We start from the raw sequence: 72,089 nt of genomic DNA, 5'->3' as shown, positions 1-72,089 counted from the left end.
TTGTACACCTGAGTATACAATATAACTAGCAATGCATAAACATTGGGGGCACCTCTGTCAAATAGGAAAGCAGGAGTTTTTTAGTGTCAAATAGAAAAATTTCTCTAACAGAGGCACACTACTTTATCACACACTGCAACAGGCTCTGCTTATTCTGTGAACGTGCTATAGATTAAAAAAAAAAGGGCGTACCCAGTGCAGAGAGCTCCCGCTCTGTGCGGGGTCTGGGGAAGGGTGTCAGTGGCAAGCCTTACCCTCGCCTGTGCAATGCGAGGAGACCGCGACTCGAACCCGGGACCTTCCGGTCACAGGCGGTAAGACTCTACCGCTTGAACGTGCTATAGATTGATTAATAATATTATGGTAATGGTATAGAGTCAATTTCGTACCAACCTTAACTTTGTGATGCAAACAATAACCTTTTACAGCAAAGAGAAACCATTATCTTTAACACATTTTCTTTGATTCAACACAGTGAGACTAGTCACGTGACAGTTCTCTATTTAATTTTACTACATCTCTACCGAGCTTCATCTCATACTTGTTCATGCCTATATGGTTCAACAAAGTCAGAACCGTGTAACAGCACCATCAACAGTACTGCTGCAAGTTCAAGAAGCTTTATGCATTTACACTATTGTTCCCACAATATTTTCCGAAGACACACTTAGGCTTTAGCTGGCAGTTGGCACTAGCAACTAACAGAACAGTAAGATGAATGTGGAAGAACACAATAGGCGTTCATGTGGTCAGCTCACTAAGACAAACAGAGCTTGGATATTACCAGGCACAATCACATATGTGCATGGTCCTCAGTGTCATAACTCACAAATATATTAATATGACAAGTGCTTTTCATAACATAGCCTTAACACATGAATGCCACTTTTTCGAGATGCTACCTAGAGAAATTTCCATCTATGGCAGTATCAGGTTCGGTTATAATACTGCAAGTCTGTAAATCACCACTTAACCTCCATGAGAGTGGTTTTAGAGAGTGCTATACTGCTTTAACAATGTACAGACAATAATCTCATTAACACTAACTCTAGCAGTTGTAAGGTTATTTATAAATGCAAGATATAAGAAAAGAGCCCACTATATATTTTGTTCTCTTTAGTTGTGAAAGATTGAAGAGAAGGTGCGCCATTATTTGCTAAAGCCATCTGCCCTAGAGTACAACTCAAACTCTAAAAAGCTTGGTTCGACAGATAGTAGATATACATACAAAACCACCTTCACTTGCAATTGGGCACAATGCTATCAAGCAACACAATCATGGTAGCAGTTCTTCAACAGTATTCAAAGGCTACCGCAGCAGAGCATAGGTTAAGTGCGCGAGGGCTAGGATGAATCTATCATCACCTGAAAAGGCTGAAAGCCTGAAAGGCCCTCTCAGCCGCGGGCCTTAAGCTCGGCGAGGCGGCGAGAGAGGTCATCCTCGTCGACCTTCTCCTTATCCTTGGCGGCAGGGATGGCGTGGGCGGCGGCCTGTGGCAGACCGACGGAGACCTCGAGCCCGTAGTCGTCGGCGACCTGCTGCATGAGGCTGTTGACCTCGGTCTCGGGCGTGGAGAGGGAGGTGGAGCCGGCCATGGCGCCCTCCATGAACTCGGCCTGGACCTCCATATTGACGAACTGGCGCTCGAAGTTGTCCATGGTCTCGGACATCTTCTGGAGGTTCCCGGTGCCGAGCGCGGAGTCGAGCGACTTGACGATGGACTGCATGGACTTGCCGATGACCTGCATCTTGGCCTGCGTGTCGAGGCGGGCGACGACGGCGTCGAGGCGGGAGGCGAGGCGGAGGTAGTTCATGTGCTCGGTGCGCTTGCGGATGGCGTTCTCGGCGTAGATGCGGGCGCCGTCCATGTTCCCCTTCTCGATCGCCTTCTTGACCTTGAGCTTCTGCTCCTTCTCCTCCTTCTCGCACTTGCGCGCCTGCCGCTGCAGCGACTTGGAGGTGAACTTGAGGTCGAAGATCTGGTTCATCAGCTTCTCTGGGTTCCCCATGGTCGCCGGCGAGCGGGGCTCGCTGGGGCTGGGATGGATCTGGGATTCGGCTAGGGTTTGTGTGAGATTAGGAGGAGATCGAGGAGGGGGATTTGTGAAGGCTCGTGGAGGCGAGGAGGGGAACGAATGGGGATTTTTTGACGACGAGCGATCGGGTTGTGGGGTCGATTCGATTTTGATCTGGGCGAAGACGACCACGCGGTTTAGGGGCAACACGGTCATCACATCGATACGTGCGTGGAGCGTTAAATATAGAGGAAAAAAAACTAATTGTATAGTTTGGATGAAAATTGCGAGACGAACGTTTTGAGCCTAATTAGTCTATAACTGAACACTAATTGTCAAATAAAAACGAAAGTACTATAGTAGCCAAATTCTCAAAATTCGCTAACTAAACACGCACTAAGGCTTTGTTTAGATTGCAATTTTTTGCAATCTGGACACTGTAGCACGTTTCGTTTGTATTTGACAAACTTTATCCGATCATGGACTAAATAGGCTCAAAAGATTCGTCTCGTGATTTACAACCAAACTGTACAATTAGTTATTTTTTTATCTACATTTAATGCTCCATGCATGCGTCCAAAAATTGATGTGACGAAGAGAGAGTGAAAAAACTTGAAATTTGGAGATGATCTAAACAAGGCCTAAGCAACGATGTTGTTTGGGGAGGACGCCCGTGCGGTGGGTGCGTGTGGCGGGCTGGCGGCCCTGGCCGTAGTCCGTAGATGGTGTGCTGCGTGGTATAAGCATTTAGATAGAAATCACTTCATATGACTGTTTGGTCAGCTCGTAAGATTTGTAACTGAATTTAAATTAGAAGAAATCAGGCATTAGGTATTTTTTGCAATGATAATGATATGATTAAGATGTCCAGACGGATGGACGCCTCCCACCGCTCACTCCCACAACACTTGTGCCCCTCTCTATTCTTCTCCCTTCGTGTCCTGGCCCACACCCGTCGACACGGCCATAGATGCTTCCCTAACCGACGGAGGCTCCTTCCACCACCCCCGCGGCATCCTCCTCTCCCACCCCTGCGTCCTTATCCATCGGGAGCGTCCAACGCCCGTGGACCCAGTGGCCCTTTCTCCCATCCTGGCGAGATCTAAGCAAGCCGTTGACCCCTCTCCTACCCCGGCTGGCGGTGCTCTCCTTAGATGAAAGGTCCTTGTTTGGTTTTGTTAATTGAGTGACAACCTAGGTGGACTAATTGTGTTTATGTGAGATACACATGTGATTAGTCCATAAGTACATGTGTGTTAGCAACATATGCCGTGAAGGTGAAAATGGTTTGGAGATGTTGCAAAGCTCACACATGTGATGATGAAGGAGCTTATTGCACATGAGACAAGACATTGAGTCATGTGATCAAGGTGGAAAAGATCAAGACAAGACTTGGCTTGATGGACCGGTTGCAAGCGTGAAGGGCAAGTCGGAGGCTTTGGAGCGATGGACCACGTGGCGGTAAGCTTGAGCAAGACTTGGCGCTGATGGACGAAGGCAACGGTAAAAAGCAAGTGAAGTCAAGATCGATGAACCAATATGATCACGTGATGATATGAAGTGGATCATATCATTGTTGATCATGTTGGTACATGTGTTGCATCGATATTGGAGGAGATGGAATAAAATGCGCAAGGCAAAGGTATAACCTAGGGCATTTCATTTCACCGGTCATAGGTGTGTAGAGAAGTTGATGACCGGGTTTAGGATAGATGGCCGTACTATCAAGAGGAGAAAACTTGTTTGCATATCGGTCATCTAGTGCCACTCGAGTGATCTAACTTTGCATCGTCGCTAGGATCGAGTGGCGTGGCAAGTTGAGTGGCTAACATCCTTTGTGAAATGATTGTGAAAAGCTAACACACATACACATGGTGGTGTTGGCACATTTACAAAGGAGATGAAGTTGGAGTTGATATGATCAACTTGGAGAAGAAAAGGAGGGAGTCGCGCTGGTCAGAGAGTTACCGGACGCGTCCAGTATGGTGACCGGACACGTTCGGTATTAACTAGCGACTCAGCGACCGGACGCGTCCGGTCACCACACCGGACATGTCCGGTGTGAATCCGCGTGGTCGACGTTCTGTGAACGGTCGACCGGACACTGGCAGCGTCCGGTCATGGGTGACCGGACGCGTCCGGTCGGACCTAGGTGCTTACTGGACTCGATCGGACACAGCGGCTCAGCATCCGGTCATGTCTGCTTCTACGTCCGGTGTGAGCGTTCGGTCGGACATGTCAGAGAGCCATTGTGGCAACGGCTACTTTGAATGGGACACGTGGCGGTCTGTGAGCGACCGGACACGTCCGGTATAGCGACCGGACGCGTTCGGTATGCACGTCCGGTGCGTCCGGTGCAGCGTCCGGTCAGCCCGAAAAACGTCCAGTGAAGGGGTAACGGCTAGTTTAGCCCTTAGGGCTATAAATAGAAGTGGCCTTCGGCCATGGCTGGGGCTGAGCACCTAAGTGGACTTAGTGTCTATGCTTGTGAGTGCTTGGGAGCCCTCCATCACACATATGCTTGACAGTGATCATTCGATTGTGTGAGTGAGCGATTCTAGTGCGATTGCATCGTGAGGTTGCATCGAGTGGCACTAGGTGATCGAGTTGCAAGCCGGTGGTGCTTGTTACTCTTGGAGGTTGCCACCTCCTAGATGGCTTGGTGGTGGTCTCCGTCGAAGCCCGCAAGAAGCTTGTGCGGCGCTCTGGAGAAGTGCTTGTGAGGGGCATTGTGCTCGCCCCGCGGGAGCCACGAAGAGCAACTCTAGTAAAGCGTGTCATTGAGCTACCCTCACTCAAGGGGTAGGTTCTTGCGGCGTCCGATATGTGGGCTTAGCGGGTGATGCTAATTAGCCGCCGAACCACCAAGTGAGCGGTCGACACAACGGGGACTAGCGTGTTGGCAAACACGTGAATCTTGGGAGAAAAATCATCATGTCAACCTTGTTCTTCCCGTTGGTTTGCATCCCCATTACACAAGCTTGCAATTACTTTTATACATATTAAGCTTGTGTAGTTGCTCTTGTAATTAGATAGCTTGTGTAGCTTGCTAATTACCTTCTTACTTGTGTAGCATAGAAGTAGCTCCCTTGCGTGGCTAATTTTGTTTTAGTAACCTTGTTAGTCACATTGCTTAGTTTGTGTAGCTAAGTATTTGCGCTCTCTAATTAGGTATTGGTTGCCTTGTTATTGAGCATTGCTAGTGAGCTTAGTTAGCTTTGTGCTTTTGCTTACTAGCATGTGTAGGAGCTCTCTTGTTTTTTAAAGTACTAGTGGCATATGTTTGTGTAACCTTGCTCCTAAAATTGTTTAGGAGAGCTCTAGCTAGCCCGGCACCTTAGTTGCATAATTAGTATCTTTGCAAGGTGCTAGTGAACATATATAGAGGGGTGTAGTCTTATCTAGACCGATTATTTTAATTCCGCATTTATATCAGTTAGCCGACGTGATTAAGTTTTAGAAAAGACTATTCACGCCCCTCTAGTCGCCATCTCGACCCTACAAGTGGTATTAGAGCCTGGTCTCTCATTTGTGTTCTTCACCGACCCGAGAGGATGGCGTCTAATGGGCTAGATGTTTATGAGGCACACATTTTTTATGGCACAAACTTTGCACTTTGGAAAAATCACATGCTTGATCATTTTCATGCAAAGGAACCTAAATTTTGGTGGGTTGTCACAAGTGGTCTCACCCATGTATTGGACCATAGAAATCTCACCAAAGCTCAAAGAGTTCTCTATGAATTTGATGCACATGCTTGTTGTTTTCTAATGGATGCTTTAAGCTTTGATTTGATGAAACAAGTAAACATCAAGGGAACCGCTCGTGAGATATGGGAGTCCATTAAGGAAACATTAGGTGATTCCTCCACATGGGATGATGGCAAATTCAAGAAGGAGGATGAGCCCAAGAAGGAGGTGCATGAGTATGTTGAGCATAACCACAATTTGGTGATTGTGGAAGATTGCTCCACCTCATGGTCAAGTGATGATGATGATCGATCTACTATAAGTTCACTTGACAAGGTTGATAATGATGCCACAAGTGTTGCAAGTGATGATGCTACCCCATGCACACTTGATGGTGATGATGGTTCATGCTCAAGCCATGATGAGGCTACTACATGCTCTCCAACCACACCACATTGTCTCATGTCACAAGGTGACACTAAGGTATCAAATGATAATGTGGTTGATCATGTTGATTCATATGATGAGCTTGTTAATAAACTTGCTAGCATGACCGTGTCTTTAGAAAATGAGAAAGCTAAAACATTGAAATTAGAAAATGAAAACTCATTTCTAAAGAACTCTTGTGAAGAACATAAGAAATTACTTGATGCTTATAAATCTTCACTTGATGAGCTTAAATTGAATCATGAGACACTACTTGCATCTCATGATGAATTATTAGAAAAACACGCTTCTCTCATTAAAGTGTCTACAAAGAAACTTAAAATAATGAGAGCTTATCACATGGATCAAATGATAAGTTGCAAAATGTTGCTAACCCTTGTGATGTAGGCAAGAAGCATGTATCCACCTCTTGTGATGATTTATTAGATATGCCATGCTCTTCACAATTAGATGCTTGTTCTACTTTTATGTCTTGTGAGACTAACCTTTTGAAGGAGAACAATGAGCTAAATGAACAAGTGAAGAAATTGAGCAACAAGTTAGAGAGATGCTACAACTCTCAAGTCACCTTTGAGCATATGTTGAAGACTCAAAGAAACTTTGGTGACAAAAGTGGAGTCGGCTTCAAGACTAGCAAAGTCAATCATCAAGAAAGCCGCAATGACATAAGTGGCATTGGCTTCAACAAGAGCAAGATCAAGGAAAAAAGATGGGGCAAGAGAATATATGAAAGAGAGATGAAGAAGCAAGAACAAGAGAAGCTCTCTCATTTCATGTGATTCAAGTGCCATGAAGTGGGACATCTTGCAAATGGTTGCCCCAATGAAGAAAAGCTCAAGTTGAAGAAAGAAGAAGAGAGGCTAAGGCATGTGAAGTGCTTCAAGTGCCGCACTTGGGGTCATCCTACCTCAATGTGCCCAACCAAACAATTGGTGAAGCAACAAGTGAAGCCTCAACCAAAGCCACAAGTTGAGCAAAAGAAGACACCCCAAGTTCAAATCAAGATCAACCATGAAGATGGTGGTGACTTGATGATAAAGAAGAAGAAAACAAGAAGGGGTGGAAAGGCTAGGCATCCAATGCAAACTCAAGATGTCAAGATGATGAGTAAGAATGAAGATGAGAAGAAAGATTATGCTCACATCAAGTGCTTCAAGTGTGGAAATATGGGACACTTTGACTCTAAGTGTCCTACCAAGCTTGAGAAGAAGGCTCAAGCAATTCATGAGAGGCAAGGCAATGATAAGCACCACATGAGCAAGGAAGAGAAGGCTCAATCAAAGAGAAAGTGCTACTCATGCCGGGAAAGGGGACACATGGCACATTCACGTCTCCTAGGTGACATTTCTAAGCCTATTTCAATTATTGATAATAATGTGCTTAGAAAGGATGGTAATGGTACATCTATGGTTGCTATTACAAAGCATCCCGCTACTCATACTAAGGCGTTGCCTAAGTATGTTGCTCCTAACTTAAGATGACCCAAACTTGTTTGGGTACCATCAAAAAGTGGATGATTGATTGTAGGTACTGTGGGGGTATTAACCCCTATACCCTTACGGCTAGGCTTGGGCCAGCCCGGATCAGTGGGTCCGGTCCACCAAAAGATGACGCGTGGCCCGGCCAACCTGTTCGGAGTCTCGCGCAAGGAGTCAAGGCAGATTTGGCGATCAAGCAAGATCCTGGTCGGTTAGAATAGGAATCCTTATTCGGCCACATATGGCAATTGTAACTGGCTAGGATTAGTTCCTAGATCTGTAACCCTGCCCCCCGGACTATATAAGGCGGGCAGGGGACCCCTCTAAAAACATCTCTCATTAACATACAGCAATACAATCAGACGCAGGACGTAGGTATTACGCCTTCTTGGCGGCCGAACCTGGATAAAACCTCATGTCTATCTTGCGTCACCGTCTTGTTTGTGGCTTGCGCATCTGTCTGCCGACAATCTACTACCTTGGGCATACCCCTAGGTAGACTGCCGACCATATTTCATCGATAGTGGCGTGCCAGGTAGGGGGTGTGCGTACTGCTCTCCAAGCAAATAAGATGGTCATCATCCCTGGCTCCATGGCTATGCAAACAGCCTCATGTTCCCCGTCGGCCAGATCACTTGGACCACCGGCTCCAACGACTTCATCGCCATGACCACGGAGGAGGCGTGGACTCAGTCTACGCCGACCACTGCTTCACCTGCATCGGCTACGGCTCCGACCACGGTGGATACGGCTCCGACCACGGTGGATACGGCTCTAACCACGACGGATACGGCTCCAACCATGATGGATCTAGCTCCGACCACGGTACATCTGGCTCCGACCACACCTGCATCATCTTCAGCCACGCCGACAACCCGTCATCCGCTTCCCCGCTACAAAGGGAAGCAAATCGACAACACCGACCTACTCGACTCCATCGATCAGGTCAGCACCAAACTCGCTGAAACCCTAGCTCTGGTAAGTACGATTCAAAGTCAACCTAATGAGCTGGTAACCGCTTCCCACAACAGATCTACCTGACCAGCTCAGACCAGTCATCCTGCATGACTCGGTACAGATCTCATGGTCATATCTACTCCTGAAGGGCGCTCCGCTCATCGCCGGCCAGCCTCCACGACGGGTCTCCGGCTCTCCAAGTACGAAGCCTCGACGGAGAACTACCAGGCCCAGCTCTACGGCCTACGAAACGCTGCCTCCAACTACGCGTACAACCTACAACGCCGCTTGGATCTGTGTTTTATGCACCGACCTCGGCCGAAGCCACGCAACTTCATCAACATGATCCGGATTGAAGATTATCAAGAAGGATCCATCCACACGGTCCAAGAGGGTGACTCCAGCTCCTCGTCTAGCATCACGTCTGATGCCTCCGTCCACACCAAGCTCTAGCATCATGACGATGAAGGCGTCGAATACGATCTGGATATCCTAGACCACGCCTCGGGGTTCTCGCAATTCCCGTCTTTCCCACCAAGGCGAGGGAGTTTGATCAACGTTGTCAGCAATGATGAACCACCGGCAGTTGGCGAAATAGAACAAGAAAGGACTGCACGCGAAGCACGCAATATTGACCGGTTTAATTGCCGGTAAATCGAAGCCGAAGCAGACCAGGAGGCACGACGCATAAGGGTCCAGCCACGCGACCTTAACAATGCTTTCGATAGGGTAGGGGACAAACAGGTCTTCAGAACTCCAAGCGCCAACATAGCCGTCGCCATGGTGAAATGCAACGGCTACCCAACACCCTGGAAACCCAAGCAGTTCGCGATGAAATACAAGCCTATCTGACGGCTGCTATGGCCCAGACCGCAGAGATTGTAAATCAAGCCTGGGCTCCATCCATCTCAGTCGAGTCAAGCCACAGCCGCCAGCACCCAAGTCGCTCACAGCCACTCAACCAACGTGGCTCACGCAACAACGACCCATCAGACAACCGTCAAGGCGGAAATGGTGGCCATGACGGTGGCCAGGATGACAACCACCGTCAGGACGACAACCGCCGTGACATTCAGGATGATAACCGCCGAGACAACCGCGACAATCGCCACGATAACCACGGCCGCAGGGCTAATCCAGATGGCAATCGAGATCGCCGCGATGGCAATAACGATCTCCACCATTACCTTGGTGGACGCGATCTGCGCGCTCGCATCAACCAAAGAACCGACGATCGAGCATCCCATGAAAGTTATCGCCGTATGGAATATGACACTGCCCATGGCCCACCGGGTTTGAAGCAGTTTACTCCACACCTTCGCCAAGTCATATGGCCCAAGAATTTCAAGCTTGAGAAACTTCAGAAGTACGACGGTAACGAAAACCCCGAATTATGGGTCATGCTCTATGAAACTGCATGCAGATCAGCCATGGCTGACAAGCACGTCATGTCTAACTATTTCCCAGTCGCTGTTGGCCATGCAGGTCACCAATGGCTAGTCAGCTTGCCGGCAAACTACTTTGACTCTTGGCAGGAGCTCAAGCAAGCCTTCATCGACAACTTCATTGCTACTTGTGAACAACCAGGCAACAAATACGATCTACAACAGATTCGAGATCGAAAAGATGAGCCACTGCGCGAGTACGTCCGGCGTTTCTCGGAGATGCGCATCAAGGTCCCATCAATCTCCGACAACAAGGCAATCGAGGCTTTCATCACTGGCCTCCGCTTCCACGACGCCCTAAGGGACAAGCTCCTCCGCAAGAGACCTGAATCGGTCACAGCACTCCTGGCCACCGCTAAGAAATATGCGGATGCCGACGACGCTAAAAAGATAATTATTGAAGAAGCAGGAAGGGTTCCATGCTCCGACCACCCCCCACACCACGACGACTACCACGGCAACCGTGGTCGAAACGACAATTTTGACCGCCGCAACCAGCGCAACGACTCCCGCGACCACCGCGACCAACGTAATCAGCGGCGTAACCGCCGTGACGATTACAGGAGCAAGCGTGCTCGGGAAGACGACGGTGAGGTCAACACCGTTAAAAAGGGTGGCGGACGTCGTAACTATGAAGATGACTATGCCAAAGCATTGAAAGGGCCCTGCCAGCTTCATCCCAAGTCAAACCATACCATGGAGAATTGCCGCGTTCTCAAGTCTATCTACACGCGTCAACAGGCTCTGGATACATCCGACAAGCCTAACGACGCAGGGGAACAGCGCAATGAGGATAACGATGACGATGATGCAGACCCTCGTCACAAGTACGTCAAGCCAACCGATCGCGTGCACACCATCATCGGAGGCAAATTGTCCATCGAGACCAAACGAGAACGCAAGCTGCTCGCCCATGCTTGCTTGAATGTGGCCAACACCGACAACCTCCTCACCGATCCATGGCTCCCTCCGTGGTCTCACCGCGAAATCTCCTTCAGCAGAAAGGACCAATGGGCCGTAATACCTGAGCCAGGGCATTTTCCTCTGGTCCTCGATCCTTGTATCAACAAGCTTCAGTTCGATAGAGTACTGATCGACGGCGGCAGCTTCGTCGATATACTGTTCAGGAACAGTCTGCCCGCCCTGAAGATAGCTCAGGCGGATCTCAAGCCGTACAAGGCACAGTTTTGGGGTGTTCTCCCCGGACAGAGCTCTACACCTCTTGGGCAGATCACGCTACCTGTGCAGTTTGGGACCCCGAACCACTTCCGCATCGACTACGTCAACTTCATGGTCGCTGACTTCGACGGCACCTACCATGCTATTCTTGGTCGACCGTCACTCACCAAGTTCATGGCCATACCTCATTACAGGTATCTAGTGCTCAAGATGCCTACCGAGAAAGGAGTTCTAACCCTTCGAGGCAACGTGTACGCAGCTTATACCTATGAAGACGACAGTTTCAAAATAGCAGAGGCTCACGACCTCTCTATTCGCATGGCCAAGACCATGCTCGACGCCAAGAAGACCTCGACCGACCACCTGGAGATCCCGGAGCTCGAGGCTCCATGCAAGAACATCAAGTCCAAGGAGCACAAGGTGATCCAGCTGGTCGACGACAATCCCAGCAAAACGGCCCTTATCGAGGCCAACCTGGATCCCAAATAGGAAGACACGCTCGTCAGGTTCTTGAGGAGCAACGTGGATGTGTTCGCATGGAAACCTGCTGACATGCTCGGTGTACCTCGAAACTTGATCGAGCATTCCTTGAATGTCAACAGCTAGACCAAACCTATCAAGCAGAAGCTACGACGGTTCGCTCACGACAAAAAGGAGGCGATTAGGATAGAAGTTACATGGCTTTTGGCAGCCGGATTTATCAAAGAAGTGTATCATCCGGAGTGGTTAGCCAACCCGATTCTTGTACGCAAAAAGAATAATGAATGGAGAATGTGCGTTGATTACACTGATCTCAACAAACACTGCCCTAAGGACCCCTTCGGCTTACCTCGCATAGACGAGGTCGTAGATTCAACCGCCGGTTGCGAGCTGCTTTCCTTTCTCGATTGCTACTCTGGTTATCACCAGATCGCTCTCAAAAAGGATGACCAGATCAAGACGTCTTTCATCACGCCTTTTGGCGCCTACTGCTACACGACCATGTCGTTCGGGCTCAAGAATGTCGGGGCTACCTACCAATGCGCTATACAGGCTTGCCTCAAAGATGAGATAAAAGACGACCTCATCGAGGCTTATGTTGATGATATAGTTGTCAAAATCAAGGAAGCACATACCCTTGTTGACAACCTGGAACGCACCTTTACAGCCCTTAACACATTCCAGTGGAAATTAAACCCAAAGAAGTGCATCTTTGGTGTTCCTTCTGGCATACTACTTGGCAACGTCGTCAGTCACGACGGCATACGCCCTAACCCAGAGAAAGTCAAAGCTGTCTTGGACATGAAGCCGCCCAAAAAGGTGAAGGATGTTCAGAAGCTTACCGGATGCATGACCACCCTTAGCCGTTTCATATCAAGATTAGGCAAAAAAGGATTACCGTTCTTTAAACTGCTCAAAGCATCTAAAAATTTGAGTGGTCGGAGGAAGCAGACGCTGCCTTCACATAGCTGAAACAATACCTTACATCACCTCCGGTCCTCACTGCTCCAAGAGAAGACGAAACACTCCTGCTTTACATTGCGGCTACTAATCGAGTGGTCTCCACGGCCATGGTGGTCGAGCGCGACGAGCCTGACCACGTCTACAAGGTACAGCGGCCAATCTATTTCATCAGTGAGGTACTCAATGAGTCCAAGACCAGGTACCCACAGATTCAGAAGTTGATCTACGCCATACTGATAACATCCCGAAAGTTGAAACACTACTTCGACGGATATCGTGTGGTGGTCATGACTGAGTACCCGCTGTGAGACATCATTAGCAACAAGGATGCGAACGGGCGCATCGTTAAATGGGCAATGGAGCTATGCCCCTTCTCCTTGGAATTTGCAAACCGTACTCCAATCAAGTCTCAGGCACTCGTTGACTTCATCGTCGAGTGGACAGACTTAAGCACGCCTACCTCTCTAGGATCCGACGAGTATTGGACGATGTACTTCGATGGCTCTCTCAACATTGACGGTGCGGGAGCAGGAGTCCTTTTCGTGTCACCATCCAAGGAGCAGCTCCGGTACATTCTCAGGATTTATTTCCGAGCATCTAATAATGCCGCCGAGTACGAAGCATGCCTACATGGTCTGCGCATTATGGTTGAGCTTGGCGTAAAATGTCTCTATGTCTATGGAGACTCGGCTCTGGTCATCAACCAACTTAACAAGGACTGGGACACGACAAGCGAAAAAATGGATGCATACTGCAAGTCTATCAGAAAGCTAGAAGGCAGGTTCTATGGCATCGAGTACATACACGTGGTCCGGGACAAGAATCAAGCAGCGGATGCGCTGTCCAAGTTAGGATCATCCCGAGCCAAAATCCCACATGGCGTATTCGTCCAAGACCTACTCACGCCTTCCATCGAAGAGGAAGATTCCATGGCAGACAAGCCTCCAGACCAGCAATTGGTGGCTACGGTTCCGGCGTCGAGCACCACCGAGCTGCCTCCAACCACTCATGAGCCCGACTGGAGAATACCTTTCATCAAATACCTAACAGATGGTAGCGGTTACACTGATCAGACAGAAAACGAGCGCCTGATGCGTCGTAGTAAGCAGTACCTGCTCGTCGATGGCAAGTTATGGCGCAAGAACGCAAAGGAGGAAATCTTGATGAAATGTATAACCCAGGAGGATGGCGAACATCTCCTGGACCAAATCCACTCTAGCTCCTGTGGCAACCACATGGCCTCAAGAACGCTGGTCGGTAAGGCTTTCCGAGCAGGGTTCTATTGGCCGTCAGCAGTAGCCGACGCAGAGAAGCTAGTCCGCCACTGTGAGGGTTGTCAGTTCTTCGCCAAGAGAATCCACGTACCAGCACATGAGATCTAGATAATACCAGCCTCTTGGCCCTTCGCATGCTGGGGACTGGATATGATCGGGCCCTTCAAACCAGCTCCAGGGAAATTTACATGCGTCTTTGTGCTGATCGACAAATTTTCTAAGTGGATAGAATACATGCCTTTGGTACAGGCATCCTCAGAAAAGGCTGTCATGTTCCTCGACCAGGTCATCCACCGTTTCGGCATACCCAACAGCATCATCACTGATCTGGGTACTCAGTTCACTGGGAACGCTTTTTGGGACTTCTGCGATGAAAGGAGCATAGTAGTAAAATACGTCTCGGTGGCGCACCCTAGAGCTAATGGACAAGTCGAGCGGGCAAATGGCATGATCTTGGACGCATTGAAGAAGAGGATGTATCGAGAAAATGACAAAGCTCCCGGAAGATGGCTCAAAGAGCTACCAGCCGTGGTCTGGGGCCTCAGAACTCAGCCCAGCCGTAATACCGGCGTCTCACCATACTTTATGGTTTACGGCACTGAGGCAGTCCTCCCAGCAGATATAGCTTTCAGATCAGCACGAGTAGAGAATTTCGACGAAGGCAAGGTCAATGAAGTACAGGAGCTAGAAGTGAATAGCGCAGAAGAGAAGCGGCTCTATTCTTATGTACGTACGGCCAAATACCTTGCTGTTTTGCGCAGGTACTACAACAAGAACATTAAAGAGCGGTTCTTTGTGGTCGGGGACCTGGTCCTGAAGTGGAAGACGAACTAGGCTGGTGTCCATAAACTCACAACCCCATGGGAGGGGCCCTTCATGATCAAGGAAGTCACACGACCAACGTCTTACAGGTTAGCTCACCTAGACGGTACGGACGTACCAAACTCGTGGCACATCGACAAGCTTAGACGTTTGTATGCTTAACTACTGAGATATGTACTCCTCTTGTACTTTTGATCTACTTCAATAAAGCTATTATGATTTCTCCGACCACTCTAATGTGTAACTTTGAATTTTATGGTTATTCTAACTTAGCCAGTAAGAGTGGACCACCATTCCCTCTACGGTTTTCAGAGCAGGCCCTGTCTCCGGTTCCTCCCAACACGTGCATGGGATCCGCTCTCTACGTTACGGGTGATCGGCAGGTCCCCCTTGGTTTGACTTGTCCGCGTCTACGTGTGCACAGGTCACGCACCTCACACTCCGACCACATGGCAAACTAGGGCCGCACAAACTTTTCAGAATGTAGTGTCGAGCAAAATGGTACAACTAAACAGAACGTTAACATGTTCTGACTTAGTTACACCAATATGAGTTTCAAGCTTAAACATGTTTATACAAAGCAAATAAGCTTATGATGATATACAATTACGTTATTACAAGCTTGCCTGAAGAGGTCCAAGTTTACAGTAACACAACTATGTCCTCCTTCTACAGCTCTAAGCCTATTACATTGGCTGGTTGGGGCGTGCGGCACCTACTGCTCGCTGCTTCCGATATCCTACTCGAGTCTCGGGGACTCTTGTGCTGGTCGAGCTGAAGGGGATGGCCCCGCCGGCTGACCCTTGATTAAGTCCAATTTTAATCGAGAAGTAATCTGTGTTACCATCGTTTGTTCGAACACTAGTCACAATATTATTGTACATGTCCTTGATGAGGGTCACGTACTTTGATGGGACTTTATGTTCGTCCAAAGACCACAACATAATATTTTTTGGTATCTTGTCATAAGCCTTCTCCAAATCAATGAAAATCAAGTGGAGATTCTTCTTCTGCTCTCTAAACCGCTCCATAACATGTCTTATTAAGAAGATTGCTTCTATGGTTGACCTTCTGGGCATGAAACTAAATTGGTTTGTTGATATCTGTGTCGTTCCTCGTAGGCGCTGCTCGATGAATCTCTCCCATAACTTTATAGTGTTGCTCATCAACTTAATTCCCCGATAATTAGTACAACTTTGGATATCTCCCTTGTTCTTGTAGATTGGTACCAATATGCTTCTTTTCCACTCCTCAGGCATCTTATTCGATCGAAAGATATTGTTGAACATCATGGTTAGCCATACTATAGCTATATCCCCAAACAACTTCACAACTTGATTAGGATACCATCAGGGTCCATCGCTCTGACCTTCGATTCTTTAATCCTCTGTACAAAGCGTCTGTTAGTGTCATCAAACGAGTCGTCCAGCTGAATGATGGTGTTCTCGTTCTCACCATTGAACAATTTATCAAAATACTCTTACCATCTATGTCTGATCTTATCCTCCTTCACCAAGAGCTGCTCCCTCTCATCATTTATGCACTTGACTTGGTTGAAGTCCCTTGTCTTCCTATCGCGAGCCCTAGCCATCTTATAAATGTCCTTCTCTCCTTCTTTCGTACTCAAACATCGGTAAAGGTCCTCATAGGCCCGCCCCTTTGCCTCACTCACCACTCGTTTTGCAGTCTTCATTGCCACCTTGTACCTCTCTATGTTGTTTGTACACCTGTCATGATACAAACGCTTATAGCACTCCTTTTCCTTAATAGCCTTTTGCACATCTTCATTCCATCACCAAGTGTCTTTTGAGTCGCATCTGCTCCTTTTGGTCACTCCAAGCACCTCTAAAGCAACCTTCCGAACGCATGTTGCCATCTTCTCTCACATGTTGTTTGCATCGCCTTCATCATTTCAAGGGCCCTCTTCAATGACCTTTTCCTTAAAGACCTTTGATGCCCCCCTTCTAATTTCCACCACTTCGTTCTAGCAACCCTAGCTTGTTTGTTCCCACGAGCATGCATCAGAAAGCGGAAGTCAGCCACCACCAGCTTTTATTGAGCGACCACACATTCTTTAGGTATCACCTTACAGTCCACGCGTATTTGTTTATTCCTCCTTGTAAGGGCAAAATCGATTTGACTAGAGTACTAGCCGCTACTAAAGGTCACTAAATGGGATTGTCTTACGGAAAAAAGTGTTAGCTATCATCAGATCAAAAGCTATGACAAAGTCTATGACTTCATCTCCCTCCTGGTTCCTACTACCATATCTGAAACCCCCATGAACTGCCTCGAAACCTGCACTTGATGTACCTACATGGTCATTAAGATCACCTCCTATAAAGAGCTTCTCGCTACTAGGGACAGCTCTAACCAAGCGATCTAAGTCTTCCCAGAAAAGCCGCTTAGCACTCTCATCATGGCCTAATTGGGGGCATACGCACTAATTACATTTAAGACCATATCACTAATGACAAGTTTAATTAAGATAATCCTATTCCCTTGCCGTCTCACCTCCACTACACCATCCTTAAGGCTCTTATCAATCAAAACTCGTACTCTATTTTTAACTCCGCCTATGGTGAAACGCCTTTGATGTCCCAACATAATAGATCCCAAGGAGGAGGGTTATGTTAGGCTCGACGAGCCAATGTAAAAATTTAACCACTTTAATGAGATGAATGTATATTCTTTATGTTAAAGATTTTTTTCCAATCCTAATTTCCTAAACTCAGTGCAAAGCAAACAGACTGAATTTGTTGATGACAATTAGATCTTATGGCAACAGAGTCAACGGTAGGGCAAACTGATGCCAAGCATACGAGATGTGGGCTGCCCAGGGCTTGTTCGGCTGGCTTATTCGCTGGCTGGGCCACTCAGGGGGCACTGTTGATATGAACAGTATTTTTCTATAAAGAGCTTCTCGCTACTAGGGACAGCTCTAACCAAGTGATCTAAGTCTTCCCAGAAAAGCCGCTTAGCACTCTCATCATGGCCTAATTGGGGGCATACGCACTAATTACATTTAAGACCATATCACTAATGACAAGTTTAACTAAGATAATCCTATTCCCTTGCCGTCTCACCTCCACTACACCATCCTTAAGGCTCTTATCAATCAAAACTCGTACTCTATTTTTAACTCCGCCTATGGTGAAACGCCTTTGATGTCCCAACATAATAGATCCCAAGGAGGAGGGTTATGTTAGGCTCGACGAGCCAATGTAAAAATTTAACCACTTTAATGAGATGAATGTATATTCTTTATGTTAAAGATTTTTTTCCAATCCTAATTTCCTAAACTCAGTGCAAAGCAAACAGACTGAATTTGTTGATGACAATTAGATCTTATGGCAACAGAGTCAACGGTAGGGCAAACTGATGCCAAGCATACGAGATGTGGGCTGCCCAGGGCTTGTTCGGCTGGCTTATTCGCTGGCTGGGCCACTCAGGGGGCACTGTTGATATGAACAGTATTTTTCTATAAAGAGAACAGTATTTTTCAGCTAGAAAAGTATTTTTCTCTCACAGCAATCCTCACCCCAATCCAACCAATATTTTGGCTTATTCAAGCCGCCTGCCGAACAAGCCCCCAGACAGCAACAGAGAATCACATATGTTCGCAATCGCGCAAATTATGGATTTTATAGTACAATATGACAGCAAAGTTTCCATCAAGTCCACAGACCCCACATGGCAATGCCAACACACGCCTTCAAGCATAACAGTATTTACGAATCTACCAAACATGAGTAGCAGTCCACAGGACACTGGGTAATTGCGGCTCAACAGCATAAAGCATGAATCGCATCTGCAAAAGAGCAGACACCCACATTAGCATACAGAAGTTTGGTTCCATAAGTCAAAAGCATTTCTAAACATATAGAAGCTGAGTCAAGAAATCAGAGGAAGAGGTCATCCAGCCTCCAATAGTTTACCAAACAGAAGTTGCAGGACATTTGCTGAGGATTTATGACTTGCTATAAACAGAAAAGGTTAACAGAATTAGCTCAAAAGTATGAATTTGAGCCAATACTGCTTATATGCAAGACAAAACCACTAGCAGTGTACAAAATGCAATGTGTGCTTGAGAAATATTCTTGTACACCTGAGTATACAATATAACTAGCAATGCATAAACATTGGGGGCACCTCTGTCAAATAGGAAAGCAGGAGTTTTTTAGTGTCAAATAGAAAAATTTCTCTAACAGAGGCACACTACTTTATCACACACTGCAACAGGCTCTGCTTATTCTGTGAACGTGCTATAGATTAAAAAAAAAAGGGCGTACCCAGTGCAGAGAGCTCCCGCTCTGTGCGGGGTCTGGGGAAGGGTGTCAGTGGCAAGCCTTACCCTCGCCTGTGCAATGCGAGGAGACCGCGACTCGAACCCGGGACCTTCCGGTCACAGGCGGTAAGACTCTACCGCTTGAACGTGCTATAGATTGATTAATAATATTATGGTAATGGTATAGAGTCAATTTCGTACCAACCTTAACTTTGTGATGCAAACAATAACCTTTTACAGCAAAGAGAAACCATTATCTTTAACACATTTTCTTTGATTCAACACAGTGAGACTAGTCACGTGACAGTTCTCTATTTAATTTTACTACATCTCTACCGAGCTTCATCTCATACTTGTTCATGCCTATATGGTTCAACAAAGTCAGAACCGTGTAACAGCACCATCAACAGTACTGCTGCAAGTTCAAGAAGCTTTATGCATTTACACTATTGTTCCCACAATATTTTCCGAAGACACACTTAGGCTTTAGCTGGCAGTTGGCACTAGCAACTAACAGAACAGTAAGATGAATGTGGAAGAACACAATAGGCGTTCATGTGGTCAGCTCACTAAGACAAACAGAGCTTGGATATTACCAGGCACAATCACATATGTGCATGGTCCTCAGTGTCATAACTCACAAATATATTAATATGACAAGTGCTTTTCATAACATAGCCTTAACACATGAATGCCACTTTTTCGAGATGCTACCTAGAGAAATTTCCATCTATGGCAGTATCAGGTTCGGTTATAATACTGCAAGTCTGTAAATCACCACTTAACCTCCATGAGAGTGGTTTTAGAGAGTGCTATACTGCTTTAACAATGTACAGACAATAATCTCATTAACACTAACTCTAGCAGTTGTAAGGTTATTTATAAATGCAAGATATAAGAAAAGAGCCCACTATATATTTTGTTCTCTTTAGTTGTGAAAGATTGAAGAGAAGGTGCGCCATTATTTGCTAAAGCCATCTGCCCTAGAGTACAACTCAAACTCTAAAAAGCTTGGTTCGACAGATAGTAGATATACATACAAAACCACCTTCACTTGCAATTGGGCACAATGCTATCAAGCAACACAATCATGGTAGCAGTTCTTCAACAGTATTCAAAGGCTACCGCAGCAGAGCATAGGTTAAGTGCGCGAGGGCTAGGATGAATCTATCATCACCTGAAAAGGCTGAAAGCCTGAAAGGCCCTCTCAGCCGCGGGCCTTAAGCTCGGCGAGGCGGCGAGAGAGGTCATCCTCGTCGACCTTCTCCTTATCCTTGGCGGCAGGGATGGCGTGGGCGGCGGCCTGTGGCAGACCGACGGAGACCTCGAGCCCGTAGTCGTCGGCGACCTGCTGCATGAGGCTGTTGACCTCGGTCTCGGGCGTGGAGAGGGAGGTGGAGCCGGCCATGGCGCCCTCCATGAACTCGGCCTGGACCTCCATATTGACGAACTGGCGCTCGAAGTTGTCCATGGTCTCGGACATCTTCTGGAGGTTCCCGGTGCCGAGCGCGGAGTCGAGCGACTTGACGATGGACTGCATGGACTTGCCGATGACCTGCATCTTGGCCTGCGTGTCGAGGCGGGCGACGACGGCGTCGAGGCGGGAGGCGAGGCGGAGGTAGTTCATGTGCTCGGTGCGCTTGCGGATGGCGTTCTCGGCGTAGATGCGGGCGCCGTCCATGTTCCCCTTCTCGATCGCCTTCTTGACCTTGAGCTTCTGCTCCTTCTCCTCCTTCTCGCACTTGCGCGCCTGCCGCTGCAGCGACTTGGAGGTGAACTTGAGGTCGAAGATCTGGTTCATCAGCTTCTCTGGGTTCCCCATGGTCGCCGGCGAGCGGGGCTCGCTGGGGCTGGGATGGATCTGGGATTCGGCTAGGGTTTGTGTGAGATTAGGAGGAGATCGAGGAGGGGGATTTGTGAAGGCTCGTGGAGGCGAGGAGGGGAACGAATGGGGATTTTTTGACGACGAGCGATCGGGTTGTGGGGTCGATTCGATTTTGATCTGGGCGAAGACGACCACGCGGTTTAGGGGCAACACGGTCATCACATCGATACGTGCGTGGAGCGTTAAATATAGAGGAAAAAAAACTAATTGTATAGTTTGGATGAAAATTGCGAGACGAACGTTTTGAGCCTAATTAGTCTATAACTGAACACTAATTGTCAAATAAAAACGAAAGTACTATAGTAGCCAAATTCTCAAAATTCGCTAACTAAACACGCACTAAGGCTTTGTTTAGATTGCAATTTTTTGCAATCTGGACACTGTAGCACGTTTCGTTTGTATTTGACAAACTTTATCCGATCATGGACTAAATAGGCTCAAAAGATTCGTCTCGTGATTTACAACCAAACTGTACAATTAGTTATTTTTTTATCTACATTTAATGCTCCATGCATGCGTCCAAAAATTGATGTGACGAAGAGAGAGTGAAAAAACTTGAAATTTGGAGATGATCTAAACAAGGCCTAAGCAACGATGTTGTTTGGGGAGGACGCCCGTGCGGTGGGTGCGTGTGGCGGGCTGGCGGCCCTGGCCGTAGTCCGTAGATGGTGTGCTGCGTGGTATAAGCATTTAGATAGAAATCACTTCATATGACTGTTTGGTCAGCTCGTAAGATTTGTAACTGAATTTAAATTAGAAGAAATCAGGCATTAGGTATTTTTTGCAATGATAATGATATGATTAAGATGTCCAGACGGATGGACGCCTCCCACCGCTCACTCCCACAACACTTGTGCCCCTCTCTATTCTTCTCCCTTCGTGTCCTGGCCCACACCCGTCGACACGGCCATAGATGCTTCCCTAACCGACGGAGGCTCCTTCCACCACCCCCGCGGCATCCTCCTCTCCCACCCCTGCGTCCTTATCCATCGGGAGCGTCCAACGCCCGTGGACCCAGTGGCCCTTTCTCCCATCCTGGCGAGATCTAAGCAAGCCGTTGACCCCTCTCCTACCCCGGCTGGCGGTGCTCTCCTTAGATGAAAGGTCCTTGTTTGGTTTTGTTAATTGAGTGACAACCTAGGTGGACTAATTGTGTTTATGTGAGATACACATGTGATTAGTCCATAAGTACATGTGTGTTAGCAACATATGCCGTGAAGGTGAAAATGGTTTGGAGATGTTGCAAAGCTCACACATGTGATGATGAAGGAGCTTATTGCACATGAGACAAGACATTGAGTCATGTGATCAAGGTGGAAAAGATCAAGACAAGACTTGGCTTGATGGACCGGTTGCAAGCGTGAAGGGCAAGTCGGAGGCTTTGGAGCGATGGACCACGTGGCGGTAAGCTTGAGCAAGACTTGGCGCTGATGGACGAAGGCAACGGTAAAAAGCAAGTGAAGTCAAGATCGATGAACCAATATGATCACGTGATGATATGAAGTGGATCATATCATTGTTGATCATGTTGGTACATGTGTTGCATCGATATTGGAGGAGATGGAATAAAATGCGCAAGGCAAAGGTATAACCTAGGGCATTTCATTTCACCGGTCATAGGTGTGTAGAGAAGTTGATGACCGGGTTTAGGATAGATGGCCGTACTATCAAGAGGAGAAAACTTGTTTGCATATCGGTCATCTAGTGCCACTCGAGTGATCTAACTTTGCATCGTCGCTAGGATCGAGTGGCGTGGCAAGTTGAGTGGCTAACATCCTTTGTGAAATGATTGTGAAAAGCTAACACACATACACATGGTGGTGTTGGCACATTTACAAAGGAGATGAAGTTGGAGTTGATATGATCAACTTGGAGAAGAAAAGGAGGGAGTCGCGCTGGTCAGAGAGTTACCGGACGCGTCCAGTATGGTGACCGGACACGTTCGGTATTAACTAGCGACTCAGCGACCGGACGCGTCCGGTCACCACACCGGACATGTCCGGTGTGAATCCGCGTGGTCGACGTTCTGTGAACGGTCGACCGGACACTGGCAGCGTCCGGTCATGGGTGACCGGACGCGTCCGGTCGGACCTAGGTGCTTACTGGACTCGATCGGACACAGCGGCTCAGCATCCGGTCATGTCTGCTTCTACGTCCGGTGTGAGCGTTCGGTCGGACATGTCAGAGAGCCATTGTGGCAACGGCTACTTTGAATGGGACACGTGGCGGTCTGTGAGCGACCGGACACGTCCGGTATAGCGACCGGACGCGTTCGGTATGCACGTCCGGTGCGTCCGGTGCAGCGTCCGGTCAGCCCGAAAAACGTCCAGTGAAGGGGTAACGGCTAGTTTAGCCCTTAGGGCTATAAATAGAAGTGGCCTTCGGCCATGGCTGGGGCTGAGCACCTAAGTGGACTTAGTGTCTATGCTTGTGAGTGCTTGGGAGCCCTCCATCACACATATGCTTGACAGTGATCATTCGATTGTGTGAGTGAGCGATTCTAGTGCGATTGCATCGTGAGGTTGCATCGAGTGGCACTAGGTGATCGAGTTGCAAGCCGGTGGTGCTTGTTACTCTTGGAGGTTGCCACCTCCTAGATGGCTTGGTGGTGGTCTCCGTCGAAGCCCGCAAGAAGCTTGTGCGGCGCTCTGGAGAAGTGCTTGTGAGGGGCATTGTGCTCGCCCCGCGGGAGCCACGAAGAGCAACTCTAGTAAAGCGTGTCATTGAGCTACCCTCACTCAAGGGGTAGGTTCTTGCGGCGTCCGATATGTGGGCTTAGCGGGTGATGCTAATTAGCCGCCGAACCACCAAGTGAGCGGTCGACACAACGGGGACTAGCGTGTTGGCAAACACGTGAATCTTGGGAGAAAAATCATCATGTCAACCTTGTTCTTCCCGTTGGTTTGCATCCCCATTACACAAGCTTGCAATTACTTTTATACATATTAAGCTTGTGTAGTTGCTCTTGTAATTAGATAGCTTGTGTAGCTTGCTAATTACCTTCTTACTTGTGTAGCATAGAAGTAGCTCCCTTGCGTGGCTAATTTTGTTTTAGTAACCTTGTTAGTCACATTGCTTAGTTTGTGTAGCTAAGTATTTGCGCTCTCTAATTAGGTATTGGTTGCCTTGTTATTGAGCATTGCTAGTGAGCTTAGTTAGCTTTGTGCTTTTGCTTACTAGCATGTGTAGGAGCTCTCTTGTTTTTTAAAGTACTAGTGGCATATGTTTGTGTAACCTTGCTCCTAAAATTGTTTAGGAGAGCTCTAGCTAGCCCGGCACCTTAGTTGCATAATTAGTATCTTTGCAAGGTGCTAGTGAACATATATAGAGGGGTGTAGTCTTATCTAGACCGATTATTTTAATTCCGCATTTATATCAGTTAGCCGACGTGATTAAGTTTTAGAAAAGACTATTCACGCCCCTCTAGTCGCCATCTCGACCCTACAAGTGGTATTAGAGCCTGGTCTCTCATTTGTGTTCTTCACCGACCCGAGAGGATGGCGTCTAATGGGCTAGATGTTTATGAGGCACACATTTTTTATGGCACAAACTTTGCACTTTGGAAAAATCACATGCTTGATCATTTTCATGCAAAGGAACCTAAATTTTGGTGGGTTGTCACAAGTGGTCTCACCCATGTATTGGACCATAGAAATCTCACCAAAGCTCAAAGAGTTCTCTATGAATTTGATGCACATGCTTGTTGTTTTCTAATGGATGCTTTAAGCTTTGATTTGATGAAACAAGTAAACATCAAGGGAACCGCTCGTGAGATATGGGAGTCCATTAAGGAAACATTAGGTGATTCCTCCACATGGGATGATGGCAAATTCAAGAAGGAGGATGAGCCCAAGAAGGAGGTGCATGAGTATGTTGAGCATAACCACAATTTGGTGATTGTGGAAGATTGCTCCACCTCATGGTCAAGTGATGATGATGATCGATCTACTATAAGTTCACTTGACAAGGTTGATAATGATGCCACAAGTGTTGCAAGTGATGATGCTACCCCATGCACACTTGATGGTGATGATGGTTCATGCTCAAGCCATGATGAGGCTACTACATGCTCTCCAACCACACCACATTGTCTCATGTCACAAGGTGACACTAAGGTATCAAATGATAATGTGGTTGATCATGTTGATTCATATGATGAGCTTGTTAATAAACTTGCTAGCATGACCGTGTCTTTAGAAAATGAGAAAGCTAAAACATTGAAATTAGAAAATGAAAACTCATTTCTAAAGAACTCTTGTGAAGAACATAAGAAATTACTTGATGCTTATAAATCTTCACTTGATGAGCTTAAATTGAATCATGAGACACTACTTGCATCTCATGATGAATTATTAGAAAAACACGCTTCTCTCATTAAAGTGTCTACAAAGAAACTTAAAATAATGAGAGCTTATCACATGGATCAAATGATAAGTTGCAAAATGTTGCTAACCCTTGTGATGTAGGCAAGAAGCATGTATCCACCTCTTGTGATGATTTATTAGATATGCCATGCTCTTCACAATTAGATGCTTGTTCTACTTTTATGTCTTGTGAGACTAACCTTTTGAAGGAGAACAATGAGCTAAATGAACAAGTGAAGAAATTGAGCAACAAGTTAGAGAGATGCTACAACTCTCAAGTCACCTTTGAGCATATGTTGAAGACTCAAAGAAACTTTGGTGACAAAAGTGGAGTCGGCTTCAAGACTAGCAAAGTCAATCATCAAGAAAGCCGCAATGACATAAGTGGCATTGGCTTCAACAAGAGCAAGATCAAGGAAAAAAGATGGGGCAAGAGAATATATGAAAGAGAGATGAAGAAGCAAGAACAAGAGAAGCTCTCTCATTTCATGTGATTCAAGTGCCATGAAGTGGGACATCTTGCAAATGGTTGCCCCAATGAAGAAAAGCTCAAGTTGAAGAAAGAAGAAGAGAGGCTAAGGCATGTGAAGTGCTTCAAGTGCCGCACTTGGGGTCATCCTACCTCAATGTGCCCAACCAAACAATTGGTGAAGCAACAAGTGAAGCCTCAACCAAAGCCACAAGTTGAGCAAAAGAAGACACCCCAAGTTCAAATCAAGATCAACCATGAAGATGGTGGTGACTTGATGATAAAGAAGAAGAAAACAAGAAGGGGTGGAAAGGCTAGGCATCCAATGCAAACTCAAGATGTCAAGATGATGAGTAAGAATGAAGATGAGAAGAAAGATTATGCTCACATCAAGTGCTTCAAGTGTGGAAATATGGGACACTTTGACTCTAAGTGTCCTACCAAGCTTGAGAAGAAGGCTCAAGCAATTCATGAGAGGCAAGGCAATGATAAGCACCACATGAGCAAGGAAGAGAAGGCTCAATCAAAGAGAAAGTGCTACTCATGCCGGGAAAGGGGACACATGGCACATTCACGTCTCCTAGGTGACATTTCTAAGCCTATTTCAATTATTGATAATAATGTGCTTAGAAAGGATGGTAATGGTACATCTATGGTTGCTATTACAAAGCATCCCGCTACTCATACTAAGGCGTTGCCTAAGTATGTTGCTCCTAACTTAAGATGACCCAAACTTGTTTGGGTACCATCAAAAAGTGGATGATTGATTGTAGGTACTGTGGGGGTATTAACCCCTATACCCTTACGGCTAGGCTTGGGCCAGCCCGGATCAGTGGGTCCGGTCCACCAAAAGATGACGCGTGGCCCGGCCAACCTGTTCGGAGTCTCGCGCAAGGAGTCAAGGCAGATTTGGCGATCAAGCAAGATCCTGGTCGGTTAGAATAGGAATCCTTATTCGGCCACATATGGCAATTGTAACTGGCTAGGATTAGTTCCTAGATCTGTAACCCTGCCCCCCGGACTATATAAGGCGGGCAGGGGACCCCTCTAAAAACATCTCTCATTAACATACAGCAATACAATCAGACGCAGGACGTAGGTATTACGCCTTCTTGGCGGCCGAACCTGGATAAAACCTCATGTCTATCTTGCGTCACCGTCTTGTTTGTGGCTTGCGCATCTGTCTGCCGACAATCTACTACCTTGGGCATACCCCTAGGTAGACTGCCGACCATATTTCATCGATAGTGGCGTGCCAGGTAGGGGGTGTGCGTACTGCTCTCCAAGCAAATAAGATGGTCATCATCCCTGGCTCCATGGCTATGCAAACAGCCTCATGTTCCCCGTCGGCCAGATCACTTGGACCACCGGCTCCAACGACTTCATCGCCATGACCACGGAGGAGGCGTGGACTCAGTCTACGCCGACCACTGCTTCACCTGCATCGGCTACGGCTCCGACCACGGTGGATACGGCTCCGACCACGGTGGATACGGCTCTAACCACGACGGATACGGCTCCAACCATGATGGATCTAGCTCCGACCACGGTACATCTGGCTCCGACCACACCTGCATCATCTTCAGCCACGCCGACAACCCGTCATCCGCTTCCCCGCTACAAAGGGAAGCAAATCGACAACACCGACCTACTCGACTCCATCGATCAGGTCAGCACCAAACTCGCTGAAACCCTAGCTCTGGTAAGTACGATTCAAAGTCAACCTAATGAGCTGGTAACCGCTTCCCACAACAGATCTACCTGACCAGCTCAGACCAGTCATCCTGCATGACTCGGTACAGATCTCATGGTCATATCTACTCCTGAAGGGCGCTCCGCTCATCGCCGGCCAGCCTCCACGACGGGTCTCCGGCTCTCCAAGTACGAAGCCTCGACGGAGAACTACCAGGCCCAGCTCTACGGCCTACGAAACGCTGCCTCCAACTACGCGTACAACCTACAACGCCGCTTGGATCTGTGTTTTATGCACCGACCTCGGCCGAAGCCACGCAACTTCATCAACATGATCCGGATTGAAGATTATCAAGAAGGATCCATCCACACGGTCCAAGAGGGTGACTCCAGCTCCTCGTCTAGCATCACGTCTGATGCCTCCGTCCACACCAAGCTCTAGCATCATGACGATGAAGGCGTCGAATACGATCTGGATATCCTAGACCACGCCTCGGGGTTCTCGCAATTCCCGTCTTTCCCACCAAGGCGAGGGAGTTTGATCAACGTTGTCAGCAATGATGAACCACCGGCAGTTGGCGAAATAGAACAAGAAAGGACTGCACGCGAAGCACGCAATATTGACCGGTTTAATTGCCGGTAAATCGAAGCCGAAGCAGACCAGGAGGCACGACGCATAAGGGTCCAGCCACGCGACCTTAACAATGCTTTCGATAGGGTAGGGGACAAACAGGTCTTCAGAACTCCAAGCGCCAACATAGCCGTCGCCATGGTGAAATGCAACGGCTACCCAACACCCTGGAAACCCAAGCAGTTCGCGATGAAATACAAGCCTATCTGACGGCTGCTATGGCCCAGACCGCAGAGATTGTAAATCAAGCCTGGGCTCCATCCATCTCAGTCGAGTCAAGCCACAGCCGCCAGCACCCAAGTCGCTCACAGCCACTCAACCAACGTGGCTCACGCAACAACGACCCATCAGACAACCGTCAAGGCGGAAATGGTGGCCATGACGGTGGCCAGGATGACAACCACCGTCAGGACGACAACCGCCGTGACATTCAGGATGATAACCGCCGAGACAACCGCGACAATCGCCACGATAACCACGGCCGCAGGGCTAATCCAGATGGCAATCGAGATCGCCGCGATGGCAATAACGATCTCCACCATTACCTTGGTGGACGCGATCTGCGCGCTCGCATCAACCAAAGAACCGACGATCGAGCATCCCATGAAAGTTATCGCCGTATGGAATATGACACTGCCCATGGCCCACCGGGTTTGAAGCAGTTTACTCCACACCTTCGCCAAGTCATATGGCCCAAGAATTTCAAGCTTGAGAAACTTCAGAAGTACGACGGTAACGAAAACCCCGAATTATGGGTCATGCTCTATGAAACTGCATGCAGATCAGCCATGGCTGACAAGCACGTCATGTCTAACTATTTCCCAGTCGCTGTTGGCCATGCAGGTCACCAATGGCTAGTCAGCTTGCCGGCAAACTACTTTGACTCTTGGCAGGAGCTCAAGCAAGCCTTCATCGACAACTTCATTGCTACTTGTGAACAACCAGGCAACAAATACGATCTACAACAGATTCGAGATCGAAAAGATGAGCCACTGCGCGAGTACGTCCGGCGTTTCTCGGAGATGCGCATCAAGGTCCCATCAATCTCCGACAACAAGGCAATCGAGGCTTTCATCACTGGCCTCCGCTTCCACGACGCCCTAAGGGACAAGCTCCTCCGCAAGAGACCTGAATCGGTCACAGCACTCCTGGCCACCGCTAAGAAATATGCGGATGCCGACGACGCTAAAAAGATAATTATTGAAGAAGCAGGAAGGGTTCCATGCTCCGACCACCCCCCACACCACGACGACTACCACGGCAACCGTGGTCGAAACGACAATTTTGACCGCCGCAACCAGCGCAACGACTCCCGCGACCACCGCGACCAACGTAATCAGCGGCGTAACCGCCGTGACGATTACAGGAGCAAGCGTGCTCGGGAAGACGACGGTGAGGTCAACACCGTTAAAAAGGGTGGCGGACGTCGTAACTATGAAGATGACTATGCCAAAGCATTGAAAGGGCCCTGCCAGCTTCATCCCAAGTCAAACCATACCATGGAGAATTGCCGCGTTCTCAAGTCTATCTACACGCGTCAACAGGCTCTGGATACATCCGACAAGCCTAACGACGCAGGGGAACAGCGCAATGAGGATAACGATGACGATGATGCAGACCCTCGTCACAAGTACGTCAAGCCAACCGATCGCGTGCACACCATCATCGGAGGCAAATTGTCCATCGAGACCAAACGAGAACGCAAGCTGCTCGCCCATGCTTGCTTGAATGTGGCCAACACCGACAACCTCCTCACCGATCCATGGCTCCCTCCGTGGTCTCACCGCGAAATCTCCTTCAGCAGAAAGGACCAATGGGCCGTAATACCTGAGCCAGGGCATTTTCCTCTGGTCCTCGATCCTTGTATCAACAAGCTTCAGTTCGATAGAGTACTGATCGACGGCGGCAGCTTCGTCGATATACTGTTCAGGAACAGTCTGCCCGCCCTGAAGATAGCTCAGGCGGATCTCAAGCCGTACAAGGCACAGTTTTGGGGTGTTCTCCCCGGACAGAGCTCTACACCTCTTGGGCAGATCACGCTACCTGTGCAGTTTGGGACCCCGAACCACTTCCGCATCGACTACGTCAACTTCATGGTCGCTGACTTCGACGGCACCTACCATGCTATTCTTGGTCGACCGTCACTCACCAAGTTCATGGCCATACCTCATTACAGGTATCTAGTGCTCAAGATGCCTACCGAGAAAGGAGTTCTAACCCTTCGAGGCAACGTGTACGCAGCTTATACCTATGAAGACGACAGTTTCAAAATAGCAGAGGCTCACGACCTCTCTATTCGCATGGCCAAGACCATGCTCGACGCCAAGAAGACCTCGACCGACCACCTGGAGATCCCGGAGCTCGAGGCTCCATGCAAGAACATCAAGTCCAAGGAGCACAAGGTGATCCAGCTGGTCGACGACAATCCCAGCAAAACGGCCCTTATCGAGGCCAACCTGGATCCCAAATAGGAAGACACGCTCGTCAGGTTCTTGAGGAGCAACGTGGATGTGTTCGCATGGAAACCTGCTGACATGCTCGGTGTACCTCGAAACTTGATCGAGCATTCCTTGAATGTCAACAGCTAGACCAAACCTATCAAGCAGAAGCTACGACGGTTCGCTCACGACAAAAAGGAGGCGATTAGGATAGAAGTTACATGGCTTTTGGCAGCCGGATTTATCAAAGAAGTGTATCATCCGGAGTGGTTAGCCAACCCGATTCTTGTACGCAAAAAGAATAATGAATGGAGAATGTGCGTTGATTACACTGATCTCAACAAACACTGCCCTAAGGACCCCTTCGGCTTACCTCGCATAGACGAGGTCGTAGATTCAACCGCCGGTTGCGAGCTGCTTTCCTTTCTCGATTGCTACTCTGGTTATCACCAGATCGCTCTCAAAAAGGATGACCAGATCAAGACGTCTTTCATCACGCCTTTTGGCGCCTACTGCTACACGACCATGTCGTTCGGGCTCAAGAATGTCGGGGCTACCTACCAATGCGCTATACAGGCTTGCCTCAAAGATGAGATAAAAGACGACCTCATCGAGGCTTATGTTGATGATATAGTTGTCAAAATCAAGGAAGCACATACCCTTGTTGACAACCTGGAACGCACCTTTACAGCCCTTAACACATTCCAGTGGAAATTAAACCCAAAGAAGTGCATCTTTGGTGTTCCTTCTGGCATACTACTTGGCAACGTCGTCAGTCACGACGGCATACGCCCTAACCCAGAGAAAGTCAAAGCTGTCTTGGACATGAAGCCGCCCAAAAAGGTGAAGGATGTTCAGAAGCTTACCGGATGCATGACCACCCTTAGCCGTTTCATATCAAGATTAGGCAAAAAAGGATTACCGTTCTTTAAACTGCTCAAAGCATCTAAAAATTTGAGTGGTCGGAGGAAGCAGACGCTGCCTTCACATAGCTGAAACAATACCTTACATCACCTCCGGTCCTCACTGCTCCAAGAGAAGACGAAACACTCCTGCTTTACATTGCGGCTACTAATCGAGTGGTCTCCACGGCCATGGTGGTCGAGCGCGACGAGCCTGACCACGTCTACAAGGTACAGCGGCCAATCTATTTCATCAGTGAGGTACTCAATGAGTCCAAGACCAGGTACCCACAGATTCAGAAGTTGATCTACGCCATACTGATAACATCCCGAAAGTTGAAACACTACTTCGACGGATATCGTGTGGTGGTCATGACTGAGTACCCGCTGTGAGACATCATTAGCAACAAGGATGCGAACGGGCGCATCGTTAAATGGGCAATGGAGCTATGCCCCTTCTCCTTGGAATTTGCAAACCGTACTCCAATCAAGTCTCAGGCACTCGTTGACTTCATCGTCGAGTGGACAGACTTAAGCACGCCTACCTCTCTAGGATCCGACGAGTATTGGACGATGTACTTCGATGGCTCTCTCAACATTGACGGTGCGGGAGCAGGAGTCCTTTTCGTGTCACCATCCAAGGAGCAGCTCCGGTACATTCTCAGGATTTATTTCCGAGCATCTAATAATGCCGCCGAGTACGAAGCATGCCTACATGGTCTGCGCATTATGGTTGAGCTTGGCGTAAAATGTCTCTATGTCTATGGAGACTCGGCTCTGGTCATCAACCAACTTAACAAGGACTGGGACACGACAAGCGAAAAAATGGATGCATACTGCAAGTCTATCAGAAAGCTAGAAGGCAGGTTCTATGGCATCGAGTACATACACGTGGTCCGGGACAAGAATCAAGCAGCGGATGCGCTGTCCAAGTTAGGATCATCCCGAGCCAAAATCCCACATGGCGTATTCGTCCAAGACCTACTCACGCCTTCCATCGAAGAGGAAGATTCCATGGCAGACAAGCCTCCAGACCAGCAATTGGTGGCTACGGTTCCGGCGTCGAGCACCACCGAGCTGCCTCCAACCACTCATGAGCCCGACTGGAGAATACCTTTCATCAAATACCTAACAGATGGTAGCGGTTACACTGATCAGACAGAAAACGAGCGCCTGATGCGTCGTAGTAAGCAGTACCTGCTCGTCGATGGCAAGTTATGGCGCAAGAACGCAAAGGAGGAAATCTTGATGAAATGTATAACCCAGGAGGATGGCGAACATCTCCTGGACCAAATCCACTCTAGCTCCTGTGGCAACCACATGGCCTCAAGAACGCTGGTCGGTAAGGCTTTCCGAGCAGGGTTCTATTGGCCGTCAGCAGTAGCCGACGCAGAGAAGCTAGTCCGCCACTGTGAGGGTTGTCAGTTCTTCGCCAAGAGAATCCACGTACCAGCACATGAGATCTAGATAATACCAGCCTCTTGGCCCTTCGCATGCTGGGGACTGGATATGATCGGGCCCTTCAAACCAGCTCCAGGGAAATTTACATGCGTCTTTGTGCTGATCGACAAATTTTCTAAGTGGATAGAATACATGCCTTTGGTACAGGCATCCTCAGAAAAGGCTGTCATGTTCCTCGACCAGGTCATCCACCGTTTCGGCATACCCAACAGCATCATCACTGATCTGGGTACTCAGTTCACTGGGAACGCTTTTTGGGACTTCTGCGATGAAAGGAGCATAGTAGTAAAATACGTCTCGGTGGCGCACCCTAGAGCTAATGGACAAGTCGAGCGGGCAAATGGCATGATCTTGGACGCATTGAAGAAGAGGATGTATCGAGAAAATGACAAAGCTCCCGGAAGATGGCTCAAAGAGCTACCAGCCGTGGTCTGGGGCCTCAGAACTCAGCCCAGCCGTAATACCGGCGTCTCACCATACTTTATGGTTTACGGCACTGAGGCAGTCCTCCCAGCAGATATAGCTTTCAGATCAGCACGAGTAGAGAATTTCGACGAAGGCAAGGTCAATGAAGTACAGGAGCTAGAAGTGAATAGCGCAGAAGAGAAGCGGCTCTATTCTTATGTACGTACGGCCAAATACCTTGCTGTTTTGCGCAGGTACTACAACAAGAACATTAAAGAGCGGTTCTTTGTGGTCGGGGACCTGGTCCTGAAGTGGAAGACGAACTAGGCTGGTGTCCATAAACTCACAACCCCATGGGAGGGGCCCTTCATGATCAAGGAAGTCACACGACCAACGTCTTACAGGTTAGCTCACCTAGACGGTACGGACGTACCAAACTCGTGGCACATCGACAAGCTTAGACGTTTGTATGCTTAACTACTGAGATATGTACTCCTCTTGTACTTTTGATCTACTTCAATAAAGCTATTATGATTTCTCCGACCACTCTAATGTGTAACTTTGAATTTTATGGTTATTCTAACTTAGCCAGTAAGAGTGGACCACCATTCCCTCTACGGTTTTCAGAGCAGGCCCTGTCTCCGGTTCCTCCCAACACGTGCATGGGATCCGCTCTCTACGTTACGGGTGATCGGCAGGTCCCCCTTGGTTTGACTTGTCCGCGTCTACGTGTGCACAGGTCACGCACCTCACACTCCGACCACATGGCAAACTAGGGCCGCACAAACTTTTCAGAATGTAGTGTCGAGCAAAATGGTACAACTAAACAGAACGTTAACATGTTCTGACTTAGTTACACCAATATGAGTTTCAAGCTTAAACATGTTTATACAAAGCAAATAAGCTTATGATGATATACAATTACGTTATTACAAGCTTGCCTGAAGAGGTCCAAGTTTACAGTAACACAACTATGTCCTCCTTCTACAGCTCTAAGCCTATTACATTGGCTGGTTGGGGCGTGCGGCACCTACTGCTCGCTGCTTCCGATATCCTACTCGAGTCTCGGGGACTCTTGTGCTGGTCGAGCTGAAGGGGATGGCCCCGCCGATGCCTGGTTGGTCAAGACCACAGGCTTCATCGGTTGGCTTGCAACTGATGGCGTTCCCAGCTGACTTGTCGATGGTGTACCCTATACAGGTGCTGTCCCGCCTCCACACAGGTTAATATCGCCAATTATCTTTGACGACAGGTCCAGCTGGGCCATCCGAAGTTCCTCAGCCTTGTCTGGGTCTACCTCCTTCGGGTATCCAGCCTCCAGGTGCTTGAGATCGATCAGGGGGTAGTGGGCACGCACCATGCTTAGCACATGCGCACCCGTGTACTCACCCACCTCCTTCACGAACTCTTGGAACCATCCCCATGCCTTTCTGCATCTCTCGACCAGTCCGAGCTGGGGCATCCTTGGCTCTTCCTCTGTGAGCGCTGGGTCGATAAGGTCGAGGATGGGCAAAATGCCAGTTGCCACTTCCTAGCACCATTTCTTCCATGTGTCCCGATCCTCGGTGGTCTCTAGGCATCGTGCCTTCCAGCCATCACGATCTTTCATCACGGCTTCTAGATGTTTCTCGGCATTAACTTTTAAAACTGCAAACCGTACAAGACATCAAAATTTAACGGCACGACAAGATAAGGCAGGCAACAGAATGAGAAAGGTGGTCTAGAATACTTACTTTTCAGTTCCTCCTTCATCTTGGTTGTGCGGTCCTGGAGTTGAGACTGGTTGCGCGCCAGTTTTTCGTTGTCCTCCTTTAGGCGACCACACTCGGCGGTCACACGGCTATTCTCCTCTTAGAGGCGGGTTACTTCGGCTTCTAAGCCTGCACTACAGCTGTCACTACTAACAATGCAACAACACGTGTCATGCACTTGCTATGATAAAATGAAAACTTACTTGTTTTTTCCTGCTCTTTGTTACTGAGCTGGCCGACCAGGTTCTGGTTCTGTGCCTCTTGCTCCGTCCTCTCCTGGTCGGCGGCTTCAAGTTGGCGGCACAAGCGTTTCACCTCGGCCGCCAGTTCTCTATTGTTGGCTATGATTCCCTCAATCTGGTCGAAGCACCTCTTTTGGTACTTTGCGGTCTTCATCAAGTCCTATATATAAACAAGCTAAGTCAGACAGTACGACTAAAAAGCAAGATCAAGTGGTCAAGCCAAACATACCTGGACTTCTATCACCAGACGTTTTGCCGCTCGTTCAACTTTTAGGGTCTCTTCGACCTCTGGAATTTCCTCATGCATAACCCACTCGTCGTTCCGCCAGCGTGACACATATACATATTGTCGTGTGTCTTGGGGACGGCCTAGGATCTCTTCTACTTCATCCTCTTCAGCCTCTTGTTTAGGAGGTGGCGCTGGTCTGGAGGATGTAGTCCCTGTGACCACTATGGCTTTCCCATGAGCCATAGCATCAGCAAGCATGCTCTGTGCCACCTCCGGCTGCTGCTCTTCAGCTTGGTCTGGTCCCCTTGGCGCTGAAGTATCCCCCTCAGCAGGGTTAGTGCTCGGAGCACTTGTACTTGGCTCGGCTTTCTTCTCGACCAGCTGCTCGGGGACTGTCGTCTGGCCGCTCGTCTGCTGAGATTCCAGTTGATTTTCTTCCACAGGTTCCTCCATAGCTAGCTGCTGAGCAGTTCTTTCCGCCAGTACTGGCGAAGCCATGCCACACCCGGCTAGCTGGTCGGGATTTTCGGTGGACACAGACCTAATATACCAGAGAAAAGTTCAGAAGACAATAGTATTCCATACAAATTATAAGCTTACATCAAGGTTCAGATACTTACAGCTTGGAAGCATGGAATGACATGGCGAAGGAGCGTCTCTTCGACCGCGCCTACTCCACGTGCTCGGCGGGTTCCACCGGGTTTTTTTCCACGACCAGTACTGGCTCCGGGGTTTGGTGCTCGACCCTTTCTCCGCTTGTCCTCTGTGTTGCAGTGGCCGGTGATGCGATCCCTGTTGGCATAGAGGAGCCACCCTACTTTGTCGACTCCATTTGTCTTCTCCTCTTTTGGGGGACGAGTCAGAAGATGTCCGCATCCTCTATTTCATCATCTGAAAGAGGGAAGATGGCCTGATGACGTTTGTTGGCCACCGGCCGCTTGCCAGCAACCCTAGCCGTTGCCTCCTCTCCAACCCTGAGTATGGCCCAGTCGACGTCTTCGGTCCTGGCACTGGTCTGGGCAGTTGGGCCAGCAACTTGTGGCCAATCCACACCAGGGGGTGGAGACACGAACACTGCTGCCCTGTCATGACCATTACTCTAGGAAATATGAAGACTACAACACAGTCAATTTTTTGTTACAACATAACTCTACAGGTACAAGGAAGCATCATTTACCTTTAGGGGAGGTCGGGCCAGCTTGAAGGCATGCTCAATGTCGCTTAACCTGACATAATTGGGATCGGCTAGGTTGAATAGCTCCCTAATCCTGGCCTTGACTTCGATCTTGTCGAGCGCCTCTTTTCTGGTCCTCGTTGGATCTGCGCTCCCCTAGTATTCGTAGCCAGGATGTACCCTCTTCTGGCAGGGCTGGATCCTTCGGCTAATGAAGTTCCCGACCACACTTGGACCATCTAGCTTCCCCCATGGGATCATCCCAAGCAGTTCTGCGATCTGTTCCAAGTGCTCGGGTTTCTCTGACCAGCTGTTCTTCTTCTCCGGAATCAACCCCACGTCGCACAAGGTGATCGTGTTTGGCTCTTCACGGATGTAGAACCACTTCTTGTACCATTCGTCCAGTGATGTGTTCCAAGGGCAGTGCAAGTACTGGGCCTTCATCCCGTCATGTAGATTGAGGTATACGCCTCCGGCTATCTTTGAGCCACCGCTCCCTTTCTTCCACAGACAGAACAGATGGCGAAAGAGGTCGAAATGGGGCTAGAAGCCACCATAGGCTTCGCAAAGATGGATGAAGGTGGAGACAAGAAGAATCGAGTTGGGATGCAGATTACAAATCCCAATCTCATAATACAAACAGAGCCCCTGAAGGAAAGGGTGCACTGGTACCCCAAAACCCCGCTTGAAGAAATCCTCGAAGACTACAATTTCACCTGGTTGTGGATCGGGGAAGCTTTCTCCTTCCAGCGCACGCCATCCTGCGAGTGCCTTGTTGTGGAGCACTCCCATGGCGACAAGGTCTTTGATGGTCTTCTTGTTGCTCCTTGACTTCCACCACTCCTTCGCCATGACTCCGGCTTTCTTCTAGGCGTCTCTCTTCGCCATTAATCTGTCCTTGCTAAAGGGGAGGATGCGGTGGAGGGGGATTGGTGATGATTTTCGGATGTATAGGGTTCGGCAAGAGGAAGAAGAAGGTTGCGGCGGCGAATGACAATGGGGATTGGTAAAAAGTAACTTACCAGTTCTATATTATAAATAACCAAGAGCCTCGTTGTTTCGTCCACCCGAGATTCTTGGGAGACGTGCGCACGCGCCGCAGACGGTTGTTTTCACAACCTCGAGATCTACGCCAATAAACACGCTCCTTCATTACCAGTGTACGCGCCTCTTCATTGATAGTGTGAGAGGGCCCACACTGACGCACCTCCATACAGGTGCCAAGCGACTGTTTGCTAGAAAGAGCAAGAAGACAGAGCGACATGCTATACCTGTCTGCTTTTTTGACCAAACATGTCAGATTGGACTTGACAGAGTAAGGAGACAAATAAATACACCAAATAATAGTACAAGCGGTGTTCGTTTTTTCGCTGCATGTCTTGTGCTCAAGGATGGACCAGACCACTACGGTGCTCGGGGGCTGCCCAGACCACTGCCGTGCTCGAGGACTGCCCAGACCACTACCGTGCTCGGGGACTGCCCAGACCACTGCCATACTCGGGGACTGCCCAGACCACTGTCGTGCTCGGGGACTGCTCCGACCACTGCCGTGCTCGGGGACTGCTCCGACCACTAATGTGCTCGGGGACTGTCTCGACCACCGCTCAGAGATCGCTCTCCTCGGCTACATGTGATTGGTACTAACATACAGTTGAGAGACATTTATTTAGACCTTGCTACAAGGCTCATACTTTGCCTTCTAGCAAGCTCGGGGACTACATCGGTACGATGCACCTACCGGTGCATCTCGTATCGCCTGCATGTCGATTGGATTCTTAACTTCAGTGAAAATTCTTTTTTAGACCCTGCCACCACGTGTCTACGTCACCTACTACCAGGCTCGGGGACTAAGTGGGCACACTTCACCTTGCGGTGAATGTGTTTGTTTTTTGACCACTACACCTCTGATGCTCAAGGATGCTACGTTCACTTACATTTCTCTTCAGAAATACAAGTGGGCACACTTCACAGGATGGAAATCTTTTTCTTTTTTCTTAAGAGCACCATACATTCTTTGGACAACCTACTTCTCCGGCGATAATGGTGGTCAGAGATGTCAAGGACTCTAGCCTTACTTGTCGGAAAGGTTAAAACAGCGTGTCGCAGCATAATACATGGTGCTCGGGGACTAGCTGTGGGGGTATTAACCCCTATACCCTTACGGCTAGGCTTGGGCCGGCCCAGATCAGTGGGTCTGGTCCACCAAAAGACGACGCGCGGCCCGGCCAACCTGTTCGGAGTCCCGCGCAAGGAGTCAAGGAAGATTTGGCGATCAAGCAAGATCCTGGTCGGTTAGAATAGGAATCCTTATTCGGCCATATATGGCAATTGTAACTGGCTAGGATTAGTTCCCAGATCTATAACCCTGCCCCCGGACTATATAAGGCGGGCATGGGACCCCTCTAAAAAACATCTCTCATTGACATACAACAATATAATCAGACGCAGGACATAGGTATTACGCCTTCTTGGCGGCTGAACCTGGATAAAACCTCGTGTTTGTCTTGTGTCACCGTTTTGTTTGTGGCTTGCGCATCTGTCTGCCGACAATCTACTACCTTGGGCATACCCCTAGGTAGACTGCCGACCATATTTTGTCGACAGGTACCATCAGCATTGGAGGCTTGGTTCAAATGATGTTCATCTTGTTGATCATATAGTTGAGCCAAGTATTGCTAAGTGATGATCATTATCCTAATGCCATGACAAATTGAGTGAAGTCCAAGTGCTATCAACATACAAGTGCTATAATTCAAGTTGTTGGTAATTCATTAGATATATTTGATGACTTGCAAATAATTGAGTTGAAGCTTGCTAGATGGATGATCATGAGCTAACCAAGGTATATCTCTTATTGATCATTTCATTTGGGTGCATATGAGTTGATTGAATTGGATAAATATGTAAAGTTGCTTGCTATAAGATGATTGAATGGATAATTGATTAGTAGTCAAGTTTGGATTGATTTGTGTTGGATAAATTCATGAGATGACTTTTAGTAAGTGGTTTGAATGGATATATGTCTTATGGAAGTATTCAAACAAGTTAGTATCAAGTTTGATTCATATTTGATGAAGTATAGCTCAATTGTTGAAATCTGTCCTATATTGCAAAATCTGAGCTAGCTGTGATCTTAGCCATGTTTGAGGAATCAAAACTTATTGGATTGGCATGAAAATTGGTGTACATGCTCTAGACTTATGGTATAAGATGCTGTAAAAGTTTCATAAGAATTGGATAAGAAATGATTCAGTTTTGGAGTGGATCTTGTCAGCTATAGTGCAGCAGTTTTCAGCATGTAGCAGTGGTGGAAGAATTGAAATATGGCAGCAATCTAGAAGTCAAATGAAGCTCAAATTTTTACAGCTGCTAAGTAACTTAGTATTGTACACCTCCACCAAATTTCGTGTTATTTGGATTTGTACTTTAGGAGATATGCTTATTTCTTTGAAGGGTACAAAATCTGTCAGAAAAGTGACAAATGTTGGATTGATCAAGAGTCACTTTGATTGAAAGGTCCTCAAGTTGGAAACATGTTTACAAGTGTTTGAGGTACCTAAGTTTGGTTTTGAGATGATCTAAAAGCATAACAAGCAAAGAGTACAAGGCCATTTGATTGTAGAGTGTACTTTGCATACGTTTGGTACTCAAATTGGAAGATCAAGATCAAACTCAAGATGAAGTTGAAGGTTAAGTTCTAGATATGATTGAAAATCATTTGGTAGAAAGAAAAGGACTTAAAGAAGGAATCAAGGTTACTCATCAAGTCATTTCAAGTGAGTATCAAGAATGATTCTTAGAGAGAGGTCACTTCTCCCTAGTGTAGGGGCTTGCCGCCTATGTGTAGGTAAACCAAGTGTGGTACTTGGAAGGCTAACATGGAAGTGGTGATCCGAGGAACATTTGAGATGCTTAGTTGAAGCAAATCAATATGGTTGATCAAGAAAAGCAAGCAACACCCAAAAGAGAGCTAATCATGATATTTCAAGTGGTATTATCAAATTGATACTCTCATGCAAGCAAAGATCAAAAGATAAAGCAGGTCAACCACAACAAGAAAGTGCACTTGATCATAAGTGGTATTCATTTCATATGGGTGAAGAATGGAATTCAACATGGTATCTATTGGTCTTCACCAAGCTTATAATTGGACTTCACATTGCTATTGGAGTAATGAATTGGAATCTATGTGACTATCCTATACTCCAACATAGCAAAGGTATCATTATAATGTGCATGATCATTTCATCCCTTACTAGTATACGGTTAGTGCATATATAATACATGCTTCATAGGATCATACATAACAAATGAAATGTTTAAATTCATAGCCTACCACTATTGTTTGAATGATTACTTGGTCTAGTGGTTAGTATATGAATTTGTTCATGAGCTAGTGAACCTAAGTACTTAACTTAATTTGGATTGCTAACAAGTGACAAGTACAACATTGACAAGATAACCCTTACAAGAGGTGTGAAGAAGCTTGTCATTGGTTCAAACCAGACTTGAAAGCTTAGGCAAATCAATTTAGTTCAAGTCAACCATAGAAGCTCATGATAGTAATAAGAGTACAAGCACAAGACAACAATGCAAATGGATATCTAGTTTGTATGTTTTAAGTGGTATCTAGACTCAAGTATTTTATCAAGATTTCATAAGTGATGTCTAGATCAACTCACAAGTGATATCCTATAAGTGGTACTCATGAAGATAGCAAATGTTCAAGAAATGGTCTTTATTGATAAATCAAACAAGTGGTTCCATACTAGAAGATTCTTTCAAATGGTATTCACTTCCTACAAGTGGTATCTACACATAATGATGGTTCCACAAGTGATCCTCAACTTTAAGTGATCATCAAATGAAGAATGCATCCCTCAACTACAAGAGCTCAAGTGTATCTAATGGATGACCCATGCTATCACATAGGGGGAGGTGTCACACAAATTGATATCAAGATCAAAGATCCTATGTGTGGTATCTCAAGAAGCCCTACACAAGATACAAGTGGTATAAGTTACAAGAGGTATCCTCAAGTGGTGTCATTCCAACAATCAAGTGATGTCCATAAAAAATGCAAGATTCAAGCCTCAACCATCTACCCCAAATGCATACCTTTGCATCAATAAGAAGCACACCTTTTATGGAAATTGATGACAAAGGGGGAGAGATTGTACAAAGATATGAAAGCTTGATTGAATGGGGGAGAAATTGTACAATGGGAGAGATGAGATATAAAAGAAATAGAGGTTGGACATGAACATGGGCAAAGAGGGAGCAACATTGGAGAAAAAGATGGATCAAAATTCTTGGACAAGAGAAGCACACAAGTAGGGGGAGCAAGCTCATGAACTTTGATTGATTGCATTTGATATGTGTATATTCATGTGCTTGCTTGCATTGCATAAGTTTTCAAATTCAATATGCATGCTTGTGTGGTGTATGCTAGTTGTAGAACTTGAATGATGATTTGATAACTAGCATGCATAGGATGATAGCTAGACACTTGGTATGCTTTTCAAGTGATGCTAGTACCTTGCTTTTAATGTTGATCTCACAAGGTATCTAGTGTTTTTATTGTCAAGTGATATCTAGCTAACCATGGTGCTAAGGATAAACTTCAAGGTGCAACTCCGATTGGTACACGCTTCAAAGGTTTATTCTATACACCTTAGCATCACTTTGTAGTAATTACTCTCCCACATTTTCAATCTATGCATATGTGCAAACTTCAATACAAACACTCTAGCACATATGTAGGGGGAGCTAATACTACCATTTCGGGTTTGTGGTACTTGTCCAAAATCATTTTCACATGGTAAAATTGCTTGGGCAAGCAACATGAATCCAAAAGAGCTTAATTTCCATATCTTTGTAGAGTTGTCATCAATTACCAAAAAGGGGGAGATTGAAAGGTCCTTGTTAGGTTTTGGTAATTGAGTGACAACCTAGGTGGACTAATTGTGTTTATGTGAGATACATAGGTAATTAGTCCACAAGTACATGTGTGTGAGCAACATATGCCGTGAAGGTGAAAATGGTTTGGAGATGTTGCAAAGCTCACACATGTGATGATGAAGGAGCTTATTGCACATGAGACATGACATTGAGTCATGTGATCAAGGTGGAGAAGATCAAGACAAGACTTGGCTTGATGGACCGGTTGCAAGCGTGAAGGGCAAGTCGGAGGCTTTGGAGCGATGGACCACATGGCGGTGAAGCTTGAGCAAGACTTGGCGCTGATGGATGAAGGCAACGGTAAAAAGCAAGTGAAGTCAAGATCGATGAACCAATATAATCACGTGATGATATGAAGTGGATCATATCATTGTTGATCATGTTGGTGCATGTGTTGCATCGATATTGGAGGAGATGGAATGAAATGCGCAAGGCAAAGGTATAACCTAGGGCATTTCATTTCACCGGTCATAGGTGTGTAGAGAAGTTGATGACCAGGTTTAGGATAGATGGCCATACTATCAAGAGGAGCAAACTTGTTTGCATATCGGTCATCTAGTGCCACTCGAGTGATCTAACTTTGCATCGTCGCTAGGATCGAGTGGCGTGGCAAGTTGAGTGGCTAACATCCTTTGGGAAATGATTGTGAAAAGCTAACACACATACACATGGTGGTGTTGGCACATTTACAAAGGAGATGAAGTTGGAGTTGATATGATCAACTTGGTGAAGAAAAGGAGTGAGTCGCGCTGGTCAGAGAGTTACCGGACGCGTCCGGTATGGTGACCGGACACGTCCGGTATGGTGACCGGACACGTCCGGTATTAACTGGCGACTCAGCGACCGGACACGTCCGGTCGCCACACCGGACATGTCCGATGTGAATCCGCTGGCAGCGTCCGGTCATGGGTGACCGGACGCGTCCGGTCGGACCTAGGTGCTTACTGGACTTGACCGGACGCAGCGGCTCAGTGTCCGGTCATGTCTGCTTCTACGTCCGGTGTGAGCGTCCGGTCGGACATGTCAGAGAGCCGTTGTGGCAACGGCTAGTTTAAATGGGACACGTGGTGGTCTGTGAGCGACCGGACACGTCCGGTATAGCGACCGGACGCGTCCGGTCAGCCCGAAAAACGGCCAGTGAAGGGGTAACGGCTAGTTTAGCCCTTGGGGCTATAAATAGAAGTGGCCTTCGGCCATGGCTGGGGCTGAGCACCTAAGGGGACTTAGTGTTCATGCTTGTGAGTGCTTGGGAGCCCTCCATCACACATATGCTTGATAGTGATTATTCGATTGTGTGAGTGAGCGATTCTAGTGCGATTGCATCATGAGGTTGCATCAAGTGGCACCAGGTGATCGAGTTGCAAGCCGGTGGTGCTTGTTACTCTTGGAGGTTGCCACCTCCTAGACGGCTTGGTGGTGGTCTCCATCGAAGCCCACAAGAAGCTTGTGCGGCGCTCTAGAGAAGTGCTTGTGAGGGGCATTGCACTCGCCCCGCAGGAGCCGCGAAGAGCAACTCTAGTAAAGCGTGTCATTGAGCTACCCTCACTCAAGGGGTAGGTTCTTGCGGCGCCCAACGTGCGGGCTTAGCGGGTGATGCTAATTAGCCGCCGAACCACCAAGTGAGCGGTCGACACAACAGGGACTAGCGTGTTGGCAAACACGTGAACCTCGGGAGAAAAATCATCGTGTCAACCTTGTTCTTTCCGTTGGTTTGCATCCCCATTACACAAGCTTGCAATTACTTTTATACATATTAAGCTTGTGTAGTTGCTCTTGTAATTAGATAGCTTGTGTAGCTTGCTAATTACCTTCTTACTTGTGTAGCATAGAAGTAGCTCCCTTGTGTGGCTAATTTGGTTTTAGTAACCTTGTTAGTCACATTGCTTAGTTTGTGTAGCTAAGTATTTGTTCTCTCTAATTAGGCATTAGTTGCCTTGTTATTGAGCATTGCTAGTGGGCTTAGTTAGCTTTGTGCTTTTGCTTACTAGCATGTGTAGGAGCTCCCTTGTTTCTTAAAGTACTAGTGGCATAGGTTTGTGTAACCTTGCTCCTAGAATTGTTTAGGAGAGCTCTAGCTAGCCCGACACCTTAGTTGCATAATTAGTATCTTTGCAAGGTGCTAGTGAACATATATAGAGGGGTGTAGTCTTGTCTAGACCGATTGTTTTAATTCCGCATTTATATCGGTTAGCCGACGTGATTAAGTTTTAGAAAAGACTATTCACCCCCCTCTAGTCGCCATCTCGACCCTACACTAGATCCGGCAGCTTCTCCTCTCCCTCGGCCGACGGCGGGCATGGGGGGCGTGCGGACGTACACCATCCTGGGAGTCTGCGCCACCGCAGTTGCCTACCAGGTACGTCATGGCCATGCGGCGATGTTGTGTTTCAAGTGTTTCTGGATGCTTTTCAGATATCTTGCAAGCCCATGTTTCAAGGGTTTCAGTTGTTTCAGATATATGTTTCAATTGTTTCGTGCGGATGCTGTAAAAGTAGATCGGGATATTGCATATGTTGCGATGGTTCATGGTTGTACATGTATGTTGCAAGCGTCTATCCCCAATGTTTCATCTGTTTTTGTATACGTATGTTGCAAGTGTTTCAGATGCATGTCTTAAGTGTTTTATCTTTCTTTTTTTTATGTTGCAAGTGTTGCATCTGGATGTTTTAAAAGTAGATCGAGGATATTGCACATGTTGCAATGGTGTTTCAACTGTATGTTCCAAATGTTTTATCTATTTTAGACGTATATTGCAAAGGTTTCATCTTAATATTGCAAAAAATAGATCGGGTTGTTGTATGGCGTAGCCAGTGGCCGTCGCTGTGCAGGGCGCGGGGTGAGCGCGGGGGTGCGGGTGCTGGGGGCGGGACGTGGAACGCAGGGCGTGAGGCGAGATACGGACGCGGGAGCGGGACATGTGTCGGAGCCTCGTCCGGACACGACGTCCCGTCTGGACGTCCGGACGGTAGGCGTACCGTTTCTGTAAACCAGTAAGAAATCAGTTTTAAATATTTTTAAATAAATGTTTTCTCTTTGTGATGTTTGACAACGATTCTAGTAATTCTATTAAAAATCCGAAACATTTCTTGCTACTAAACACACCTAAGGCATGGTTCATGGCATGTTGTTTGCCAACGTATCCACCATTCTTTCTTCTTTGACTTTCTCTTTTCTTCACATATCAGTTGCATATATAAAGAGATGAATGAAGAATTTAATTTGTTTAGATTAGTCTCGAACCCATGCAAGTCATGATTCGCAAAAGTTTCATCTCGTCTATGGGTGTCCCCAATAATAGGATAAAATTGACTGCACATTTTAAATATGTGAGTAAATAAAGAGATAAAAGGAGCACTTGCATATTAAAGGAGAAATGAGCCCGACAGTTAGAGTGTGAGCTTACTACTTACACACTCGACGATTTTATTTTCCACCTTCTCTCTCGTCCACGTGAAATAAAATATAATACCTACAAGCGATTTGGATGGCCGTTGGGGATGGCCTAAAAGTTTGTCCATCATAGCTCTAGCCTCTAGCCATTGTGTTTGTGGACAGACTTAGTGAGTTGTTAGAGTATGACATGGCATATCCTGAGAAAGTCTAGTGGTTCATCTACCACTTAGTAAAAAAAACATCTATTGCACTCTTAGTCCCTCGTCTGCTTATAGAGCACTGTGTCAATCCACTATCCACAACACTGCAACCGAAAGCGGAGCAGGTGACCTAGGGCTTTCACCCATCGCCAAACCAATGTCCATTGCTTAATCCCACAACTAAGGGTTCTCTATCGGTCCTTTTCTAATCCCCCACGTGCCTCTTCTCCAACTCTAATCCCTATTTGTTCTTCCTACTAAATTTTTTTTTATGTTCTAAATTAATCCTGAAATTACATACTTATTCAACAAGGCAAATAGATCCTAAACCAAACTTGTATGTTAATGTTAGAATGTGAATAAAAATAACTACAACTAGAATGGAAAAACAGTAGTAATGAAAAGATTGATGTTAGCATACAATCATCAATTCTACAATTCATTTTTAGAGATTTATTCGATTTTTTTAGAAATCTTCTTATAGATAACTTTATTAAATGAAATTTGTCATTGTACATGCGTTTGTTTCTTTTATTTATTTTCTAGGCGACGAACAACAACCATTAATCCTAATCCAACCGTTTCTCCGCCTACCGTCTGTCGTTTCTCATCCACGGCGACGATCCTTGCCATGGTGTCTGCCTCCACTACTCCTGCTGCGTTGACCCGGTGTTGCTGGGCCATTTTCCATGGCTCTCTGGCCCCACCGCTCGTGGTTGACAGCAGCCCCGCCACGTCGCAACTTCACGCCCCGCGCTTGCCTCGTCTGTCTGACTAGCCTACTTTCCCTAGCTCCTTCCTAGGCTCGCTGAGCACTAGCCCTCTTGAACATGAAAGCTTTGTTAGCGAGGAGAATGGCGTCTAAAATTGTTTTTTTCATGCCCCTTTAGTATAGGAGATGTGTTATTAAATTCTTACTTCTCTTATTTGTATAGACTGCCTACATAAAGTATCTCAAATTTAATTTTAAAATCAGTTCTGTATTTGATAACTCTTTCTTATCTTTAGACTGTTTAGCGGTTAAATACATGGGGAAAGCATTAATGACTAATATTCGCAAAAAACACAAATGGTTCTTCTATTATAAGAAAACCTCAATCACATTTTAAGTTTTTATTTTGAGAGACAATAGGTTAGCACTACAGTCGTGTCACCCGAGCACAAACCGCAGAGTCGCATCCGAACTGAGGTCGGACACGCGGCTCCGGAGCGGCATCGCTGGACCTTCTTGCTCACCAAGAAGCCCAACCCGGCCTCCATCAAAAGCCCACCAGGCCACCGCCGTCGCTAGTCGCTACTTCCCCTCCGATCCTCGACGCCGACGCATCCACCCGAACCCTCCTCCTCCGCAGCTCTGGTCATGTCGGTGAGTCCCCCGCGCCCCCCTTCGCCCCCGTGCCTTCCTCGCCTCGCCCCGCCCCGGATCTCGAATTCCTTACGGGTTCGCCCCCTGCCCATCGCAGATCTTCGAGTACAACGGGTCCGCCGTGGTGGCGATGGTGGGGAAGAACTGCTTCGCGATCGCCAGCGACCGGAGGCTGGGCGTGCAGCTTCAGACCATTGCGACCGACTTCCAGCGGGTGTTCAAGATCCACGACAAGCTCTACATCGGCCTCTCGGGGCTCGCCACCGACGCCCAGACGCTGTGAGTCACAGTCGCTCAATTCTCCCCGCCCGCCCCCACGGGTTGTTGTCTTCGGGTCGGTTCGGCGGCTTAGGGTTTTTGGGTCCCTCTGCAGGTACCAGCGGTTGGTGTTCAGGCACAAGCTGTATCAGCTGCGGGAGGAGAGGGACATGAAGCCTGAGACCTTCGCCAGCCTTGTCTCTGCGCTCCTCTACGAGAAGAGGTGGGGATTTTGCTAGCGCACTTTTGGTGGAGTTGTGTAGGATACTGGATAGAGGTACTGGGGTAGTTGTTATTTTAAAATTTTAATGTCCTGCCAGACCGTGAACTCTGCAAAGAGATGCAAAACTTATTGGTTATGTTGGTTGTTAGTATAGGCTCATGCTGCTGAAGGATCTGGTCATAGGAAGCTAGTGCTATCAATACCTTGTACTGTGATAATATTTGGTGATGCAGAACTTTGGAGCTAAATCTTTATATAATTCTTTGCCTTTTGGACGGACCATTCCTCTAACGGAGTGCTTCAGATGCACCTTATATACTACATTTACTACGTATGCAATAAACTGTTTAGCTATGAGATATCATCTATTTTCTATTAGCCATGATGTATCCAGAATTAGCTGAACATAAACCAACCTCATAGGCTATTTAAAAAAAGGGAGTCTTGTTACAATTAGAGTATCATGTTGCAAAATTTTCTTTTCTTCAAGGAGCAAGAGGAAACTAAATCATTATCTGGGGAACTGTGGTAATTATGCTCATGTGCACAAATATTCTGTTTGACAAGGACTGGTTTTCAAGTGTTTCAATTCGTAGTTGCTCCAAATTATCTTTTATGTTCCAATACTGTAATGGCAATGCTTGTCTAACTTTTATCATGCCACATGAAACTTTCAGATTCGGGCCATATTTCTGCCAGCCAGTCATTGCTGGACTTGGAGATGACGACGTACCATTTATTTGTACCATGGACTGCCTTGGTGCAAAGTAGGTATCTGTTTATGCTGTTTTCTTCTTGAATAAGTGCTTTGGTTTGTTTTCTGCTTGGGATTATTGTGTTTTAGGGTCCTAGTGAAATCGATCTTTTTGGCTAACAAATCTCATGCCGCTAGTTCATCAATGTTGTCCTGGAAATGGCACTGGTCTCTGGTTTGTAAATTTTGTCCTTAATATGCTGCTTATTTGCAATATTGTCCTGAAAGTGGGCAGTGATACTGTGCTAGAAATTTTAACCAGTGGCGTAAGACCATTTTTTCGAAATAGTAGTTGAACAAGAAAAGTGCAATTTTCTCAATGGCTTGGAATGAAAATTCCCCTCTGCTTATCATCTGCTTCCATTTTACTGTATTGAGCAATATGCCTATTTTTAGGTTTTGTTCACCTAGGGACATATTTCAAAAAAAAAAAGCTACAAGGAAAGTAAATGCAACATGTTATTTAACAAAAAACATGAAATAAAAATAAAGCCGCACTAAGATCAATTTTCTGAATGCTCATTATTGTTCATTTAGTTGTCCCTCCTGATGCAAATAAACACAACACACACTAACACATAACCTGTTCTTCATCAACAATGCATGATGTTGGTCACAAAATTTTTGGACAAAAGAAATTATTGATAATCTGAGTATTGGCAACTTGCTACTTATACCATATACAACTATATACAATATAGTTCCTCTGGTTCCGAATGGAACTTTAGGACATCAACGAACTATAGCAGTATTGCCTCAGTCCGATTTTGGCCGTGAAACTCCAAAACCGGATATCTTTGGCCATTGGAGTATCAAAGCCAGCGACTTTGGCCCTGATTGGTTTCAAAATTCAAAGGAAGTTTTAGCCTATATATATGTTTTTTTTTTCTAAAAATAATATAATACTGTTAAATCTCTAAAAATCATAATTAATTCATTTTAAATAAATCCACAAAAAATAGAAACCAGTACCATTTTTTTTCTAAAATATAATTTGTCTACTGGTGTTTGTTCTATTTATAGTTCCTTGGATCTTACTTGTTCCTGTTCCTAGTGCTTAATTGCTCATAGTCGTGACCTTTATTTATTTAAATTATCATTTGTGGTTTACTATGCAGGGAACTGGCCAAGGATTTTGTTGTTTCTGGGACAGCATCAGAATCTTTGTATGGTGCTTGTGAATCCATGTACAAGCCAAATATGGTATGCGCTTCGATGCACGTTGTCAACCTATTTCCTTGACATCCACTTTTGTTTTGGGTCCACATCTACCATGTTTTATAAAGTTCTACTTTTGGATGTACATTACTGTAGTTTGTTCTGTTCTTAGTCAAATGACATCATTTTGTTATTTTTCATGACATAGGAACCTGATGAACTCTTCGAGACTATATCCCAAGCTCTAAGTTCATCAGTAGACCGTGACTGCCTTAGCGGGTGGGGTGGCTATGTTCTGATTGTGTAAGTTCACTCACAGTCATCCGTTGTCACATTCAAGCTATTATGACACTTCATTTACTTGAGCATCAATCTTCCCATGACATGCTTTTGTTGGATTCAGGACACCGACTGAAGTCAGGGAGCATGTGATTAAGACCAGGATGGACTAAATCATGGCCACTGGAGTTCTTAGCTTGTTTCCAATGCTTAGACCAATGTTGTGTTTGGAAGGAACGTTTGTTTTCTTTACCCCCTGTTTCGCATGACTTGTGTCTGGGTTTCAGCTGAATGGTGGAATACTTGAGTTGATAATATCCTAGATTGAGGAATATTCTCGTGCAGAAGCGTGAATGGGGTTAACATGTGCTGTATCGCATTCTATGGTTGCGTATCGAAGACACAGATCCTCATATGCTAATACTCTGAATACACGCTACTGGTTACTTTAACTAAAACGAAGAGGTTCACACGCGCCCTGAAATGTGTATGGGTTGTCTGTTAACATTAGGGTTTGTTTAGTTGGGTGAAGTTTGGGATTTTGACTACGGTAGCACTTTTGTTTTTATTTGACAATTATTATTCAATCATAGACTAATAAGGCTCAAAACGTTCGTTTCGTGATTTTTAATCAAACTGTGCAATTAGTTTTTTTTCGTTTACATTTAATGCTTCGTACACGTATTGCAAGATTCGATGTGATGGCTACTGTAGCACTTTTTGGGAAAAGTTTTTGGAACTAAATAAGGCCTCAGTAATGTGATGATCATTATTTGGTAGATGTAGAATAAATAAATAAAAAGTTTTTGAGTTGTGCGGCAACATCAACTCGCATGATGATGCATAAGTTGCCTTAGTTTTGAATCTTACCACCTCTCTCTCTTAACCATGTAAAGATCCTACGTGGCAACCTATCGTACCATTGACGTGTGCGGCAACATGCTTTCCCTTACTAGGTGATATAAGTTAATAAGTGACAACTATGTATGTATCATTGAATTAATGAGAAACTTCATTACTAAAGTATTTCGCATGTTAGATCGTCTCTTCTGGAAGTAAGACAATGCACCCGATAGTTTGTACTTCTCCGTTTTGTGTTCTAAAATATGTGGGTTGTTTTAGTTTCTCTCAAGTCAATTGCTCTAATTGTTTATTAAATTCAAAAACGTCCATGAACATTAACATCGTAAAATTAGTCTAATTAAATCTACGATAAGTTGTCCTGATAACGCATTTATTTAGTATGTGAGGTTGTTTGTAGAGTTTTTCTAGAAACTTGTTTAAATTCAAAAAGTTTGACGGAGAATAAAAAACGTATTACATTTTGATACTGTTGGAGTGTTTTCAAATGAATTTCTACTACCTCTGTCCCGAAAAGCATGTAATTGTAGGATCGGAGGGGTGTCCGAAAAAGGATGCAATTTTAAGCCATAGGAGCTAGTAGTAGTGGGACCCACCGACAAAAAAAAGTCTGCTCCTGGTGAATCCACCTAGCGGTAAGATGTTATGCCTTTTCTCTTTGTACTACTAAGGCTTATATGGTGTTTATAGGTAGGGAGAAAGCTAAGCATATTTGCAATGCATATATTTTAAAGTCAAACATCGGATAGTTGTGCATGTGTGTGGATATATGGTGGATATAAATAGTGGCTAACCTAATTCTACTTTGCTCCTTGAAAATATATCTCTCTTTTGAAACTTAAAAACATTTGCTAGAGAGCAGGGGCTATCTTATTCATCTTTTTTTTAGATGGACATCTAAGGGGCCGTTCGGCTGGTGTGAAATTTAGTCGGAATTCACTGTTCATAGATGAAAAACACTGTTCACTCTCTCACAAATTTCTCCAGATTCATTCAGATTCCTTCAAGCGAACAGGGCCTAAGTACCCATTATTTTAGATATATAGGACACTTGTTCATTTTTTTAACTTCTTTCTCTCTTTTTTTTTCATGAATAACTTTTGCATAGCCTCATGTCACTTTTCTACAACAAAATTTTGAGAGATAGCAGCAAGAACTTTGGAGCATTTATTTGGTGGATAAACCTATCAAGCATGCTTTTGTGTTAGGAGTAGAACATTTTTTTGTGGATATTGATGGAAGACATGTTTTGCGTACTCCCAGTGTAGGAGCAATAGGTATATGTGGTGTGTAGTTGATCTTGATTTTAAGAGCATGACAAACCTCTCATAAGGGTCAACAAAGCTTGACAAGACTCAATGCAAAAGCAAATAGCATATATGTAGAAGTTTTTCTAGCCTAAATAACATGTATGGCTCTGGTGAGAATTCAAGCTTTGTCATACAGGAACTCATCATATATCATTTTTGTGTTTTTCAAAAGATAAATCTCCAGAATTTTAGTGTCACTTGGAACAAGATAAATAACAGCTCAGACCATCTTATATCATATCCGTCAATTACCTAAACTTAGATCAAGCATATGCTACTCATGAGTTTCAAGTTCAGAGTAAATCCTTATATCAAAACAATCTTATCCAAAACTCGAGAGAATTCAAGGCTGAAAGCTAGGTACTTGAAAGAAATTACAACAGGGCAACTATTCATCATTTCTATTTTAAGAGATTATTCTGAGTTCTCTTTATTTTATTCAACTCTTAAAAATAAATTAAAGCAAACTAGACACACCTTTTTATTTTGTTTTTAATTTTACTAGATCACACATTATTACTATAGATGACTAATGTAAAGATAAATTTTTATTTTGTTTTTCATTCACCATTTTTTAACTATTAAAAAAACTAAAATTAAAACAAAAAAGAGAAATAATACTTATCTAGATACACGAGAGTGCTTCTCCCCCAAGCTAACTCTTTCGGTGAGGGTTCGGCATTGTAAGTCCTTTGAACCGGACTTCTTCCTGTGAAGTTCATTGACCAAATACCATGGTTTGTTCTAAAGATGAGAATTCTTGAGGTGGCGCCTCTAATGATGATGTCACCTTCTTCCGCCAAACCTGTCTTATTTTTGTCTTTTGATTTGGTTTGACAGGCTCAGAGCTTTCACTTGTGAAAATTGGGGAATTAACTAACTCCCCCACACTTTGCTTGAAGTGTGTCCTGCTCATAAGACAAGGTAGAGATCAAGTGCATGGGCTCTGTTGGTGGGAAAACACCAACAAAACAAAAAACTTTATTTATTCTTCTCTATCCTTAGCCATATGGGACAAGATGAAGTTGATGTTATGCGCTTTGTTTAATTGTTACATGGGTGGTAAGATCAGAAGATTGAGCAGGAATATAGCATTTAAGTACATTTGGCCAAAAGGGTTAAATTGCTTAACCTACTGAAGGATTGTCTTTTTCTACATAATGTATTAATTTTTACATGATTATGACTATCATCTTCCAGAGATAAGATGTGCACTTTTTAGCTCATTTGGTTAAGACTATGAGATCAAGAAAGTGGTGCTAGGAACAAGCTTAACATGTTGACTTAATCAGGTTGAATCAAGTAATGGAGTTGTAACCCAAACATGTTTGGTTCTTATTTTTGTGCCTACCAGAATCAAGGAAAAGCTTTTTAAATAATGACCATTTACCTTAGGATGTTAGCTTTGTCATTAGAGCGTGAAGACACCATATGACGAAGGGTAGATGACTCGTGATGGTTCTTCCTTTTTGCTTGAAGTTTTTCTTGCTCGGCAAGTCTCACATCTTGAGCTATTCATGAGCTTCTTGTTTTCTATATCGCACCTTTTCTTTCTCATCCTTTTGTTATGTCATCTTTTTGCTTCTTTGATCTTGCCACTTCGTTGGTCCTTCCGCCTCACCCTTTGTTTTATGCACTCATCTTCTTCCTCTTTGTTCCATAGCTGTAGTGGTGGCTGAGTTTGTAGATTCATGCCAAACCATGAACAGGTGTAGCTCATATTCATTCATCCAATTCTTTCATCCATCATGAATGAGTTGTGTCTTCTTTGCACAATGTTATTAGAGTTCATCATGTGCCTGGCTTCATCTCCGATTTAAACTCATCTCGTGACTTACCAATATTGATGTGAGAGTTTCCTATAAGGGTTAGTCCATAAAGTATCCAGTGCCTACTAAAGCATACTATCGGATCAAAATTCAACCTAGACATGAAGTCTAATTTGACTTAGTAAGGCATTTTAACATAAGCACCACGCTTAATTTAAAAGCCTTTAGAAGTAAAATCAGCACACCTTTTGGTTCAAGAATTAAACTATACACCATGTCTAATTTAATTCAGAAAAATAGTTTAAACTAAGCACCATGCCTAATTTAGAAGATATAAGATCATACTCCAAACCTTAAGCATACTATAGTAAACAAAGGTAGCATGAAAGAATTATAGAGATTTATTCAAATAGAAATAAAAGAGAATGATTGTTATTTAGCAAATTGAGCATGTCTTAAAGGTAGAGACAACCAAGATGAATTAGCAATATGGCATAAGATTTTTCAGAGAAGTTCATCCCCCACACTTGAATTTTGCAAGGCAAAATCAAGTTTGGATGGATGTGATTCAATGTTGCATGGTGATTGGTTGGACATACCTTGAGTCATCATCATTCGTACTTTTTGCTTCTAAACCTGGAATGGTTAGTGACAATAATACCCGAAGGAATATTTTCACAATTATGTTTCTATGCTTATTTCACAAGGGTATCACAACAGAAGGTGAACACTCATATTATCTTTCGAAAGTGCTTGTTTTAGGATAGAAGCTCGTCCTTGGGAAACCCTTCGAATTGTGTTTCTAATTGGTGAAGTGGTTTCCCCTCCAACACCAACCTTTAGGTGCCTATCTCAAGATTCATGCTAACGAGATTTGCAATATTTATGATAAGCATATGCACCTACAACCACCCTTTCAAAGTCTTTATGAACAGAAAGTATGAGGGGGTTGAAGATCTCATGTGTGGTCTCATACGAGCATGGATTTAATGATGTGCTCATGAAATAACTTCCATGCTCGTGTATGTCATCATCCTTTTCAAGCTCCAAGGGTGTTTCTTCATGAATGTCTGTAGGCGAAAATATTATCTCCATCATTCCATGCCTATGACATTCATTGGTCATTTTATTGTCCAAAACTTCCCATGGATTGGTAACTCTCGGGTTGATCTTGGCTAAGGCCTCCTCCAAACTTGGATGAGTCATGTTTATTAAGGAGATTGATTTAAGCTCACTGTTTGGATCTAAACTAAGTTTGGATTCTACCCATAAGGCTTCGTCATTGTCCATCCATTCTTTAGCAATGGCATATGCATTCTTAATATCCGCCAGCCATTGTCGTTGCTCTTCTTGGTCATCCTTGTGGTCTTCATGACTCCTATACTTTGGTTGTCTTAGTGGATTTCTAGGGTAATCATGAGACTTAGGAGAAAGAGTATCGAGGGATTCATTAGGGTCAAGGATGGGTTGAGAGATGGGTTCAGATAAGACATCTAATGTGGTCATAGAAGGGGAGAGGATATGAATGGTTTCTAGATGGCTCAGCTCTTCCTCTATGGGTTCACTAGACATGCCACCCTTGAATTATTCCCAATGTCCCACATAGGGATTTTGGGGTATTGATGGTTCGAGATTGATAGCTAAATCTTGGGATTGGAGTGGTTGTGATTTGGCTATCAAAACTTCTTGTTTGGGAGATGATTCCTTCTGTTCCTCGAGGAGTTCATTATGAATGCTAGTGCAGGGAGTCTTTCCACTAATTCTATCAAGCATCGATCTTGCTTCACTAACAGACAAATGAAGGAAAGCTCCTCTAGAGGCTTGATCAAGGGTTTGTGCAGAATCCTTGTTAAGACCCATATAAAAATATTGAAGGAGCATCGGGTTTGAAATAGCAAGGTCCGGGCCAGTGGTAATAAGATCATTAATACGTTCTCATGATGTGGCAAGAGATTCTTCTTCTAGTTGTCTAAAATTTAGAACCTCTTTTCGAAGGCTAACCACTTTAGAGATGGGAAAGAAACATAAACAAAATTTAGAGCATAGCATTTCCCAATCTCCTTGCATACTTCCTACGGTTTGATTGTACCTATGTTTAGCTCTTCCCGCCAAAGAGAACGGAAACAACTTCCGTCTTAAGGTCTCGTTAGACATGCCAGTGATACGCAAGCATGCACAGGTCTGCTCAAACTCTCGTAGGTGTGAGTATGGGTTTTTATCGCCTTCTCCTGAGAAGGATTGTTCCCAAATCAATTTTATAAAACACGGGCACAACTCATCGCCAGGTGTTAGGATAGGCTTTGACGATTTTGGTGGCTCTAGGCATGTGCTCGTAGGTGCAGCGTATAGGTAGATAGGAGTGGAATCCATGATAAAAAAGAAAATAATAAAAGAAAGAAGATAAAAGATAAGAGATTAAGCTAGGCTTGTAGTTAATTCCGTAACCGTTTCTCCGGCAACGGCGCTAGAAAGCTTGTTGGTATATTTAACGCACATAGATAAATCCGCAAGTGCACGGATACCATTGTAGATTTCACCCAGAAGTATTTCAAGTATCGTATCCATAGGGAAACGTGTGAGACTAACTACGATCTAACTTAACTAGGGGTAGCAACAAGGTTAAGATAAATAGGAGCATAGAGAGGAAAACTAAGATTCTCTAGTTCTAACTTGGGTAAGCTATGTCTTCTACTATTTAACTGGGGACATTACTTAAGGAAAGACACCAGCAGATGATGCTTCCCGTAGTAACCGTGTCCTACTTGCCCTACAAATGGGAGGTGGATTACAGATGATTCAACGAGGCTATAAGAGTCACCCTTGTGAGCTACCACCGGTCTAGAATGTAGGATGCATCCACAAGTAACCAGAGTCTAAGCACCACGCTTACACTACAATTACTATTTTACTCTTTCTAGATAAAGAATAAAGCACTCAAACAACTTGTGAACCTGATGAATAATATAAACAAGAAGCTTACTTGAATCAGATAGAACTTGGATTCACCAAGGTACAAGCCTTAGAGAGGGCACCGACAGGCCGACACCTCCTCCAAACTCTTCTCTCACTCTTCATCTCACTATTTCTATTTATAAGACTCGATCCTATGGAGGACTAATCTTCTCTTAATAGCTGGCTCTGATCCTGACGAGGAGAATATGAATTAGGATTTTAGGATGGCTCCAGGGAGGGTGACAGGGGCTGGTATATATAGGCCGAAGCATCCAATGTGAGCCCTTGGATCAAACCGACTTAATGGATGGCATAGATGCAACCTAGGAATCGGTGGAGAACCGACATTGTGACACGGAAGCTGATAGGTGGGCCCAAGGGCCAAGCGGCCTATGGGTGGGGCTGGCTAGCCCCACATGGCTGCCCCTCAGGGTCTGCTTTGGTGGAGAGCCTCCTAGAGTCTTCTAGAATCTTCCCACGCCGTTTATGCGGCGGAATTCCGTAATTTCCTTTGATGAATAGGTCCCCCTTGATGGTTTTCTAGATAAACCCTGCTAAAAACACAGATTCACTAAAACTCATGGAATTTATTAATTTAAACCCCTATACCTATGTTTGGTGATGGAATTAAGTATAAATGCAGGTTATGTTGACGGTTTATAATTGGTGTTAGTGACCGTCAACAATGTGTCTTTTCTCTCCTCCACTAAGTTTGCCTTGGGAACCTAGATTTGCATGTTTTAGCGGATGGAGGGAGTAGATAATACTATTTTGTCCATTTTTGTAAAGGGATATAATAAATGCATAAGACGTATTTTTGGTAAAAAAGGAAAACATAATGGTCCCTTCAGAATTGTGTGGTTAGAGTGGGCCGTCATAGGTTCTATATGGAAGATCAATTTGTTTACGTGACATTGTAGATGATCTTAAATAGATTCATGTGCTTTTATAGTACATACACAATTGGTTTATTTGGTTGTGTTTTTTCGCCAAACCTGGCTAGCAAAATAAGTCCAACCCATCCAAACCAACATAAGACAATGCAAGATTTATTGTTTGGTTTACCTATACTACCAAAGCCTAATGATAAAAATCTTGTTTGGTTTCCTATATAATTTTGCAATAATCACCTCATCACTATAAGGGTGATTTTTAGCTCCATCCACATCCACTACCAGCTCCTTCACGCTCACTGACACCAACACCATCTCAGGAGGTAGAGCTTGTGTCTGGGGGGAGACGAGCAAGGTTGTCGTGGGGGATGTCAAAATAACAACTTCGAGGCCCCTAGGACGCACTGAGCAACTCCTCTTTAGGATCAGGTTGAGTGGCACATGGTATTCCAATTATTATTCCAACATCGAACTAGTAGATGAAACTCAATTAATACAATTATATACAAATTAACCAGACTTCTCATTACAAGTTTTACATCCCGCTCTATTCAGTGGATGCGGTCTCTACTCCACTAAGGTTCACTCTCATAGTTGCTCCATCTAGGATTCTGGAGTTAACTTGTAGCATGCTTGGAGTCACGCCCATTCCAAGTGCTACTATGCAGTGGCGGTCGAGCTATTGCTCAACACAGTCTATGATGTACCTACAAAACAACTTAACGACTGCACCATGAGTACATTGTGTACTCACAAGACTTAATTCCAACATATAGTATTTGGTGGCTGCATAAGGTGATTATCAAGCGTTTGTATGAGTGCAGAAGGCAATGATGTTCATGAAGAATATGTCATGTCATGCTAACAACTCGCCCATGATCCTCACGAAATGAGACATCCGAGCCTGAAAGGAGAGATTCCAAGGATTGGGGACGATCGCATGATAGATAAGGAAACTAGGAATTCTACTCAGGATTTAGAGAGAGGCATCTACTGTGATGTGACCCTATTGCTGCTTTACTAGCTACGGGTGTGAACTAATGGTGGTGACCCTTTGAGTGAACTTACTATCTAACCTCACCCTATCTATGATAGTCAGACACTCCGTCCTATTGACGGACACTCCGCTATACTGGGTGCTAAGGTGGGTTATCTCTAGTTTGGCTCTATACTGATTGGCAGATGCTCTGTGGGAATCATGGAGACTTCGATGGGAACTGTGTGCTCTTGGGTTTTTAGGTTATTGGTTCAGTATAATTCATCAGACACTCCACTGAGGTGATGGACGCTCCGATATTCTCACTCAACAAGAGACTTAGACTATTGGTGACTATACTTCAGGTTTGGCGAACACTCTGACCTACTAACGGACACTCCGTCAATCGAGCGACAGAACCTATGCTCTTGGGTTCTTGGGTGAGAGCTTGGGGATTCATATCTAGATCTCGGGTAAAGGCATCCATGCATGTGCTAGGAATTTCTATGGTAACTTGGGTGACTTGGCTAGGCTCAAGGTAGCTAGGTTCGGCTTAGGTTAGCTAGTGTGACTAGTGATTCCTTGACCAAGGTAAATCCTAGAGATAAAGAGAGATTGAGGGATAGCATACTTGATCCTTACTCTTGGGGTACTTTTCCATCAAGCCATCCTTTTGATCCATCCATGCAAGAAAGAACACTTAGATTAGGGTTGGAGGATTGATCTCAAGATAAATAGAGGAGAGAGTCTTGAGCTAACCATGAGATGAGAGGTTGTTGAATCTCAAGTGCTTGGCCTAGGGCTGATCTTGTTGCCTTCTAGCATCCTGATTCTCTTCTCCATCTTCTTCTTCTTCTCCTCTTCTTCTCTTTCTCTCTCTAGTTCATCCTTTCCCTCTCCTTGTTCTTCCTTCTAGAGAGAGAGTGTGTGTGAGGGAAATGAGGAGAGGATGAGTGAAGCTGAGGATCTAGGGTTGGGAAATATCTCCCACTCATGCTGGCTTGTGGGCCATGCCCCATAATGAATAACAACTCACTTCCCATTCCATCTGCTGTCTCTACATCTTTATCGAATGATCTGATACAAGTGATAGATTGTCTAGTAGTCTCTGGATTTGCTTAACCAAACTTAGAAACCGTATCTCATAGCTCTTGAATCCAATTTATAGCTTAGGGTGACCTACTTGAGATCATTAGGGAATTCCATTTAATAGGAACTTGGGTGACCAAAATGGGAGTTTTATGGTGTATGGTAACTTGGGTCGTTACAACTCCCCCCACTTGAATTCAAGCTCGTCCCTAAGCTTGTCAAGGGGTTGCTCAAAAGCTTCCACGAAATATTTTCTCCAAAATTCCTTTCTTTCATTTTTGGTAGGTTTCGACCTTTGGGGCTTCCACTGTTTTACTTGATCTGACGAATGATTTGGTCGTTGTTACGGATTATCCTGTGCACCGCTGAATCTAACTCCAACTGTTGGGCCTAGTGACTTGGTGGATGCTCCGCCGTTCTCATGGGCGATCCGATAGGTTTTGGTTATATATATGGGCCGACAATCCCTAGACAAGTCCTTTTCTTTTCTCCACCCACCGGTCCCCCATGCACATGTGCCTGTGCCGCCGCCTACTCCGCAATGACAACTCTTGGACGCTTCCTTGTCGATTCCTTTGGTCACATGTGCACCCAAGTGCCTTTCCAAGATGTGGGGTACCGAGTGAGTTCCTTCCCTTTTTGCCTTTCCCCATTTCGTCATGATAAAAAACTAGGGTTTGTCCGATCTAGGCAATGGCTTGGGCTTTTCCAAATACTTCTTGGGGATCTTGTCGAGCATGCTTAGGAGTACTTCTATGCAAATTTGTAACCGTTGACATTGGTTAAATCTTCAGATTTGTCGATTGAGCATTGATAGGCCACTATGTCATCTAGATCTCATCGGATGATTCGTGACTATGTCGGGTGCTTCCGCCATTCTCGAGGAACTTTAGTAGATTTTCTCTGTTTGATTCATTCTGCTAGTTGGAATGACGGATGGTCCGTGAACTTTGTCGTTACTCCGTCGATCAGTCTATAGCTGGTGAATGGTTCCGATGCCCTGATGGAAGGCTCCAATAGTGTCTGAGTTCTCTCTGTTGCATTCGTTTTTGTTCTTGGTTATGCTGAAGGATGGTCTGTGTCCTCGATGGACACTCTGTCAGTATCTGTCTAGTACTAAATTAATTTACTTTAAATTATCCCGTTGTTTCAACACTGTAGGTGCCTTTCATATGTAGTAGTGAGTTTGCATACTTGCTATAGGTGAACATTGTCACTGGTTCTTTTGTCCATGTTCGCACTACTCCAATTTCTCTAATTCTATTCTTCTTTATGCAATATCCTTGTTCGTTTGTTCTTACTCAAGTCTTTACCAACTCTAGCTATTTCCTTTCGTTGCAGGCATCCGGTTCTTCGTCTTCGTGGTGGTGGCTGAGAGAAAAAGAGGTCAAGGAGAGAGATTAGTAGTGGCCGATGTCCTGTCCCTAACGGTGATGATCCTATGGACAGTGACTATGATATTGAGGAGGAGATTGTTGTAGAACTGACCAATTTATAAGAGCACAAGTACAATGGTAGCCCGCAAGCGGTCGCACTATCATACTTGAGCCCATATAAACCTGATAGTCCGTCGAGTACATGATTCAACATACATGTTACATAAAGTTCATAGATACAGTTCATTCATCAGAGTATGAAATAAGGTTATTACAAACCAAGTTTGGTAAATAGTAGCAGAAGCAAATTAAAGTTCAAAACTAGCCTTTGCTAACATAGTTCAAATACAGTGCCAACTCATGATCACAATCCGACAAAAGCATACAAGAATGATTATTAAAGATGCCTGCCCATGGCTCACTCCTCATCCACAGCAGGACAAAAGCAGTTCTTGCAATAGCCATGATAAACTGTACCATCTGCAACAATGGGAATAAACTCTGAGTACAAGAAGGTACTCAGCTAGACTTACCCATCATAAACCAAAAATAAGGTGACTCCAAGGATTATACAAGGCTTTATAAGTGGAGGTAGCTTGACAACATTTTGCATAAAAGCAATTAACTCAGTTGTACAATTATAATTCGGTCATCAAGTTAATTATAGCTAATCATCTCTAGATTGGCAACTAACCTGTGCCAAACATGTGGTATATCATTTGATAGCATACAATAGTAACCATAGCCGGTGTAGTAATTCTATGTTTATCCGAACCATCACATTCCATAATACAATTACTACGCTGTTGGAACTAGCCAAGTTTCTCACTGTCTGGGAGAGATGGCGATTCGAATCAATTTCAACCAGCTGAGAATTTATTCCTAACACAAACCTAGACAGACCAGATCAATAGTCACCTTAGGTCAGCTTTGGTACAACTCAGGTATACATTTCGCGGGTTCAACCAGCGCCGCACAATCAGGGACAACCAGCTGCTAGGACGAACAAGACTACCCTTCCCTTGGGCTCATGCTGGCTCCCCGCACATCCTTACTACCATCTAGAGTGTGCACTTTTACAAAACGGGGCCTGGCCTGAGTTGAGCTACTTGACTTCACGGTCGGAATGAGTTATCCGGTCAGCTAAGTGATAGGCATGCGTTCAATCTTGTCAGAAACACCAACAACGGTACAGTCCTTAATCGGCACAGACAGAATTGCATGAGTCAACCAACACATAGACTCCACCCGGCCTCCATTTACATTACCTCTTGGTTCTTTTCCACGGTAGCAATTATAGCCAACCGTGCTTCGGTATCCACCTATAACTCGCAGGTGACATGAAACCACCCGACTTCTACCGGTCTAAGCATGGCTATTCGATCCTAGACCTACACAGGGTTAAAGGTGTATATATCTGGATAAGTTAGTTCTATGCATCAAGTGTTTCCAGTCAACTCTTATAACCTAATGCATCAAACATAAAGGACTCAAGTAGTATTTTTGTAAAACATGGGAGACTTAGAATGCTTCGGGGCTTGCCTTTGAGGAAAGAGGTTGGCCAGTGATCCAGGCACTCAGGGAGATCTTCAGGAGTCTGCTCCTCTTCTCCTAGAGCTGTGGCTTGGGGCATCTCCTACTGATCCCCTTCCTCTTCTTTGTTGAACTCAAACAACGTTATCTCTTCGGACGATCCTATATGCATGAGCATGAAATAAGATATCACGAATGCATATACGATGACACGTGTAATATGATATAACATGATGAATGCATCCCCATAAGTGTTTTCAATAGCATGGTATTAAAGTAATAACAAGTGCATCCTATTCTACTGAATAGGTGTATATCTCTTTTCTACTACTTAAGCAAACACTTGTGTAAATTATTTTCTAGACTAAAAGACAACAACTACTTTTTTTAACCATAATTGGAGTTATGTACATCCAAATAATATGGTTGTGGACATTCTAGAAATCTTATGAAATTATCTACAACGTTATTTTAATACCCTTGATGTGATTCAACAGTTATCTAGGTCAAGCACCGTAGAAAACATCATGGTCAAGCATAATTTATTTATTTAAATGTCTTTATTAATTTAATTAAATAATTAGGTGAAATAACAAACATATACCAAATGTGCACAATAAATTCTCATAAAATTATAGTAGCTTCCAAGTGCTCCCAATAGACTACTGTAAAACTTTCATACCATTTGGACATCTATAACATCCTCTACAAAAATGATAAGCTAGCAAGGTTAATTTTAGTAAAAATAGTTAACCCTATAGAAAAGTGTCAAGCAATAGATTCTATATTTTTCTCAGCTTTATCCAGGTGCCATAATACTGTACAAAAATTTGCATGACAATATGTTACTTATTTTTATCCCTATAAATTCCCCCTTGAAAACAACATTTATTAATAGATAAATAGAAAGACCCTATTTCAATCAAGTTTACTGCAATTGTAGTATTTTTCTTGGCTATAGCATATTAACACAAGACTAGCAAAATTGAAATCACAATTTTATCACTTTTCTAGCTCAAGTTACACATTTTACAAGATTGTAAACATTCAAAAAGCACTTATCTAGCTACATGTTATCACCTAGAAAAATACCAGAAACAGTGCATTTCATATTTTGATAAAATACTACAGTTCATGAGGAATCCAACAAAATTTGGTTCACCAAAATTAGACACTCTTAGCTCTAGATATCATTTTCTAAAGTTAGCACAAAAATCTGGAAAAGAAATAAACAAAACCTAATACTATAGACGCTGACATGCGGGGCCCAGCAGTCAGGGGACCCCACTATCAGTCACACAGAGACAGGGGCGGTGGTTTGACCGGCACTAGCTCACCGATAGTGAACTTTTCGGTGAAACCGACCCCACCATCATGTTCGTCACACCCTCCCGCGTCGATAGAGGTAGGTGGCTCGCACGGGGACACACCGGAGATAGCTCGTCGTCGGCCATGGCGGCACGGCGGCGCTGCGTGGAGGTGCACCGATCATCTTCGGCCATGGCAACTCTAGGCGAGAGGCGCAATAGCTCCATGGTGATGACACGGACCTATCTTGACTACCTAGGGTTCGGATTGAAGCACCGGCGAGAGTGCCCACGTCGAGAGGGTGCGGTGTCGAGAGCGCGACGGCACTGACCGTCGTGTTCAACATCGGCGAAGCTACGGTTGACTGTGAGATCATCACTGAGGCTAGACTACACCCTAAGCTAGTGCTAACATGAAGAAGAACAGAGAATGCGTGAGGGAGTAAAGCAGCGGTGAGCTCGCCGTGACGGCAGCCATGGAGGCAGCGACTCCGGCAAGGACAAGAACGGCGAAATCCACCCTCACCGTGGCTCAAACGGGGCTGCAAACGTGACAAGGGCATGGAGTAGAGCAAGGCACATCTATGTGCGCAAGCAATCGAGGAATGGCTAGGAGGCAGAGAAGCTACATGGCAGCGGCGTAGTGCAGTGGCTTGGCGGTGAGAGCGCCTCCGCTGTGCGCGCGAGAGGGAGCAGCAGAGAGGGCGAGAGTGCGCGCGAGCAAATGAAATGAGCAGCACAGCTCCTCTGTTAACGCTCGCCACACGGCCATGGCGAGGGACTGATGCTAGCTAGCGGCGGCCACGCGGTAGCCAAGCCCTGCACTTGGTCGCCACAATGGCCTGACTGAGATGGCCATCAGGCCCGTCATCAACTAGCTGACAGAGCATTTTCTCCTCCTCCTAAATCCTAAACCGTGGCGAGTTAGCAAGCGATCCATTAATAAAAGTTGGAGATCTAAGTGAAGGCTACAAAATTGCTTAAGAACTCATCTCCTAATTCGCAAAGGTTAGGAAGATACATCATCACAAAGTCAGGCTCATAAAACTGTAAAACCAATCTTGACTTAGAAAAATTTCTAAGATCCAAAAACAGTACAATGTTGATTCTTGTGAGCTCTAAATGACCGTGTTAGGCATTGAATTAGAAATTGACCCAAAAATAAAAGTTGTTTCCCTAAACAAGTACTACAACTTTCCTTAAGGGTGCACTGCCATGCAAACACTCTAGGCTATAGTTCAACTTAGGTCAAACATACAACTTGAAAATGATGATTTACACTATAGCTATGACTTAAAGACCAAACTAGCCTTAGTTATGAATACCAAAGTTATTCCATGTGATATTCTAAACATGTTTAAGGTACTCCTAAGGTTCCACAAATATTTTATACATTGGTTACATGTAAACCCTAGCATATGTAAAGCATTTTAGTGACAACACATGCAATATAAGCAAACATAGAGATAATATTTGAAATACTCATGCTCATGAATGATCAATGATGCTTGTGCTCATGCAATGCCAAGGCTAAATGCAAGCTTAACACATAGGGTGTTACAACCCCTCCCCCTATAGAAATCTCATCTCGAGATTTGCAAGACCTACCATTCTTTGAAAAAGGCGGGATAAACCTCACGTAAGTAATCCTCCCGTTCCCACATGGTATCTTGTTCACTGTGGTTATTCCACACCACTTTGTAGAACTTAATGACCTTACTATGTGTTACCCTTTCCATCTCTTCTAACACTCGGATTGGTTTCTCTTTATACGTCAAATCTGATTGGAGCTCAATGTTGGTGGGTGCAACTGCTTCCTCAGGTATGCGAAGACATCTCTTCAACTTCTTAACATGGAAGACATCGAATATAGCACTCATCTCTAGAGGAAGTTGTAACTTGTAAGCGACATTTCCTTTCTATTTAGTAATCTTGTATGGCCCTACATATCTAGGCGTAAGCTTTCTTTTTACTCCAAATCTCTGTACTTCTTTCATGGGTGATACTTTTAAGTATACATAGTCTCCCACTTCAAAAGTCAGTGGTCTTCTTCTTTTATCAGCATAACTCTTTTGTCTTGACTGAGTTGCTTTCATATGCTATTGGATAATGTGCATCTGCTCTTCAGCTTCAGTGACAAAGTCAATGCCAAAGTATCTTGTTTCGCCGGGCTCAATCGAATTCAAAGGAGTTCTACATTTCCGACCGTACAAGGCTTCAAATGGAGCCATCTTGATGCTTGCTTGATAACTGTTGTTGTAGGAGAACTCAGCTAAAGGTAGCCATTTCTCCCATGAACCCTTAGAAGATATAACACAAGCTCTCAACAAGTCTTCTATGATCTGGTTCACTCGCTCGGTCTATCCAGAAGTTTGTGGATGGTATGCTGAACTTCTGATTAGTTTAGTCCCCAAAGCTTGGTGCAAGTGTTCCCATAAACAAGCTATAAACGGTGGTCTCCGATCTGAGATTATGGTCCTGGGTACTCCGTGTAGTCTCATGATCTGAGAAATGTACAACTCAGCATACTTCCTAGCTAGATACCTTGTGTTAACTGGTACAAAATGTGCTGACTTGGTGAGGCGATCTACAATGACCCATATGGAATCATGACCTTGATGTGTCATCAGAAGGCCTGTAATAAAGTCCATACTTATTTCTTCCTATTTCTAGCCTGGAATAGGCAATGGCTGAAGTAATCGGGTAGATTTCAAATGAACGGCCTTTACTCTACTGCAATTATCACACCTAGCGACATAGGCTTCTTTATCTTGGTCCACCAAAAATGGGTTTTCAGATCTTGATGCATTTTGCTACTACCCGGGTGGATAGACAACTTGGACGAATGAGCTTCATCTAAAATTTGATTTCTAAGCTCTCGGTCTTTCGGTACCACAAGTCGGTCCTCAAACCATAGCACACCTCTTTCATCTAACCTAAAATGTTTAGTTTCTTGTTCTTTCATCTTTCTTGTGATGTGAAATATACCTACATCTGTCTTCTGTAGATCTATGATTTTGCTCTCAAGTGAGCAACTGATAGTGATATTGTGCAGCCAATGTTTTCCTAAACAGTAAACTGTCTTTACACGGTCGCCCTTCGTTTAGCGTTCTGGCTGTTTACACGGTGTTTAAACAAAGTTAAACGGTCTAAACATTTTTGTACTTTAAAAAATACATATAATTATATATGTGCATGTAAAAAATCAAGTATTCTAGCATTTATACATATTTATCCGAGTAAAAAACAATTATTTTGGTATGTATATATATTTATGTATATGAAAAGAACCAAATATAGATATTTATGCATGTAACATATCAAGTGTACACATTTATAAATATAATAAACTTAAGTATACAAATTTATCCATATAAAACTGAACTAGATTTACCTCATGTTCGCCTAAACAGCCGTTTAAACAGCTGTTTAGCCCATTTAATGTTGTTTATCTCCGTTACGTTTAGGCCGTTTAGACCGTTTTTCCTGTTTTTTACCGTTTAAATGGTCAATTGTTTAGTTTCCGTTTGCCCCCTAAACAAAATAGTTTACCACCATTTACTGTTTACTAGCCGTTTAAACGGTCGTTTTGGCCGTTTAGGCGAACAACGTGTGCAGCACAATAGGATATAACAAATTAAATCCATCTTCCAACAATGCTTCTAAAGTGTTGCAATGAGATTTCTGACTAAGTGCATCTGCTACAACATTGGCTTTTCCTAGATGGTAGTGCACTTCCAAATTGTAGTCCTTGATTAGCTCTAACCATATTCGTTGTCTCATGTTCAGCTCAGGTTGAGTAAAGATATATTTGAGGCTTTTGTGATCAGTATATATGTGACATACGTTGCCCAACAAATAATGTCTCCATATCTTTAATGCATGAACAACTGCTGCAAGCTCTAAATTATGCGTAGGGTAATTGACTTCATGCTTTCTCAACTGTCGAGAAGCATAGGAAATAACTCTTCCTTCTTGCATAAGCACACACCCCAAACCTATACCCGATGCATCACCGAACATATCGAAAGGCTTTTCAATGTTGGGTTGTGCTAAAATAGGAGCTATAGTTAATAGGGTCCTTAGGGTTTGAAAAGCTGCTTCACACTTTGGTGTCCAACTAAAATTTTCATCTTTCTGAAGTAGTCTGGTCATGGGCTTAGCTATCTTGGAGAAATCCGAAATGAAACGACGATAGTAACCTCCTAACCCTAGAAACTCTGAACTTCATGAACCAAAGTTGAGGCCTTTTAATCCATGACCTCTTGTATTTTAGATGGGTCTACAGAAATTCCATCTCTAGATAAGATATGACCCAAGAAAGGTACTTTGCTCAACCAAAATTCACACTTTCTAAACTTGGCATATAACGTATGTTCTCTTAATCTGGACAAAACAATTCTCAGATGTGTTGCATGGCCTGCTTCGTTCTCTGAATAAATCAAGATATCATCGATAAACACAACCATGAACTTGTCGAGCTTAGGCATGAATACCGAATTCATCAAGTACATGAAGTAGGCAGGAGCATTTGTCAGTCCAAAAGATATGACCAAATACTCGTACAAGCTGTACCTAGTGGAGAAAGCAGTTTTAGGTATATCCTCTGGCCTGATCTTTATCTGATGATAGCCTGACCTCAAGTCAATCTTGGAGAATACCTTTGCTTTTGCCAACTGATCGAACAAGATATCGATACGAGGCAAATGATACTTATTTTTAATAGTCACGACATTAAGCGGCCTATAATCCACACACATTCTCAAGGACTTGTCCTTCTTCTTTACAAACAAAGCTGGACATCCCCATGGAGACGAACTAGGTTGAATGAGACATTTGTCCAACAGTTCTTGTAACTGAATTTTAAGTTTAGCTAACTCGTTTGGTGGCATCCTATAGGGTCTTCTGGAGATAGGTGCCATACCTGGCACTAACTCAATCTTAAATTCCATATCCCTATCAGGTGGTAAACCTGGTAACTCATCTAGGAATACATTAGGAAACTCACAAACCACTTGAATATTACAAAGGGTAGTGGTTTGGATAGCACAAGACAAGTTTTGGAGTTCAAAACTTCAGGAAAGTGGTACTAGAAAAGCATTACCTCCCTTTGGTTCTCTCAACATAATTGTACGAGTGCTAGTGTCAATGAGAACTCCATGATCACTCATCCATTTCATGCCTAAGATCACATCTATAGATAATCTGGGCAATACTATTAGATCCATCGTGTACTCCCTCTCTTGTATAGAGATGAGCACATCTCTGACTATCTTATTTGTAGAGATAGTAGCCCTAGCCGAACTTATACTATAGCCACCCTTGTTTACCTCAATTACTTTCTGATCATTCCTAGATGCAAATGCTTGGCTCATAAATGAATGAGAAGCTCTAGAATCAAATAAAACAATGGTGGAATGTTTGTTAACAAGAAACATACCGGTGGTGACAACCTCTCCCACAGGAACCTCTTCAATAGCAGTATAATGCATGTATCCAGGACGCGCTTTAGGATTTGCTTGCCACTGATTTCCCTAGTTTTGATTGTTGTTCTTCTTAGGATGAGGGCACTCTTTGGATCAATGGCCCAACTGATTACAGTTGAAGCATGGCTGATTGCTCCTAGGTCCTGTGGAGCTTCCTTGCCCTCTGTTCCCCTTGGGTAAGGCAATGGTGAATGCCTTACAAAACACCTTCTGAGGTCGGTTGGCCTAGGCATTTGGTGGAGGAGGCCTGAACTTGGGCACTGGCAGTCAAAACTATGGTCTAGCTGCCACTGGAGATTTGGACTAAGAAGACCCTAAGGTGCCTACCTTAGCTGCCCTCTTGTGGCCCTTTGCTGCCGCATGTAGATTGTTCTGGTTCTCCTGAGTCAAGGCATCACTGATGAACTCATTATATGTGGTGCACCTCGAGTTGGCCATAGTTTTCATTAGCTTAGTGCTAAGACCTCTCTTGAAGCTTTCAATCTTCTTTTCTTCTGTATCAACAAAACCTAGGGCATAATGGGACAAATTATTGAAAGCATGCATGTACTCAGTAAGGGTCTTGGTCCCTTGCGTGAGTCGCATGAACTCGGCTGCCTTCATGCACATTAGCCCTAGGGGAATGTGATGTCCCCTAAAGGCTAACTTGAATTGCTCCCATGTGACCTGTGCATTGGTAGGTAAAGAGGACAAGAAATGGGTCCACCATATCACGACCGGTCCCTGCAGCTGGTGGGACGCATATTATGCCTTTTGATGTTCCGTGACCCTCAATAGACGGAACTTTTGCTTAATGGTGTTGAGCCATTCATCCGCCTGGAGCGGTTCTTCGGCCACCTTGAAGATAGGAGGCTTGGTGTCTACGAAATCCTTGAAAGAGATGTACTAATTTGGCTCAGGCCCCTGTTGTTACTGACGGGCGTGAGCCATATTATGCGTAATGAGACACAGGGTTTCCTTTATAGTTCTCTGACTACCCAAAAATTATGCAAAGAATTCATTCGTAGATGGTGGTGGCGGTGGTGGTAAGTCACCGTCGTTGCCCTCTTGGCTACTGCCTGCTCCAGCGTGAGTGCGAGTCATCTACAAAGTTGCAACAACAAGTGATTATTGGATGATGTCAAGAGATTGCAGATGAATTGTATAATCATGCTAAACTAAAATTACTGGAGAGAATTTTAAATTCATACAATAAAATAGAGGCATAATAATTCATTCTCGCAACATGACATCACCAATTTGATCACTTATCAGGCTCGTAGCACGTTAACATACAAATCCTAATCACCAGTAAAATGAAACTAGAATTTCATTAAAGTTCAACCCATCGTGAAACATGTAGAGTGCCAATATTACATGGGAGTCAAAACATGAATACCAAACTTCAAACTATAAGTCCATTACATAAATAGCAGGGATGCATCTAGCGCTTTAACTAGTCACTAGGCGATTCTAATCTTTAGTATGCTCGCTGTCGAGGTCAGAAATAGGACCATCCTCATTCTCTAGCTCTACTTCTTCTTCGTCCCAGCCATCATCTTCAACTAACATATCTGGATCTTCTTCTTCCTCATCAAGGATCAGGTGCAGTTGATTGTTCAGAAAATGCACCTCATGCTGAAGATCAACTACTATGTTCTGGGCCTGTGCAAGCTGCTGGCGCAAGTCCCTCTCGACACGGTCCTGCTGGACGCTCAAGGCATGGGTCCTATCTCATTCTGCTTCTGCCATAGCTGCACGGTTGTTTGCTAGGATCCGCTAGCATGTAGCTGTGAATGCCTCATCACGGGTGGCCTCCAGCTGCTCCCGCAGTCCTACTAATATTGCTTGATCATCCACTCTTGCCTCTTGGGCGGTAGCTCTCTACTGATCAACCTGCTCTATTTGGGTGTGGAGATTTCCCAAAGCTACATAAGCTTGATCAGTTTCCCATCGAGCCTTACTTGCTGCCTTTTTGTGCTTGTGCACACGCTTCTTTAGCTTACGCTGTGCAGCTTCAGCTCTCATGAGCTTATCCATGCAAGTGGTATAGGACTCCTGCCAGAAGTCCCTGGTGTCCTGACGAGTGTAAAACATCTTCATTACTGTAAACATGGCGCTCATAGCGGGACTAGAACTGTCTACCCGCTCATCCTGATCTCGAATCAACGCATTGCTGTTGCGCTGTGCCCATACTGTGGTGAACGGATCCACCCGAGGAAAAGTACCAGCGACACTGCCGATAAGCTATCCCCATGCTGCTGATAAATCTGACTCAGTGCCTC

The 72,089-nt window shown here is 45.1% G+C and overlaps 3 protein-coding genes across 3 annotated transcripts in view; 1 reads left to right on the top strand and 2 right to left on the bottom strand.

The window, feature by feature from the left end:
* LOC136527284 (ESCRT-related protein CHMP1-like) overlaps nt 1–2,183 on the bottom strand; it is a 2,666-nt gene extending 483 nt beyond the window's left edge. The window contains exon 1 of the mRNA XM_066519949.1: nt 1,366–2,183. Within this exon, the coding sequence (XP_066376046.1) occupies nt 1,396–2,010 (615 nt within the window). The 5' untranslated portion in view covers nt 2,011–2,183 and the 3' untranslated portion in view covers nt 1,366–1,395. The remainder of the gene's footprint in view (nt 1–1,365) is intronic.
* Nucleotides 2,184–18,367: 16,184 nt separating this feature from the next.
* On the bottom strand, nt 18,368–21,034 carry LOC136527313 (ESCRT-related protein CHMP1-like). Its single transcript, XM_066520001.1, has 2 exons — nt 20,216–21,034; nt 18,368–18,561 (listed from the first exon to the last, which is right to left on the bottom strand). The coding sequence occupies exon 1, from the start codon at nt 20,858–20,860 to the stop codon at nt 20,246–20,248; it is 615 nt and encodes a 204-aa protein (XP_066376098.1). The 5' UTR covers nt 20,861–21,034; the 3' UTR covers nt 18,368–18,561; nt 20,216–20,245.
* Nucleotides 21,035–47,446: 26,412 nt separating this feature from the next.
* Nucleotides 47,447–50,620, top strand: LOC136528140 (proteasome subunit beta type-3-like). The gene is made up of 7 exons (XM_066521053.1): nt 47,447–47,601; nt 47,699–47,880; nt 47,975–48,082; nt 48,760–48,849; nt 49,955–50,039; nt 50,203–50,297; nt 50,398–50,620. The coding sequence occupies exons 1-7, from the start codon at nt 47,596–47,598 to the stop codon at nt 50,444–50,446; spliced, it is 615 nt and encodes a 204-aa protein (XP_066377150.1). The 5' UTR covers nt 47,447–47,595; the 3' UTR covers nt 50,447–50,620.
* Nucleotides 50,621–72,089: the final 21,469 nt, after the last annotated feature.

This window comes from Miscanthus floridulus, chromosome 19 (genome assembly GCF_019320115.1).
Source record: "Miscanthus floridulus cultivar M001 chromosome 19, ASM1932011v1, whole genome shotgun sequence".
In the NCBI taxonomy this organism is placed as follows: Eukaryota; Viridiplantae; Streptophyta; class Magnoliopsida; order Poales; family Poaceae; genus Miscanthus; species Miscanthus floridulus.
The sequence above is the reverse complement of the archived record's forward strand: the minus strand, read 5'-3'. Positions and strand labels throughout refer to the sequence as shown.

Bases quoted from the DNA above. Each gene is read 5' to 3' on its own strand.
- LOC136527313 (XM_066520001.1), bottom strand. From the start codon at position 20,860: ATGGGGAACCCAGAGAAGCTGATGAACCAGATCTTCGACCTCAAGTTC.
- LOC136528140 (XM_066521053.1), top strand. The intron at 48,083-48,759 runs GTGGGGATTTTG...TGAAACTTTCAG, and splicing joins GCGCTCCTCTACGAGAAGAG to ATTCGGGCCATATTTCTGCC. The intron at 48,850-49,954 runs GTAGGTATCTGT...TTTACTATGCAG, and splicing joins ATGGACTGCCTTGGTGCAAA to GGAACTGGCCAAGGATTTTG.